This window comes from Bufo gargarizans, chromosome 4, assembly GCF_014858855.1.
Source record: "Bufo gargarizans isolate SCDJY-AF-19 chromosome 4, ASM1485885v1, whole genome shotgun sequence".
Classification (NCBI taxonomy): Eukaryota; Metazoa; Chordata; class Amphibia; order Anura; family Bufonidae; genus Bufo; species Bufo gargarizans.
Genome location: NC_058083.1, coordinates 218,083,580 through 218,155,668, shown reverse-complemented (window position 1 = coordinate 218,155,668; position 72,089 = coordinate 218,083,580). Strand labels below are relative to the sequence as shown.

Sequence of the window (72,089 nt, the reverse complement as noted above, 5' to 3'; positions counted from 1 at the left end):
ATGGTACCCCTTGCCGAATAAGGGTGACACCAAGTCCCAAACTGTCTTCCCACTGCTCCCCAGGTAGTCAGGGCAACCGACCGGCTCCAGGGTCTGATCTTTTCCCTCATAGACCCGAAATTTGTGGGTATAGCCTGTGGCCCTTTCACAGAGCTTATACAATTTGACCCCATACCGGGCGCGCTTGCTTGGGATGTATTGCTTGAAGCCAAGGCGCCCGGTAAAATGTATCAGGGACTCGTCTATGCAGATGTTTTGCTCTGGGGTATAAATATCTGCAAATTTCTGGTTGAAATGGTCTATGAGGGGCCGAATTTTGTGGAGCCGGTCAAAAGCAGGGTGGCCCCTGGGACGGGAGGCGGTGTTGTCACTAAAGTGCAGGAACCGCAGGATGGCCTCAAAACGTGCCCTGGACATGGCAGCAGAGAACATGGGCATGTGATGAATCGGGTTCGTGGACCAATATGACCGCAATTCATGTTTTTTTGTCAGGCCCATGTTGAGGAGGAGGCCCAGAAAAGTTTTAAGTTCGGAAACTTGGACTGGTTTCCACCGGAAAGGCTGGGCATAAAAGCTTCCCGGGTTAGCGGTGATAAATTGTGTGGCATACCTGTTTGTTTCGGCCACAACTATGTCTAAAAGCTCCGCAGTCAAGAACAGCTCAAAAAATCCCAGGGCCGAACCGATCTGAGCCGTCTCAACCCGAACTCCAGACTGGGCAGTGAAAGGGAAAACTACAGGTGCGGCTGAAGTTGGGGACTGCCAATCAGGGTTTGCCAGCACCTCTGGGATTCTAGGGGCTCTACGGGCACGTCTTTGCGGTGGCTGCGACGGGGTCACTACTGCACGTGCCACTGTACCAGCTTCAACTGCCCTTCTGGTGCTCGCTACTTCACCAGGTTGTACGGCAGTGCTGGTACTAGGTCCAGGGAGGGCTGGGCTGCTGGTGTATGCCTCACCACGTAATCCGACAGCACCAGCCCCACTCTGCTGCTCTTGAAGCGGATCCTGCGCAACCTGCGGTCTAGCGACACGGGGCCGGGTACGCCTGGTGCTATCAGGGACCTCAGCCTCCTCGTCCGAACTTTGGGTCAGAGAGCCACTGCTTTCTACAGGTTCGTATTCTGACCCGCTGGATTCATCAGATGAGGGTTCCCACTCCTCATCCGACTGGGTCAGAAGCCTGTAGGCCTCTTCAGAAGAATACCCCCTGTTTGACATGTGGGCAACTAAATTTAGGGGTATTCCCTGAGACTACCCAAGAAAAAAAAAAGCAAGCCTGTCTTACAAAGGGGAGGCTAGCGAAGTACCGGAGGCCGCTGCGGTTGATAAAAAATATCAAAACTGATTTTTTTATCGCCGCAGTGCGTGTAAAGTGAATGTGCAGTGATCAAAAAAAAATTTTTTTTTTGTCACTGCGGTGGGGCGGGTGTGGGCGAACGCACGTGTGGGCGACCGATCAGGCCTGATCGGGCAAACACTGCGTTTTGGGTGGAGGGCGAGCTAAAGTGACACTAGTACTATTATAGATCTGACCGTGATCAGTTTTGATCACTTTCAGATGCTATAAAAGTACAAATGCTGATTAGCGATACGCTAATCAGCGAATAACGGACTGCGGTGCGGTGGGCTGGGCGCTAACTGATCGCTAACTACCTAACCAAGGGACCTAAACTATACCTAAAACCTAACGGTCAATAACAGTGAAAAAAAAAAGTGACAGTTTGCACTGATCACTTTTTTCTTTTCACTTGTGATTGACAGGGGTGATCAAAGAGGTGATCAAAGGGTTAATTGGGGTTCAGGGGGGTGATCAGGGGCTATAGTGTAGTGTTGGTGTACTCACTGTGAAGCCTGCTCCTCTGCTGGATCCAACCGACGAAAAGAACCAGCAGAGGAGCAGGCAGCCATATAACAGATCATATTTACAAATATGATCTGCTATCTGGCACTTTGATTGGATTTTTTAAAAATCAGCAACCTGCCAGCCACGATCATTGGCTGGCAGGTTGCTGACGAAATGGTCCTGAAAGAAATGCCGGCGCGAACTGCGCACGCGCGGGCGCATACTCGCGTCATCTCGCGTCTCGCGAGATGACGCGTATATGCGTGACTGTGCGCAGCCCTGCCACCTCCGGAACGCACATGTGCGTTAGGCGGTCCGGAGGTGGTTAAAGGGCATCTGTCAGCAGATTTGTACCTATGACACTGGCTGACCTGTTACATGTGCACTTGGCAGCTGAAGGCATCCGTGTTGGTCCCATGTTCATATGTGCCCACAGAAAAATGAAGTTTTAATATACGCAAATGAGGAACTAGAGGCTGTGCTCTCTCTGTAACTTCCGTGTCTTCTCCACTTTGATTGACAGGGCAGTGTAAACATGATTACACCTGGTCCTGTCAATGAAATTGCAGAGGTTGCTGCAGTTGCAGAGAGAGCTGAGCCTCTACTAATAATGGCAACGCCCTTGTTGCGCCTAGAGACTCATTTGCATATATTAAAACATAATTTTTCTCACAAATGAGGGCACATATGAACATGGGACCAACACAGATGCCTTCGGCTGCCAAGTGCACATGTAACAGGTCAGACAGTTTCATAGATACAAATCTGCTGACAGATGCCCTTTAAAGGGGTTGTCCCATCTCACAGCTTCCAAGGTGAAATGTTAATAAGCATTTGTCCCAGGTGGCCTGGGCTTACGGAAAACAGTCAAGTGGGCCATCGCTCTGCTGTTTCCGTAAATCCCCTTGTAGTGAATTGGAGCTTGCTCTGCTACTCTGTTCGCATAGCTCCAATTCACTACAGTGGAGTTGTGGAAACAGCAAGACGCCGGCCCACTTGTCTATTTCCATAAGCCCGGCCACCTGGGGCCAGTGCTAAGTCCCACCTAGCCATGTAAACAGCGAAATTGGACAACCCCTTTAAGACTCCCTTCACATCTGTATCATGTCTTTCAGAGTGATGACAGCTTTGACTGAATCAAATGGAATTTTTAATCGGATCCTAATACATACTGTTGACCCCACTGATTTAGGATTAGTCAGGTTACCTTAGGGTTTTTGTTATTTTTCACCACAAGAATAGCACTGCAGACTATGCTATTCTTGGAATCAGAAAGCAGTGGAAAACCCATAGAATAGAGATCAGTGCTAATGGAGTTTACTGAGGCCAGGTATTATAAAAAAAAGTACAATCTACAGAAGAAGGAAATAGGTGTAATAATAATAAAAAAAAATATGTTTTAGTAAATTATCATATAATACAAAGACTGACAACATGGCTACCTGGTGAATGCACCGAAATATATACCGGAGCTTTCGACAATTTTGTGGGCCTATACTGTTAATATCACTGATCAACACTACTTTATAGCCACATATGGTGTATCACAGCATTTTTACAGTAACTTTGGGGCATACATTTTTTATATGGTACTGGTTTCGTTAGATTGGCTCTACTTTTTAAATGATGAATGCCCAATTGAAAAACATAAAAAGTGCAAAAATGTATTAGTCAGTAGTCACAAAATAACTCACAAATCACATGGAAATGGTCTGAAATCACATAAATGTAAACACATAATTGTGATGTATTCGGTACATTAGCAAAACAAAGCAAGCTGATTGAGATCATGTAAATTATGGCATAGAAACAATTTTCTTCTATGTTGGCCATCAAGGCAGTCATTTTGGAGGCTGCAGCAGTAGTCTACCGTCATGTGTCTGTCCTATCTGCCTGGATTTCTTTCCTCCATTATCTTTATATCCTGATAGAACCTCCATCCCTGTGTTCCTCATTAAATTCACCAAGATTATTTGGGAATTTGCGTGAGGGCGCATGCACACGGCCATAGCCGTTTTTGCTGTCTGCAAATTGCGAATCTACAGGGAAACTGGCCATTCGCATTCTGCAAAGAGATTGTCATCACTCACATTAGTCCCTGTCCCTGATAGGACAATCTGAATTCCCTATGTGAAACAAACGTCTAAACACCAGGACAAGTTGCATAGGAGGTTAATTAATCAATATGACATGTACTGAATGGAGACTACAGCATTAACTCCCAATACACCCGTTATAATACATTCCTGACCCTGAGCAGCAGGTGCCGGTTCACACAGAGCTGTCCACAGCACGTGCCTCTTGTACCTAATTGAAAATGCTGACCTGCCTATACTGCCTGTCAAATCCTGCTCAGTAGGACAGTTCCCTGACCAGCAAAGAGAAGGTGGGGGTGGAAGTAACCAGGTCATCTAGCATATTTGTAGCTCAGAAAAATGGTTGTTACTTTTTGAAACCCTTCATTCATATCTATTCCTCAACAATGTACTGTACATACTATGTACTTACTATATGCTTTATATCTATCCAAAGTTGCTATTTTAATAAAGAATGTGTCGAACCAGTTATACATTTATACATTAAGGCATATTCTGACCATGTTCATAACATAGCCATAGGGTTCAGCATAAATGTGTCATAGGTGTGACCTGATCCTACCACTTTTGGTGACTAGTGTTGAGCAAACTTCTGTTTTCAAGTTCGGCATACAAGGTTCGGGTTATCTAAGAATTCCGTTATGGATTCTGCTACCACAGTCACCGGTTACAGCCAGTAAGTTTGGGGACAAGTCACAATGGCAATGCAGTAATTCAGCACATGGCAGCCTCTTTATATATGTCAGCTATACAGCATACATACCCATATATAATATATGTATCAGTATATACAATGCCTGTCCCCCAAAAAAGTCGCCACCTGGATTTAACTAAGCAAATAGTCATGAGCCTCCTACTGGATAATTACTGCATGGGCGATTATCTTTCCGCTGGCAACAAGTTATTTAACCCCAACTGGTGCAATGAGTTGCTTCTCATTTCTTAAACAATGTCGAAAGACACATCTCGAGGTCGTGGAAAAGATGTTAGTCTGTTTGAGAAGGGTTAAATCATTGGCATGCATCAAGCAGAGAAAACATCTAAGAAGACTGCAGAAACTACTAAAATTGGGTTAAGAACTGTCCAACGCATTGTTAAAAACTGGAAGGATAGTGGGGAACCATCGTATTCGAGGAAGAAATGTGTCGGGGGAAAAATCCTGAATGATCGTGATCGGCGATCACTTAAACGTTTGGTGAAATCAAATCGAAGAAAAACAACAGTAGAACTCAGGGCTATGTTTAATAGTGAAAGTAAGAGCATTTCCACACACACACACACAATGTGAAGAGAACTCAAGGGATTGGGACTGAACAGCCGTGTAGCCGTACGTAAACCACTAATCAGTGAGACAAACCAGAAAAAAAGGCTTAAATTTGCTAGGGAGCATAAAGATTGGACTCTGGAGCAATGGAAGAAGGTCATGTGGTCTGATGAGTCCAGATTTACCCTGTTCCAGAGTGATGGGCGCATCAGGGTAAGAAGAGAGGCAGATGAAGTGATGCACCCATCAGGCCTAGTGCCTACTGTACAAGCCTGTGGGGGCAGCGCTATGATCTGGGGTTGCTGCAGTTGGTCAGGTCTAGGTTCAGCACCAGTACGTGCTCCAAGAATGAGGTCAGCCGACTACCTGAACATACTGAGTGACCAGGTTATTCCATCAATGGATTTTTTCTTCCCTGATGGCACCGGCATATTCCAAGATGACAATGCCAGGATTCATCGGGCCCAAATTGTGAAAGCATGAGACATAATTTTCACACATAGATTGGCCACCACAGAGTCCAGACCTTAACCCCATTGAGAATCTTTGGGATGTGCTGGAGAAGGCTTTGCGCAGCAGTCAGACTCTACCATCATCAATGCAAGATCTTGGTGAAAAATTAATGCAACACTGGATGGAAATAAATCTTGTGACATTGCAGAAGCTTATCGAAACAATGCCACAGCGAATGTGTGTCGTAATCAATATATAATATAATGTGTATGGCAGCCTTTGTATAATATATACAAATTGGAAGGCTTCCATGGGCATTATAACAAAAACAATATGTATGTGTATGTATATATATACTGTATATATACACTGAACAAAAATCTAAACGCAACACTTTCGGTTTTGCTCCCATTTTGCATGAGCTGAACTCAAAGATCTAAAACATTTTCTACACACACAAAAGACCCATTACTCTCAAATATTGTTCACAAATCTGTCTAAATCTGTGTTAGTGAGCACTTCTCCTTTGCCGAGATAATCCATCCCACCTCACAGGTGTGGCATATCAAGGTGCTGATTAGACAGCATGAATATTGCACAGGTGTGCCTTAGACTGCCCACGTTCATGTGCGAGAGGCCTTAAGCTGCAGTTTTTCCACACAAAAATACCATGAGAAAAACCGGATGCTACCCACATTATATGCAGGCAGCCTAATGTTAGCCAGTGCAAGCCAGGGGCTTATAAACACACAGCATTCTAACACTGGGTTCACATTGGCATTGTGAACTCTGGCAGTCTGTTCCATTGGAGGAACAGACTGCCGGAGTTCACCGGATCTGGATACAACCGTTAAGAGATGGACTAATAGACCATCATGGGGTCCATCAGTGCTGTGGCCTCTTTCCGGCATAAATACCGGCATTCAGACAGACAAAAAAATGCATGCTGCAGCATTTTTTGTCCAGCCGGTAGCCAGCATTCATGTTGGAGCAGCCGGCCGGGTTACTTCTGGAGTTCTCAACGCACAGCGTTGCAACAGCTTTAAAAAAACAACATAAAACTATCCAGAATTGCTGCTTGCAAAAAAAAAATCACGTTCATTTGGACATACCATAATGGAGAGTGGCGCACATGCTTGGCCAGCATCAGATTGACATTCCTTGGACCCACCAGAGAAAATGACTCTGAGTTGCCACCCCCTGTGTATACAGGACGTTTCTACATGGTCATTTAAGGACAACTGGTTCAAAGGTGGACATAGACAAAGGACCCATGTGCATTAGAAAGCATTAAAATAGTGGTGGGCCTCTTTCGCTTCTGAGAATCTGTGCAGTTGCACAGGCAGCATGCATAGTATGTTCACCTGTGATCTGGTTATTGGTTCCAAGGTCAGTTTTACTAGACCTTATGGGCCGTGTTTTATTAGACAACCATCGCTGAGTCAGCTTGGACACACCGGAGGATCCTCTGATATTCTGGTGGGCCCGTCTGACTTTGTACTAGGCCTGCCCTCTCCTTCTTCCTCTCCCTTTCTCGTCTGCTTCAGCATTTTTTTCCATGGGGATGAGTATTTCCGCTGCATAATAATAAAATCCCCCCAGTGGGATGAGGAAACCCAGCTGTTACTAGAAGTCTCTTAGAGTTCCTTTTCATCCTAGTATTATCACAGAATTTTTTTTGTCTGAAAAATGGCCAATGGTTAATCCCCTATGACTATCCTGTGTTAGCTCCTGACATGAACAACATCCTGACAAGTACATAAGTGGGGGAGATGCCAGGGAAAATGTAGGCATGTGTATATTATACGCATATATTATGTTCTATTATTATATTTCTGTTTAATTACATATTCCCTATCATTCCCTGGGAAACCAGTTAGATATGTGGTTAGATTTCCCTGCTGAAGTCATTTGAGAAAAAACACATGTCTGGTGCATTCATTTATAACATACAGAAATCTAAACACAGGCACATGATATAGACATTTCACGAAATTAGTTTGGCATGTAACATCGCTGTGTGCCTGCTGACCACAATTGCTCTCATGAAACAGGAATTCCTTATCTATAAGTGGATTCCAAACAGCACTCCAAACCAATGCACATAAAATTCTGCTGGATACCTAAGTAACCAATATCGCACGCCCACTATAATTACTGGGGCTTGGATCCTTTACAACAAATATTCGTCATTCTTCCGCCTCCACATATGTCCTCTTTAATGTTTATTGTATGGCCAGGGCTTGGTAAACATATTAACCATGACATGGATCTGTGATGAAAGCCGCCTCACGGGCAACGGACATGTGCATGAGGTCTTATGCTGATGGAATTTTGCTGATAAGAGATCACAAAGACTGTTTCTCACTTTACGACTGTAGTAAAACCAGTCTGAAAGCCTTTAATGTAAGCTTCCAAATTATCACAGCAAATGATCCAAGACACAGAAGAATAAGACAAACACATTAGATTGGCTTGTGTCAAGAAATAACAGCTAATTGGCCTGCTTTCCATATGTGGCTATTATAAAACTATTTAGGCTGTCTCACAACTCGTCTTGAAGTTTCTAGATGAACGTCTGTTTGTATCTTCATGTAAATTTCCATTACTATAGCATGTGTGTGGACATACACATGCTAGAGCTCTGTGACTGTAGTCTGTGGTTGTCAAATCCATCACCAGCCTATAAACACATATCTCAGTAGACAGCATTGTTTCACTCTAAAGGCTCATGCACACGACTGTGGGGCAGCCACATGCGGATCGCGGACCCATTCACTTGAATGGGGTCCGCGATCCGCATCCGACGGTCCGCACCCCAAAAAAGTAGTGCATGCACTACCATATTTTTCACCCTATAAGACGCACCTGCCCATAAGAAGCACCTGGGTTTTTGAGGAGGAAAAAAGGGGGGGAAAATGTAACCAAAAGTTGTGCTTTTGGTGGGTTTTGAACTACTGCAAAGGTGGTCTGTGGATGACACTATTATGGGGGCATCTGTGGATGGCACTGTTATGGGGGCATCTGTGGATGGCACTGTTATGGGGGCATCTGTGGATGGCACTGTTATGGGGGCATCTGTGGATGGCACTGTTATGGGGGCATCTGTGGATGGCACTGTTATGGGGGCATCTGTGGATGGCACTGTTATGGGGGCATCTGTGGATGGCACTGTTATGGGGGCATCTGTGGATGGCACTGTTATGGGGGCATCTGTGGATGGCACTGTTATGGGGGCATCTGTGGATGGCACTGTTATGGGGGCATCTGTGGATGACACATATATAGCATCTTATGTGCCATCCACAGATCACCCATAACAGTGTCCCTGTGTAGTGAATAGGGGCCGGCATCTGTTTCTGTAATGGCAGCGGGTTCTACTACACCGGGCCCCGCTCTCTGTAGTATACGGTAATAATATGTAACTTGTGGGTTTTGTTAAAGTATTCCAATCATCTTAAATCTAGCGCTGTACTACTTATAACTAACTTCTTGGCAGTCAGGAGGCCGGGCGGGCACTCGTAGAGTAGCTCACTACGCTCATGAAGTGGGCGGCAGCAGGTGCCCGCCCGGCCTCCTGACTGCCAAGAAGTTAGTTGTAAGTAGTATAGCGCTAGATTTAAGATGATTGGAATACTTTAAACAATACCCACAAGTTACATATTATTACTGTATACTACAGAGAGCGGGGCTCGGTGTAGTAGAATACAGTGACTGCACCGGGCTTCGCTGCCATTATAGAAACAGATGCCAGCCCCCAGCCCCTCCTCCCTCTCAGCCTATTCACCGGGCGGTCGCACCATTCGCCCCATAAGACGCACTGCTATTTTTCCCCCACTTTTGGGTGGAAAAAGTGCGTCTTATAGGGTTAAAAATACAGTACTTTTTTGCGGTGCGGAGGCACGGCACTACAGAGTGCTTCCGTGAGGTTCCGATCCGTGCTTCCGGTACCGCATCTCAGGGTTTGCGGACCCATTCAAGTGATCCGTGATGCAGGGTGCAAACGCCCGGTGTCCCGTGTATTGCGGACCCGCCGTATGAGGGCCGGAATATGAACACGGTGGGAGCAACGGCCATGTGCATGACCCCCAGGTTGAAAATGGTATCTGTCTATCTAGGCTCGGACTGACCCACAGGGGAATCCCCCGGTGGGCCCCTGAGAAAGATTGGCCCACTGTTAACCAGCACAGCATCTCAAATAACCTATATCAATATAAAAAACTGGGTAGACTATCCGGTTTATTATTCTAGATGCATCAGAAGGTTAAGATGGCCTCTAGGAATAGAGGCAGGCCAGCCAGTATCCTCTCTTCCCTGGGACCCACCTTTTGAAGTTGTTTACAGAGACCCCGATAATCATTCATCTTGTAGCCTCTAAAGGAAGTTTCTCACCAAAGACATTTATAGCATAGCCATAGAATACCTCTGGGAATCCAACATGTGGAGAGAATAGTGGCTATTTCTGTAACTCCCCTGGAGCCATAGACATGCTCAACCACCTCTTCATTCAGTCTCCACCAGAGACCACCATTCTTCTGAAAGTCCCAGAGGTGGGTCCTCTACTTATTAGATATGCCAAAAATGTCTTTGGTGTGAAAACCACTTTAACTTTCATTTATACGGTCCTGTAGATGTGGCTGTTAGGAGAATAGCAGTCTGCTGGCTTATTTTTCTTAAGACATATGAAGAGGGTCTGGTGACAGATTCCATTTTAGGCATAACTTGGGTATTAACTAACCTGAGAGAGCTATCTGTGGACAGATGTGTTTCAGGCTGTTGGTCCTCATCAGCACAGATTGGATCTATTTAGCTATGAAAGATGCTTTTTCAAAATATTTTTCTCCATATTATGAAACTGTATTCTTAATTTTTTTTTTTATTTTTTTTTTTAGAATCCTGCTGGATAACGTCATTTTCTGGTTACCATAGAACATGCAAGAGCTCAGTAAAACAGCACTGGACCTGTGCCCAGTATTAGCCCTGCATCATTCACCTGTCATCAGTTTTATAAATCCCACTGCAGAGATCTGTTCACAAGTCTGTGCCTGCATTTATATAGGTGACAAGCAGTTGAATACATGAGAAAGAAAACATTTCATACATGAAAAGTGACGGAACTGCTGGAAGCAGCCATTTCTACAAGTCTATTATATACACATAATTCTCTGGAACATCACATGGTTCACTGGGTATCGTTTTGTCTTCATGTGCCATACATATGCTAGGACTCTACATAGAGGAGAAATGGAATGGAACGACTCATACTTCTCTTTATTTGGAGTCAATCCCCTCTCCTTTTACACAAACTTTACATAACTTCTCCATGACTAACCCTGAACCTCAGATGAATGAATACTACCGTATTATATTACAGGGGTTGTCCCAAAAAAAAAAAAAATATATATATATATATATTCTACATTTTTTAAACTGACACCTGGATCTGAATACTTTTATCACTGCATGAAATTAAAAATTCAGTGTAGCTGTTCAAATTTACGTATCTGTATAACACCACCTGCTGTTTGTTTTGTCTTTCCTTATTTCTCTGTCCACTTCACTGAGGTGGACGCACATGCTCAATTCCATCCTTCAAATGCCACCAGGCATATTTACTGTCAGCAGCTATAAGGCCTCTTTCACACGAGCGTGACGGATTAGCTCCGGATGCGTTCAGTGAAAACAATGCGTTTTGATGCGTTTTTTAACGCGCGTGATAAAAAACTGAAGGTTTACAAAAAACATTTCCTAGCAACCATCAGTTAAAAACGCATCGCATCCGCACTTGCTTGCGGATGCAATGCGTTTTTCATTGAAGCCCCATTCACTTCTATGGGGCCAAATGAAAAAAAAAAAAAAAAGGAATATTCGCGATTACGAATATTCTAATTGCGAATATGTAGAATATAGTGATATATATTCGTAATCGCGAATATTCTAGATTTTTTTTTTATCAGTACCCTCCCTTCTTGCTTGTGGGCCAATAAGAAGGCTGCAGTGTCAGAGCTTAGCAACATCCCTAGCAACCAATAGGAAAGTTGCCTATCCCTTTACTATATAAAAACCTCCCCAGCAGCCATTTTCTGCATTTTTATTGCAGTTCTTAGAGAGAGAGCAGTGACATTGCTGTGCTCTGTGCTTTCATCTGGATCCTATTCCTTATCCAATTACATTAGATAGTTAGTTAGCTCATATATATATATATATATATATATATATATATATATATAAAATACAGATAGTTAGATAAGGTTAGATAGTGATATAGATTAGCTGATAGGTTCCAGTGCAGGGTGTTAGGTAGTGTGATAGGAATTACTGTTTCTCTGCTGTCCATACATACACGCTACAGACATAGTGCACCAATCAGTAATATCTACTCAGACCTGATAAAATGTGAAGTTGCATGTATTGCGCGAAAAATATGCGCATCATTAGTGACGATTTGCGCAATTGCGAAAGTAATGACTATAGATCACGAATTCTAGAATTTGCTAATTTATTGCGAATATTAAGTGAAAAATTAGCAAAATATTGCGAAAACGAATATTGCCTACGCCGCTCATCAGTCACTAATATAGCACTATATTCTACATCTTCGCGAATTCTCGAAGTGCCGATATTCCCGATAAAAATTCGCGATTAGAATATTCGCGATCAACACTATACAGCAATATGCATTCTTCTGACAGATTTGTAGGACAATGGTGGAAATGCTGAATTCCCTGCTGACCTGTACGTTTGTTATCATAGGACTACTCCTCTCCTGCACCTACAGGGAGAGATCCTGAAAATAGGGGAATGCTGTTTTTGCCGTTTCCTTATTAGAGATGAGCTACACTTTGAACATTTGCTTTGCCAGAGTTTTGCCGGTGGGCGAGTTTCCTAGTTTCTTATTAAGGAGCAGCATTTCCCTCATGGAAGACATCAGAGGCTGAAATATGGATCTAAATGAAAGCAGTTCAATCTCCATTGTGTCATATGAGGGAATTACAGCTCTGTGATAGGAAATCTGACTGTCGGCAAATTTTCAGATTCACTCTATCCCTTATAGATTAGAATAGATGGATTGATCATACATCAACTTACAGTCGTCTGCTGTGCCCTACCAAGTCATGGCAGTAGCTGACCGCATAGGTCACTGCCTGTCTGGAGGTCAGAAGACTTATCACCTGCTAGGAGCGTTCCTTTGATGTGACAGGCTACTGGTATTCCATCTCTGTTCTCCTTCTACAAGGAGACCCATAGGCAAACATAAGAAAAATGTTAGGACCAAGTGTGAGAATACAAAAATATAATACACCCAGGACTTGCTGCACAAATAACAAACTAGACGCTGTTCTGGTATCTCCAGCTCAAAATTGTTCACTTTTACAAGTGGCACTGTAATGGGTACAAAATCTGTGAACACACTACACTGCTATAATCATTGCCAGCATAATGAATGTTAATGTAGCACCAGATGGAAGTCTTACGCTATCAATTAATTTGCCTAGCAACGTCGGCATATGCGATCTGCCATATACAGACACACAACAGAACAAACAAGGGCGCCTACTTTGCCTTATCTAGCAGTGAAGTTTAACAGGTGGCAAACAAATTAATTCCCATAGCTTATACTACTGGTGCCACAAGCAGGAAACCATAATCCATGGAAACTAATCTCCCTACGGGCTCATGCACACAAACATATTTTATTTTTCCGCTTCCGTTATGTTTTTTTGCGGACCGTATGGATCCGCAAAAACAATGAAACGTACTCCGTGTGCATTCCGTTCCGCAAAAAAGTAGTGCATGTTCGATTATTGTCTGCAAATCAAGGTCCGAGGCCCCATTCAAGTCCATGGGTCCACAAAAAATGCGGAACGCACACGGAACACATCTGTATGTCATCCGTATTTTGCAGATCCATACTGTAGAAATGCTATGCCCACCCCATATTGCTCATGTGTTTGGTGATTAATAAGTTACTGTTTCCGTTTCTGATCCGCAAAAAAAGGATCGCATACGGAAACCATACAGATATGTTTTGTGGAATAATTGAACGGAAGAGGACTTAAATCAGAGAAAATAAAACCTCAGATACGGAACAATGGATCCGTGAAAAACGCACTGCAAAACAACAACGGTCATGTGCATGAGCCCTAAGGAAGATCATTCTCTGACATCACAACCTAACTGGATCTAAATTCAGCAAAATCCCTTATAAATCAGCCTAAGGCCTCATGCACATGACTGTATGTATATTGCGGTCCGCAAACTGTGAATCCACAAAGTATGGATCCCTGTAGAAATGTCCTTACCCTTTCCGCGAAACGGATGAGAATGAGACATTTCGGAATGAACAAATGGATGTGGACAGCACATGGTGCGCTGTCTGCATTGTTTGTGGCCCCATTGAACTACAGTCACGTGTGTGGGGCCTTATCAGAAGAGCAATGGCGTAAGATTCTAAAATATGCTACAGCAGTGGTAGGCAACCTTATTAGTAAAATGAGCCAAATATCGACAAAACAGCGATTTTTATTTTTTTGAGAGCCAAATTTTTTAAACTTCAAATATATAGGAAGGTACATTGTTATTTACTTCATAAGGGTATTCCTAACCATCTGAACATACCTTTCTCAATCCTCGACACTACATCTTCTTTCACTCCACAACATTTTACCCTACAGTCATGTGAAAAAATTAGGACACCCTTTGAAAGCATGTGTTTTTTTGTAACATTTTTAATAAAAGGTTATTTCATCTCCGTTTCAACAATACAGAGAGATTAAAGTAATCCAACTAAACAAAGAAAACTGAAGAAAAGTCTTTTCAAGATCTTCTGTGAATGTCATTCTACAAAAATGCCTATTCTAACTGAGGAAAAAGATAGGACACCCTTGCCCCTAATAGCGAGTGTTACCTCCTTTGGCTGAAATAACTGCAGTGAGACGGTTCTTGTAGCCATCTACCAGTCTTCGACATCGGTCTGAGGAAATTTTACCCCACTCCTCAATGCAGAACTTTTTCAGCTGTGAGATGTTTGAGGGGTTTCTTGCACGTACAGACCTTTTCAAGTCACCCCACAGCATCTCAATGGGATTCAAATCTGGACTTTGACTTGGCCATTCCAGGACTCTCCATTTCTTCTTTTTCAGCCAATCTTTGGTTGATTTACTAGTATGTTTTGGGTCATTGTCATGTTGCATGGTCCAGTTCCGCTTCAGCTTTAATTTTCTAACTGATGGTCTCACATGTTCTTCAAGCACCTTCTGATACACAGTAGAATTCATCGTGGATTCTATGATGGTGAGCTGACCAGGTCCTGCTGCAGCAAAGCAGCCCCAAACCATGACACTTCCACCTCCATGCTTCACAGTTGGTATGAGGTTCTTTTCTTGGAATGCTGTGTTTGGTTTACGCCAAACATGTCCTCTGCTGTTGTGTCCAAATAATTCAATTTTGGACTCATCTGTCCAAAGAACATTATTCCAGAAGTCCTGGTCTTTGTCAACTTTATCTCTGGCAAATGTCAGTCTGGCCTCGATGTTTCTCTTGGAAAGCAAAGGTTTCCTCCTTGCACACCTCCCATGCAAGTTAAACTTGTACAGTCTCTTTCTGATTGTAGAGGCATGTACTTCTACATCAACAGTAGCCAGAGCCTGCTGTAGTTCTCGAGATGACACTTTAGGGTTTTTGGAGACCTCTTTTAGCATCTTGCGGTCTGCTCTTGGGGTGAACTTGCTGGGGCGACCAGTCCTGGGCATGTTGGCAGTTGTTTTGAAAGCCCTCCACTTGTAGACTATCTTCCGGACAGTGGAATGGCTGATTTCAAAATCTTTTGAGATCTTTTTAAATCCCTTCCCAGACTCATAGGCTGCTACAATCTTTTTTCTGAAGTCCTCTGACAGCTCTTTTGCTCTCACCATGGTGCTCACTCTCACTTCAACAGTCAGGAGCACACCAAACTAAATGTCTGAGGTTTAAATAGGGCAAGCCTCATTCAACATGCAGAGTAACGATCTACTAATTATGTGCACCTGGTGTGATATACCTGTGTGAGATCTGAGCCAATTTAAGAGGGAATACATGTGAGGGTGTCCTATCTTTTTCCTCAGTTAGAATAGGCATTTTTGTAGAATGACATTTACAGAAGATCTTGAAAAGACTTTTCTTCAGTTTTCTTTGTTTAGTTGGATTACTTTAATCTCTCTGTATTGTTGAAACGGAGATGAAATAACCTTTTATTAAAAATGTTACAAAAAACCACATGCTTTCAAAGGGTGTCCTAATTTTTTCACATGACTGTATAAGACGCACATAGGTTTTAAAGGAGGACAATATGGAAAAAAATATTTTTCATTACACTTCAGGTCAGACCACTAATCAGAACCTCAATGTTTGAAATCTCTTTTGAAATTTGAAAGAAAGGAACTCGGGGGTTCTGTACCAACGCAACGCTGTCTTAACAGAGATTTCTTGAATTTTTATGCACTTGGAAAAGCCGTGCGAAGATTTCTGAATCCATTTACGGTCAGTGTCACTAAATTCAAGGTGGAGTTCTTTTCCCCACTCAGCAACCCAGGGCGGTACGCTAGAATAGCTCTCACTTAGAATCTGCCTATAAATGAGGGTGGTGCATTTATGAGGTAAATTTGGCAGCAGAACATAATTCTCCAACCATGATGGATCAGGGAGAGTGGTAAATTTGGAAATCATAAACTGCCTACAAGCATTCTCAAAGTCATTTCTTTGAGTGAAATCTTTACCAAGGGCAGGTACACCCGAGAGGGCAGTATAGAAGTCGGAAGTGATCTGTAACCCTTTCAAATCTCCTATTCTGTGATGTGACATTGATAGCCAAATGTCTGATGGAGATTTAATTTGTGGGAACAGTAGTGTGGGGATAACTGAGATAGGAGCTAAGGGAGAAATCTTGTCCTGAGCAGATGTTAAGACCAAAGACTTATGGCAAATATGCAGCATTCCTCTGGTGAGTACGCTATCTACTTTGTTCCCTTCTCCTGTCCTCTCAGGTGTCCATAACCTATGGAACAATTCCTTACCCAACAGTGTCAATTCTAAATCTACATGCATACAGAATGTCTCTTGTCTGGCCAGTTTAAGCCACCTTTCCAAACTAATAGCCTGTATATAGGTTGATAGGTCAGGGAGGGAGATACCCCCATGTTTCTTTCTTCGGGAAAGAAGGCGAAAGGACATTCTAGTGCGCTTCGTATCCCACAAATAACTGCTCATGATGGATTGTAGTTTATTAATGAAACTAACAGGTACCGATATGGGTAGGGCTCTCAAGGTGTACATTATCAGCGGCAGGATGTAGGTGGTGAGGACATTTTTCCTGCCTAGCCAGGTTAGGAAAGGAGAGTTGCTCTTAGAGAGAATAGAGGTGACTTTGGAGAGTAGCGGGGGGAAATTAAGACTAAACAACAACTTGGGGTCCATCGGGATCATCACCCCCAAATATTTTATTGCTTGTGTAGGCCACTTGAATGGTGTGAGGGCTTTGACCTTAGTACGCAGGATAGCCGGGAGGGAAACGCCAAGGGCCTCCGACTTATCGAAATTTATCTTAAAATTTGAGATAACCCCAAAAGTTTCGAAAATCTGCATAACCTCCAGCAAAGCCTCTTCAGGATTTGACAACAGGAGCAGTAAATCATCAGGAGCAGTAAATCTGCCTAGTTTCACTCCTTTGATCGTGGGGGATTGGCGGAACTTAAGAAGAAGCGTCTCTAGGGTGAGTACACACAAGGTGGGGGATAATGGGCATCCTTGACGAGTACCGTTTCTAACTTGGAAGGCATTCGATAGGGTGCCGTTGACTAGTACTCTCGCAGATGGTGCAGAGTATAGAGTATAGATAGCTCTGATGAGGCCTTCAGGGAAGCCAAAGGCTTGTAGTACTTTCTCCATATAGGCCCAGCTAACCCTATCGAACGCCTTCTACGCATCTGTGCCCAGGAGTACAAGAGGGGACTTAGATTTGATGGCGTGGGTGATCGCATGTATGACTCTACTGATATTATGCCTACCCTCTCTACCTGCAACGAAACCTACCTGTTCTTCACCCACAAGCCCAGGGAGCAACCCTGACATCCTGCTGTTAAGCAGTTTAGCCCACCACTTCAAATCGGTGTTCAGCAGTGAAATCGGCCTGTAACTTCCACATGCTTCCTTATCCTTCCCTTCTTTATGGATAATCGTTATGTGCGCTTCCTAGGCTTGTGGGGTCAGAGAGCCACCTGTAAGGAGGAGATTGCATGTCGTGATAAAATGTGGGACTAAAATATCTTTATACTTTTTGTAATATGAGCTTGGAAAACCGTCAGGTCCGGGACTCCTGCCTGAAGGGATAGACATTAGAACCTTTTCTACCTCTTCCGTTGTAAACGGTTGAAGCAGCTGATGTATATCGACCTCAGAAATTCTTGGGATGTTAATAGAGCTAAGGAACTCCGACGTGCGTTTCTCGATTTGCTGGCTGGTGAGGGGTATTGGGAGGTTATACAGATTTGAATAAAAGGAGCAAAACTCCTGAGCTATCGCTGGAGTATTAATAAGTCGGGGGCCTGCGGCTGATTTGATGGCTTGAATAAAGGATTTATTTCTTTGGTTCTTAATAAGGTTGGAGACTAACTTAGAACCCCTATTCCCATGAAGGTATTGTTTGAAGCGCAATACGAACATTCAAAAAGTCAGTGACCTTATGCCTCAAGCACTTAAGCAGAACCTCAATGTTAATAAGACCTCCCTGAGATCAGATGTCAGCTCAGACCCCAAAGTAAATGACCCCCTCAATCAGACCTCAGATAAGAGCCCCATGCCTCTCATCATCCCCATTATCAACCATGATGCCTCTCATCATCACCAGGGCCGGTGCAAGGATTTTTGCCAACACAAGCGAAGCTACATTTTGGCGCCCCCCCACCACGCTTCTCCTCTCTGTGGTCCTGGTATCTTCTCTCTGCTTCAGACAATGGCTGGTTTAAGGACCACTATTTTTCGCCCTCTAAGACACACCTAGGTTTTAGAGGAGGATAATAAGAAAAAAATATTTTCCATTACACCTCAGGTCAGACCAGCAATCAGACCCCCAATGTTAATCAGACCTCCGCTCACAGCCCCTATCAGACCCCCAATGTTAATCAGACCTCGGATCAGAACAGATCCCCCAGCCATCAGCCCCCAATGTCAGCCATCAGACCCCCATGTCGCATTTCTCCCCCTCCATGTCAAATCACCCCCCTATGTCACATCAGCCCTCCATGTCACATTTCTCCCCCTCCATGTCACATTTTTCCGCCCTCCCCCAGGGTGCGCCCTAAGGCGGCCGCTTGGTCTGCCTTATGGTAGCACCGGCCCTGATCATCACCATTATCATCCATGATGCCTCTCATCATCCATGATGCCTCTCATATCCCCCATTAGGTTTCTCATCACCTCATTGCCTCAGATCAGCCCCAAGTTTCATAAAATAAAAAAGCACTTACCTCTCCGGCTCCTGGATGCCGCTGCTCCTCACCACCCGCGCTCTGTGTTCCTCCTGCTGTCGGCTGTGCTGTGAACTGGCGTGCACAGAGTGACGTCACAGAGCGCCTCACACTGTGCGCAGCCCTGCACAGCCTACAACTGAGGACCAGGAACAGAGTACAGAGCCTTCACCGCTTCCTGGTCTTCACCCTCCTACCTATTTTTGCTACGGGCAACGAAAATGCTATCGCACTGTACATGTGAGCCCGCACCTGGAAGAGCCAATATCAGGGGGCTAAAGAGCCGCATGTGGCTCTAGAGCCGCAGGTTGCTGACCACTGTGCTACAGCATAATATATATTTAAAAATACTAAAGTTTTAAAACACATTTGTATAATAATATGTCTAATGTATTATTTATTATGAGGCATTATTATTGTACTGCATAGAAAGCTATGTAACAATTCACAAGAGTTAGACTACTTCCACATTTGCGCATTCTCCAGATATGTCAAGGATCAGCAAAACCGCATCCGTTAGGATAATACAACCACCTGCATCTGTTATGAACGGATACGGTTGTATTATCTCTAAAATGACCAAGACAGATTTGGCACTAAAACCATTGTAAGTCAATGGGCGTCGGATCTGCTTTCTTTTGTGTCCGAGAAAACAGATCCGCCACCATTAACTTACATTGTGAGTCATGACGGATCCGTCTTGCTCCGCATCCCATGATGCACTGAAAAACGCTGCTTGCAGCGCTTTTGTGTGCGTCATGGGAACGCAACAAAATGGAATGCATTCTTGTGCACTCCGTTCCGTTCAGTTTTGTCTCCATTGACAATGAATGGGGACAAAATGGAAGCGTTTTCCTCTGGTTTTGAGATCCTGTGATGAATCTTAATATCAGAAAGGAAAACACAGATGTGAAAGTAGCCTTAAAGGTGTTGTCCATCCACTAATATTTAGAAGTAAACCTCACATTATCAACCTGCCACTGCTCCACTACTGATGCTTTCTCCCCTGTTCAATTTCGACATGTCAAAGTAGCATTTGGCGGAATGGAATGGCGGACCCATTCATTTCTATGGGGCAGCAATTGCGGACCCGCACTTCCGGGTCCGCAATTCCGTTCCCGAAAAAAATAGAACATGTCCTATTCTTGTCCGCAATTGCGGATAAGAATAGCCATTTTCTATTAAGTGCCGGCGATGTGCGGTCCACAAAATGCGGAACGCACATAGCCGATGTCCGTGTTTTGCGGATCCACGGACGTGTAAATGGAGCCTTAAAGTTCAAAGAGGCAATGCACACACCCGTGTTTTTCACGGATGTATGTATTCAGTTTTGGATTTTCATTGTAGGTCCTATTCTTGCGCCTATAATTGTCCTGTATAATTGAGCGGCCGATCTGCCAATGAACAAGCAAATGCTCATTTGGCGGCTGATGGGCACAGTTCATCAGGATGAAAGATGGCCGATTTATCAGCAGCACGTCTTCCTGTGTAGGGAGTTTGTGCTTATAATGAATAGAAAAGAATGACATAGGAACGACTGTGGTAGAACCCATTTCTCCCTCATTCAATTTGCATCGACCGCTGTAATCAGGCAGGTGCAAACGAGCGCTGATGGATGTTTTATCGCCTATCAGTGCTCGTGGTGCAATCTGGGGTGGGCCATGTAAAATGAGCAGTGTGTTATGTGCTTTACACCAATTTAAAGCAGCTAAGATTTTATTACTATTTTAATTGCATTGAAAACATACAAACAGAAATAATATATGATAAGAGCACGAAGAAGCCTTTGGTGACGTAACTAAATGCCTAAGTAAAATATTCAAAGATACGATGACAAGACTTCTCTGCAGTCGTGGTTATTTCCCCAGGGTATCTGTGCTTCAGGTGTGAGGAAGTCCGGTGATGTGATGTCTACCTGACTCATCTCATGACCCATGCTGTAAACTATCACTGTGCAGACTGAACACTGCTGTAATATACTGTGGGAACCATCAGTCACCGCTACGACGTGTATACTAGCCTGATACTTGCATCATGAAACCACAGAACTTGAGAGGCATAGCTCACATAAAAGCTGCAAGGGTGGGCAACAGTCTCATCCTAGAGTCATTCTGTCTGTTTTTATGGTTCTCCGGGCCACTTTACTCCCGTGATTAACAATTTTATTACAGCAACTGCCTCTCTGTGTTTCTTAAGCTGGCCATATACATTCAGTAGCTGCTGGCCGAACGATTGTTAGGCTGTCCGCTATCTCTCCCAGCTTCTCCATACACGCCAAACATGTCTGTGTATTCTATGGTGAGAGAGCGGAGAAAGCTGATGGCGGACAGTTTTGGTGCTGGCTTAACTCCCCGGAGAACAAAAGGATCGGGCGAAAATATTCATTTTGTCTCCCCCGATATAATCTGTTGGGGTAGTGTTGGAAGCTCCCGACACATATTAGCGTGGCAGCCGAACCCGCCATTCTTAACAGGTTCGGCCAACAAAAGTGTAATGTGTATGGCCATCTTCAGTTTCCTGAAGTGACTGTCAGAGATGCACATTCACGCAACGTTTCGCCCTAGTGTATCACATTTTTGAACTTGAGTAACAGCCGAAAGGCCAGGCTTGACCAAGAGTCTGATCACCTGAAATAAAGCATCTTGTTGGCTTGTGGCCAGGATATTATGCTTACGTGAAACCAGCCTAAATAGGAAAAAAAAATAAAAAAAGTTATATTACCAAAAACAAGTAGATCTTTCTAAAAGAAAAAAGAGTTTTCTGTACTTGAAAATAAAATCAGGACGGTTAAGGTCAATTAGAGCTGACAGGATATATCATACGTGCAGTTTGAGCATCTGCACAGGGGCCCAGTACCATCTTATGAAGAAAACACTGTTAATTATGGTCATAGATTTTACTGCGGCATAACAAGGGGGCACATACTTTTCTTCCACACGGGTACTTTGCAGTCTGTGTCTGAATTAGGCCTGTTTCACACTGCCGGCACAGGCTTCCAGCAGGCTGTTCTGGCATAGCATGTGCGTGCAGCGGTGTCTGTCTGGCCGTTTCTCTGTATATTTGCCAAATTGTGGCCAGATCACTACCTGACCTCATTATAGATAATGGGGCCGGGCAACATTTTGGCCGCATCTGGCTGGATCCTGGTCGGAACAGCCTGCCGGATCAGTAACAGCTAGTGTGCAACTAGCCTTAGATATCCTATTAAATATCACTGATGATAAGTCCTGCATGTTTTATAATAACCAAATTACCATGGACCTGCCCATGTCCTGTACACACAGAGGAGACCCTCGCAAACATTTCCTCTTGTGGGCCCAAGGAACGTCAGTTCTGGGACTGCTGAATGCAGCTCTCGGCAGTTCCATAGAAGTGGATGGAGCAGTGGTCACAAAGGCATACCGCCACTCCATCCACGTAGGTGACTGTGGGGTTTCTGTTTTCATGATTGCTAGGGGATCTCTGTGGATAGAGACTAAGGGTTGTAAAAAAACATATACATCATGATATACTTTCCTGAAGCATGCAGTTATGTTGAAGACTGTAGGTGATTACACTTTTTAATACAGTTAAAAAAAGTATACCAATGTTTACCAGCAAGGGCCTAGCTAAAGGCTCATGGGCCCTGGTGCAAGAGCTCAGCTTGGGCCCCCCTTCCCTCAGTGCTTTGTGGCCAGGGGCAGGGAAACACATAGCCTTCGTGTTGCCTGAGGCAAAAATGTAAACGTCACCCCCCCTCCCCCCCCACATGCCAAATTCTTGACCTAACCCCTTCCATTTAGCCAGAGGTATGACTTGACCAGCATGCACTTTCTATAATACCAGTGTCTTCTTATGTGGCAGAGGGGTCTTTGGGCCCCCTCAGGCTCCTGGGCCCGGTAGCGACTGCTACCTCTGCACCCCCTATAGCTACGCCCCCTTGTTTACCAGCCAAACATACAGTATGCCAAAAGGACAGTCTACGTCTGACCATTAGATTTCTATAGGCAAACTAGTTGCATCCATTAGGAGCATTTTCTAGCATACACCCGAAATGTAGAGCTCAGACATTGCGTGAACCTCCCCTCATCTCTGTTGCAAAGTTAGATCTCATGCACATAAACGTATCCGTTTTGCAGTCTTGAATTTTATTTGCAGACCCACTGTTTTCAGTTTCTCCGTGGGCCGCATTTTGCGGACGTAGGGGCACATTTATTAAGACCTGCCTTTTAGACGCCGGTCTTAATAAAGGCCCATTGCTGGCGTTGGATTTGCTGAAGTTACATAGAGGCGCCAGACACTTAATAACTTCAGCGGCTCATACGCCAGTTCTAAATGTAAGACAGCTTCTGAGCTGTCTTAAATTTAGACCATGTTCTATGCCTAAAACAGGCGTAGAAAATGGTACATGAGACGGGCCTTTCGGCCTGTCCCCTTCCCCACCCACAATTTAGGACCTGGTGTGGCTGGGGAAAAGTTGCAGATGGCGGCACAACTGACCACTGTGCCCCATCTGCACCAGAAATACACCTAACTTAGGCGTATTTCAGATTAGTAAATGACCCCCATAGTCTATCTTTGGCAGAACGGACTTATGGATGTGGAAATCACACGGATGATATCCATATGCCTCTTCCGCAAAGAGTTAGAATATGTCCTATACCTGTCCTCAAAGTGCAGACTGCGAACGCATTTAAGTCAATGGGTCCACAAAAAAATGCGCAAGCAACAAGAACTGCATCCATATTCTGCGCATCTGCGGTTTGAGGATCTCAAAATAGATACGGTCGGGTGCATGAGGTCTTATAGCTCTATGGGCAAAGATACTCTTCTTGTGCTAATTTCCATAAATACCCTCCAGTCGTGTCTTTGGACTGTCCTTTTTTTCCGGCAATACAATTACTGTGTTCCAGGAGGTGTCATTTGAAGAGACATCTACTGCTCTAATCTTCTGTCAAATTTGCCCATTGACCTGGAATCTTCAGCAAACAGTTACTGTTCTGAGGTTATCTGGCCTTCCGATACGCAAAATACATCACTCACGTGTTGGCAAGTAAAGATAACTGACCGGCACTAAACTGCTTGTGCACCATCATTTAACATCTTAACACCATATGTCTAGGAGGACAATGACATCCTATCATTCCTAGAGGGGTCACCTCTATGTCAAAAGTACTTATTAGAGTATCCCAGGAGAAGAAGGAAGCACTGTCACTGTAGCCCCAGGCCAGCAGATCACGCCTAAACTGGCTCCTGAGTCACTGCCGAGGGTTTCATAACTTTTTTTCCCCACTGAATGGCAAAAAAAAAACTAGGATGTCATATTGGAGTGAAAATACAAAATCAAAAGTAGTTCCAAAAAACAAAAAAAAGTTTGTGCAACATTGGAAAGTCCAAGACATCCCTGTATATTATTGAACTTCCTTTGAAATTTGAAATCAGCTTGCAGTATGATTATACCTCTACATACTGCCAAATGTATATGAAATGATCTAATGACCAGCATTTAATGACTCAGCGAGCAACTGCAAACTCTCCGGTTCAGAAGCATCTGGACGATAGTGCTGTTCGGGGATTCTAATTCATTATCCAAAGCCTATGATACTGTTGGGAGCTGTGTGCTGTGCCTTCATTTCTACTCTCACAATATGATGTGTGCATTATATATCGGGAGGGAGGGACCGGCAGGAGTGGAAACATTCAGTATTTGCACTTTCCAAGTACATTCACATGACCGTGTGTAATCCTTTCCGTTTTGCGGTCTGCAAATAACGGAACCGTGTGTCTGCATGTCCGTTTGTGTTCCATATGTCTTCCGCAAAAAACGGTCCGCAAAAAATGGAAGGAAAAAAAAAAAAAAAAAAAGAGAGAAAAAAAATGAATTATTGAGGCCTAGTTCACACGAACGTATGGCTTTTATAGTTTTTTGCGGTCCTTTTTTCACGGATCCGTTGTTTTTTGTTTCCGTTGTGTTTCCGTTTCCGTTCTTCCGTATGGCATATACAGTAATCACATTGAAAAAATTGAGCTGGGCATAACATTTTCAAAAGATGGTTCCGCAAAAACGGAACGGATACAGAAGACATACGGATGCATTTCCGTATGTGTTCAGTTTTTTTTTTGCTGAATGGTGCCACGGAATGTGATTTGCGAGCAATAATAGGACATGTTCTATCTTTCAATGGAACGGAAAAACGGAAATACGGAAACCAAATGCATACGGAGTACATTCCGTTTTTTTTGCGGAACCATTGAAATGAATGGTTCCGTATACGGACCACAAAAGAACAGCCCGTACACTCGCAAAAAAAAAAAAATGTTCGTGTGAACTAGGCCTAAGGCCTTCAAAAATACGGAAACGGATCCGCAAAAACGGTTGACATATGGAAACCATTCCGTATGTCATCCGCATTTTGCAGATCCATTGACTTGAATGGGGCTGCGGACCGATCTGCGCGGACAATAGTAGGACAAGCTTCATATTTTTGCGGACTAGAAATGCGGAAACACGGATACGGACAACATACTGAACGTTGTCCGCACATTTTATTCACCCATAAAAAAGAATGGATCCGCATCTATTCTTCAAAATACAGAACGGATGCGGATAAAACTATACGGTCGTGTGAATGTACCCTGTATCATTCTCTTCTTATGCAGATATTTATTTCATGTCATCCTATGTCACTTCTTCCATGTGCCGACTGTAGGATATTTACACATTCCCGGAGATAGCTGCCATGATGTCTGAAAGTCATGATACACATCAGGACCGTGTTATGTGGGATCGCTCCTCTGTAAATTTATCTCTGATGAAGGTTGCAATTTACAATACATCAAAAAAGCTTACTTCCTGTCAAGAAAGAGTTTAATGCTTACAGATATGAGCGTCCATTCACTAGAAATTAGAGAAAAACAGAGATGATTCAAAGGGGGAGATTTATCAAAAGACCGGAATTTGCATTGCCGGAAGAGGCGCCTAATTTATGGCGAGGCGTGTGCCTAAGGGAACGCAAAGTTACTGTGGTGAAAGTAAAAATGTCCAGGCGAGCCTCAGGGGACTAAAAGTTACCGTGAAGAAAGTTAAATACAAAAAAAACATATAAATTAAAATTAATTTTACATATAAAAAATATAAATAAATAAATTTAACAGGTATCGCCGTGTCCCAAACTATTAGAATATAAAAATATTTTTCCTTCACAGTAAAGGCTGTAACAAAAAAAAAAAAGTCAACGATTCGACGATTTATTCACCTTGTCGCGCCCAAAAATTGAATAAGGATTCATGCACACGAATGTATTTTTTGTCCATGTCCATTCCGTGACATTTGTTGTGGCCCATATGCAGAACCATTCATTTTATGTGGCCACAAAATGGAAATTAGTACGTGTGCATTACGTTTCCATTTCTCCACATGTCCGTTCCGCAATAAAGTAGAACATTTCTTATTCTTGTCTGTAACAGGCATTGTTACAATGGATCCGCAAAAAAAAAAAAATGGAGCAACACGGATGCCATCCGTTTTTTTTTTGTGGATTGCAAAATACATACGGTCGTGTGCACGGGAAATGGTACCAATAAAAACTACAGTTTGGCCCGAAAAAAACAAGCCCTCACACAGCTCTGTAGATGGAAATATGAAAACGTTTTGGCTGTCAGAAAATGGCAATACAATGAAAACTAAGGCTACTTTCACACTGGCGTTTTGGCTTTCCGTTTGGGAGATCCATTCAGGGCTCTCAAAAGCGGTTAAAAACTGATCAGTTTTGCCCTAATGCATTCTGAATGGGAAAGGATCCGCTCAGAATGCATCAGTTTGTCTCCGTTCCATCTGATGAAACTAAGCCAAACGGATCCGTCCTGGCACACAATGTAAGTCAATGGGGACGGATCCGTTTTCTATGACAAAATCTGGCACAATAGAAACCGGATCCGTCCTCCATTGACTTTCAATGGAGTTTATGACTGATCCGTCTTGGCTATGTTACAGATAATACAAACGGATGCAGACGGTTGTATTATCTGAACATATACGTTTGTGAGGCTCCATGACAGATCCGCACCAAACGCGAGTGTGAAAGTAGCCTTAGATTTACTTCATTTTAAAGTAGTAAAACAAAATAAAAACTATACAAGTTTACTATCACTGTAATCCTACTGACCTGCAGAATAAGGACATCAGTGTATACACAGTGAACGCCGTAATATCAAAACCCAAAAGCAGTGGGCAAATGGGTTCCCCAGTAACATGGAGCAGATGATTATGCCATATTCTGCAGAAGGCCACTTTCACACTGTCTATTTCATCGACATTTGTAAGCCAGAACACAGACGAGGAGCAAATCTCTCCATTGGAGGCTCCACTGATTCCAAACACTGACCAACTACTGACCAGTAAAAGTGGTCTAAGGCCTCTTGCACACGAACATTGTGTACCCGTGGCCGTATTGCAGCCCGCATACGGGGGGTCCACAATACACGGGCACCGGCCCGTGTGCACTCCGCATCATGTATGTGGACCCATTCACTTGAATGCGTCCGCAATCACGGAGATGTGGAACGGAAGCACGGATCGGAACCCCACGGAAGCACTAAAGAGTGCTTCCGTGGTGCTTCTGTCCGTGCCTCCGCACCGCAAAAAAAATAGAACTTGTTCTATTTTTTTGCAGTGCGGATGGATTACGGACCCATTCAGGTTGAATGGGTCTCGATCCGTCCCGGCAGCCGCACAGAAGTTGCCCATGCATTAGGGACCGTAAATTGAGGTCCCAAATGTACGGAACAGATGCACAACGTTCATGTGCAAGAGGCCTAAGGAAGAAGACCAGGAGAACCCCACACATCTCCAAAGCATGGAACTCCAGGTAAGTACATTTTGGCAGCTTGAGAATCAAGCCTGACCCAGGTAAGAACTAAAGCCTCATTCACACATCAGTGTTCGGTCAGTGATTTTGAGCTAAAACCAGGTGTGGCTCTAAACACAGAACAGGAGCGGATCTTTCCCTTATACCTTATGTCTGTGGAGGCTCCAGTCCTGGATGGAAATCACTGACTTGTGAATGAGACTTTATTCACATCACATGTCAGTGTTTGGTCAGTGATTGACAGCTAATGCCTCATTCACACATCATTGATTTGGTCAGTGATTGTGAGCCAAAACCAGGACTGGAGCCTCCACAGACATAAGGTGTAAGGGAAAGGTCTGCACCGGTTTTTGGCTCAAAATCACTGACAGAGAAAGCGTTGTTATGGGGGAACTCTAATGGTATTACCCCAGGGCTCCGATGTGATAGTGTCCCTGAACACTGCATGGCCCAGTAATACACATACAAAATGGAATCCGATGTATTCTTGGCGGTTTATAGCCCGCTTCTTCTCGCCTGTAAATCCAGGATGCAGCCTCATGAGGTCCTGCTCCCAGGTGGTCACATTCTGGCATCCTGTATGCACAGAAGGTTTACTCTCATACACACATTTGCACACTGCAGGTTTTTTTTTTTTCATTGACGTAATTAGTTACATTCTTCCTTGGAAAGTAAACGAAATCTAATTGTAAGAAAGGCATATAACTAAACTAGAGCGCCTTACATCATGACAGAACGTCTAAGAATGGAGTCAAAAGGAAATATGCTCCAGAAGTTGTAGTCAAACGAGCGCGATGATAGATTGCCTTTAATGATCCCCACACTTTTCATTATCCCTTTGCCATTTCCTGCTCTCCATCCTTGATTTCTTCCTTTCACCTCTTACCTGCCATGGCGTGCGTGGCCACAAGAGGTCACTGTCTGCAGCTGGACCTCTGTACTAAGTGACAATTTCCAATATGTCACCATGGCAACAGAGAGACCGGCCAATAGAAATAAGGGGCGGGGCCAAGGCGCATCACGGACCGCCCAAGTCAATTCATCTTTTTTTACTAAGTCACGCCCACCTCGCCCTGCTCCCCACGTGTGCTTCGTAGAGATGGGTGAAGCCGCTGCTGGTAGCAGACTAGCAATAGGAGAGGTGACTGCTGACAGGGCATGTGGGCGGAGCCAGCAGAGTGACTGACGCGCCCCCTCCCCCAGACTGAGCTGTGGCTGCAGTGCGGGATTCGCCAGTGTGAGGTCGGGAGTTACCCGAAGTACACCCGCGGGGGGGCCCACGAGACTGTAAACACCCGCGGGGGTCCAGAGTGGCACGAGTGTACCCCGGGGAAGCTATAGTTTTCGGCGTACGCCCGCAGAGAGGGGGAACAAAGAGAGCCGCGTACACCCGCGAGGATCTTGCTACACCCGTCTGGATATACCCGCTGGATACAGAGAGCGGTGACTCGGATCTTCTACTAGCGGGTGTCGTGTGTGCGGGTCACCCAGACATGCTGGGGCTGGCGGGCTCCGTGCTGCTGCTGCTGCTGGTGGCGGGTGTCGGAGGACTGGAAGGTGAGATGCGGGACTGGACGCGTGACTGTGCTCTGCACACTACGTGCTCAGCCTCCCTAATACGGGACGTGGTGGTCCTGGCACACCTGTGGCTAGCACTACAAGTCCCAGCAGCCACAGGTTGGAGCACACTGCTTGCAGGTCTAATTGGTCCCCCAGTAATTATGGAACTGGTGGAATGAGTGATGGGGGAACCGGCAGAGTTAGAAGTTCCCCACCTTTGATCCTGTGAGTGTCTGCAGCTGCTGCTATCTCCAGATCTGTGCGGCCAATTTCTCTTTGTTCATGTGGAACTAGATCAGGGTTTTCAGATGTGAAGCTTCACCCCTGATTTGGGCCAAAATCAGCACAATGGCTGGACTAGCTCACTATGGCGCATGCAAGGCTCAGCGTTCTTACATTGATCGGGGGTGTTATTTGGTGGTGGTCTCCAGACACCTTTATTTTAGGTGCTTATATAGCGCCGACCTATTCTGCAGCCTTTTCCAGACATTATCATCACTTGTGGAGCTCACAATCTAGATTGCCTATCGGTATGTCTTTGGAGTGAGGGAGGAAACCCTGGCAAACATGGGGAGAACATACAAACTCCATGTAGATGTTGTCCTCGGTCAGGTTTGAACCTAGGACTCCATAAGGTTCAAGTGCACTAGGGGTGGACACATCCCCAAGAGACTGAAAACCTACTAGATGTCTGAGATCCTGACCATTGATGATCAGATCCAGATGTCTCCTAACATATGCAGTATTTGCCATAAGGCTGACAAGGATGGTATTTCTTTTGGTAGAGGAACCTGTAGTTAGAGTGATAACATCAGGTAGATGGATGTTCCTGGCTATTATCTACTGTTTCTCCTCCAGTTGGGGTCATGCATTGTCTGGAAGGCGTTGAAGGCCTCCATTGGACGTGATTGATCAGTGTTTTCCTTCATTGCTTGTTAAAGTTAGATTTTCTTCTGGCCATTCCATCTTTTGTGTTGCTTTCTTGGCAGAAGCCTGGTCTTCAATCTTTCTTGTCTTATCCATTTGGATGCCTGATAAGGGCAGGGTGCGGTTAAAGTTAAGAAAACAGTTGGTGACCATTTCCACTTGAGACACCTCTAGGGAATGCGAGGTGTGATGAAAGCCCATTATCTGCCCATTTGGATCACTGCTTTGCATAAGCTGATAATTTTGGCTGTTAACTTAAATGAAGGAATAATCGGGTGTTTCCTCCTTTTGTATTGGTTACTGGACAATGTGTGTTAGGCTACATGCACACGAACGTTGTTTGTTTCTGTGTCCGTTCCTTTGTTTGTTTGTTTTTTGCGGATAGGATGCGGACCCACTTATTTTAATGAGTCCCCAAAAAATGCGGACAGCACACCGTGCGTCATTATGTCCGTTCTGTAGCCCCGCAAAAAAAATATAGAACATGTCCTATTCTTGTCCGTTTTAGGCATTGTTGCAATGGACCTGCAAAAAACAAAACGGATGGCATACGGATCGTGTGCATGTAGCCTTAATATGAAGGTTGGGGCAGTGTACTGTCACCTCCTTCTATTCTTCACAGTCGTTAGAAGACCCCTGGGAGTTGTCCAGGTGAAGTGCCTGGTCATGTGACCTCGCATTCCTTTTTTTAAGGAGCCGGTTGACCTGTCATTCTCATCATTTACATTGTCTAAATCTGTTTTGTATGACGGAGAAGTGAGGACTAGATGAGAGAAGGCTCTGCAGGGAACATGACAAAGCAGGTCCCTGTTGAAAGGACTGCCGCGGGTTGGATTTTACTAAATGCTTTGTACTGAAATATTCTTCTTTGAATTTTTTTTTTTTTAGGTTTGGGTTGCTGATCTCAATTCCCAGTTAGAGGTGGACCCAAAAATCAGTTTAAGACAGCAATCTGGTTCCCCATAAAGTTACATGACCGGCTCCTGTACAGTCAAATCATTACTTTCTACAAGCCCCATGACCATGTTATACCATATGCTGTGCGGTACATATAGGGAAGTCGGCCGGTCTGGTTTTACCCAGTTTAGCAGGAACTAGAGGGGTATTGGGTCAGCCCTCCAAAATGGCTGCCTTCACCGTGTTTTGGCAACAGGTACTAAACAATACAATTCAATAAATACAGAGGAAAGACAAAGGAGGAACAGATTCATTTGTGTCCGATATAATTACGGTAATCCTCCTGGCAATGTAACAGAGCACAGAATTCATTGACTTGTGTACCACGCCTCGTGCACTGCTAACCCCTTGGTGGGGATCATTCACACTTGCGTTTCCTGCTTATAGAATACATTTTTTTAAGAATTCCCAAAAATATGAAGATGGCTTTTTTTAGTTTATGCACTTGTTTTATTGTTTTTACCCAATTTTTTATTTTTAATTTTTTATTTAACGGTTAGGCTACATGGCGATCTTGGTTGCGGAACAGCTAGAGTGCCTAAAGATCGCAGTGCTAGCATAGAAATGAATGTGGTTTTACAGCGCAACGCTCACATGGCAAGACCCCAGAATCACAAAAGTTCCAGCACCATTGGATTTTCTTTTGTGATTCTGCGGTTGCAGCAAAAGGTACGAGTTGCGCTGTGAACCCATTTATTTGTATGTCAGCATCCGAAGATCGACGTGTAGTAAACCCCTAAGGGTTAATGAGCAATGAATCACAACCTTTTTAGCTATAGGGCTCATTCACACAAGTCTGATTGTAGAGCGGACGGCGCCTAGATTGAAGTCATGGGCCAATTCACCATCAGGCCTTGCAGTATGCACCATTTGGGTCTACTCTTCCCGCAAGCCTCAGCCATTCTGGTGAATGGGTGCGTGAGAGGACATCCCTGTGCGTCCGTTTTTGTTTGTTTTTTCCTCCGTGGTCCAGTTGGAGCTCTGTTTTCTGAATGAGCCCTGTGTATTCATCAATCATGGAATTAAATGTAAAAACAGCTTTTTTTTGCTTTCTGTCACATTCAGATGGTCATAAGGTGGCTGCGTTTTTGGATCTATGTAATGGCCTCGATACATGGACTTTACGTGGCTCAAGTGAACCAAACTTGGATCACCTTTTAAGGTTTGGTCCAGGAGGAGTCAGGGTTTTGTGGCCGTAATAAAAACTCTACAAAATAGCCCCCTTACAGGCATCTGAATGAGACTGTATGGAGGCAGAAAAGGGGGGGGCACTGCAGAGCCCCCTAGTACTAGAAGGGCGCTGTATTATAGCAGTGTGGAGTTTGTATAAATCTGTGATGTGTCTATGGGCATAAGGGATCATTATCAGTATAGCATTAGAGCTCACGCACACTAACGTATTTGTAGTCCGAATTTGATCAGAACTTTTTGCAGGTCGGATGTGACCCATTCACTTCAATTGCGCTGCAAAAGATGCAGACCGCATCCACGCATCCGTTCCATGCCGTCCACAAAATTATAGAACATGTCCTATTCTTGTACGGTATCCGTGTTGAGCCCTTACAAGGGGGGGTTTCCATTGTATTTTCATTATTTTTGGGGTCTAAATGTGAAGAAAATCCACACCTAGAGCAAACACACCCTGTTAGAGATTAACTAAGCAAAGTGTAAAAATAGAGTACACCGCATGTGGCCAATTAGTTCCAACTCTGTTCATGCCTCCTTTGGCGGTTTGAAAAAGGGGTGTGAAAATTTGGCAAATGTATCAATGAAGTACAAGTTGGTGCATAATGACACATAACGAGTTGCACCAGTTTCGTCGTGTCACATTGCCATGTGCCTCGCTTTGATAAATCTGATGCAATTTGTGCCATTTCGCTGGCTCCTAAATACAGTCACTTTTGATAGATCTCCGGTGTGGTAATGGAGATTTAATTAGATCATATTCGGAGGCTGCATTTTCACTGTCTTCGTAACCCCCCTCCCCAGGAAGAAGAGAGAACCCACTCCTATTATATATGTCCATTGTATGTCCCATTAGAACCCCTATAGGTGGCATACAGTAGAAGGTTGGAGGTATACATCAGGAAATTGCCCACTTCTTTTCACTAAGCTTTGCGCCAATTCTTAAACTGACTTTTGGGGCAGACCTATTCGTAAGTCAGAGCCTTACTGGTGTCTCTCATTTTTGCTTTAGCTGGTCCATTAGAAATTCATCACCTCATAAGGGCGAGAAGTGATAATCTCCCAAAATTCAATGTGCCCACATATACTCCGTCTGGAAGACGCTCGCCAGGGTTTGTTATGTCTGCCCTTCTAGGTCTGTTTGTGGACGAGTGAGAAGGATAGAAACACAGGTGGGCCGTAAGTTTTTACGCCCCCTTGATTCCTGTGTGTTCACCTCTCTATGGACAGTTTATTACTTTTGTGCGTTCTCCCACAGATGGCGGGGACGCTCCTTGTTGGGATGTTGACTGCACTACATGTGCCTTGGGGGATGTTTTCACATTCCTGCGGTGTTGGTTTGCAATGGTGCTCGGGCTTTGCCCATTCGGTTGATGTTTTGGGAGCTGTTTATTGCTTTAGTTTAATGTTTTCTGTGTATTGTGGAAGACTTTTTTTTTTTTTTTTTTTACAAAAAAAAAAAAATATTCAATTTGCTTTTGGATTTTTTGTTACTGTATGAGTTATCGTACACATCCGTGTAAAATACAAGCCTCGCCTGCCTCCTTTTTCTGTTAACCATTTATTCTCAGGTTTAAGCTTATTGGAAAACCGGTTTGTAGCATTCCACTGTTTTGCTCGGCTGAAAATGTGCTCCAATATCCCACAATAGTGATAAAGAGCCTTATTCACCACCTTAGGGCTCTTTCACACGGCGCAGCCGTTTTTGCGGTCTACAAAACACGCATACCGGCCGCATGCCTTCCGCGTTTTGCGGAACGAAACATCCGGCCCATAATAGAACAGTCCTCTTGTGGTCCGTAATGCAGACAAGAATAGGACGTGTTCTATTTTTTGCTTGGTTGTGGAACGGACATGCGTGTGCTGTCCGCATCTTCTGCAGCTCCATTTTAGTGAACAGGTCCGCATCTCAGCCACACAAAATGCAGGTCGGATGCAAAAATACGTTTGTGTACATGAGCCCTTAGGCCTCATGCACACGACTGTTCCGTTTTTTGCGGATCCGCAAAACACGGAAGCCGTCTGTGTGCCTTCCGCACAGGCGGCCCATTGTAGAAATGCCTATTCTTGTCTGCAAAACGGACAAGAATAGGACATGTTTATATTTTTTTTACGGGGCCACAGAATGGAGCAGCGGATGCCGGCAGCACACGGAGTGCTGTTCGCATCTTTTGCGGCCCCATTGAAGTTAACCGGGTCCGCACCCGAGCTGCAAAAACTGCGGCTCTGATGCGAACCGGAACAACGGTCGTGTGCATGAGGCCTTGCTCTTCGCTTTTTTTGTAGACTTTATGAAGGAGAACTTCTGGTATCCATCACCTGACATATAAAGATAACAGTAGATAACATTTTGAATTGGTGTGTGTCAGAAATGTGCAATGATGATACCTTTAAAAATGCGGATTCCTGATTCCGCCCCTGGTATGGCTTTTTCGTGAGCCTTTATTAACCCTTCCATTTCCTGTGTACATAGGATCAATGTCAATGATACCTCTTGAAACCAGAAACCCATTGTGCATGTCTAGACTTACAGATGGTCCTGTGTGTTTGCTTTCGGGGCAGCTTGTACAGGCTGCCTTTCCTATGTTTTTACTGCATCGGGACCATGAAGTTTTGTGTGCTGATCACACCCTTCTTCTCTCTTCTGGTTTGGGCAGTTTGAGGTTTACCTCATTGGAATTTGTGAATAATCTGTTTTCTCAAATCTAGAGCTAAACCACTTTAGTCCTAGGAGGAATGCTGGGTCAGATATGTGTGTTGTTTGCTTACTGTACTTGTGATTATTCCCCACCGGTCTGCTCACCTAGTCATATGTATGTATGCATGCACGTTGGTCCCTGAACTGTGCTTCTCCACCATTTGGTTTTACTTTGTCTTGCTGTTTTCTCTCCCCTCTGAGCATTTGTATGGGGCATTGATTTGCATATAAAATATTGCGGGGCCAGGTGTTACACGTTAGTCAATTAGAATTTGTGAACTTAACATTCACAGTGGGGTAGCCATTGTCTGCGGGCGTTTTCTATCCATAGCATTTAGGCTCTGCAGTCGTTTTTACTTGTGTCCGTACTGATTTTATGCAGAAAGCTTGGGGTGTTAGGGCACCTAGTATAGGGTGCATGGACCATATGACAACTATTAAATTCTACAACTTTGTATTGTAACTTTATGTAATCTGAGTGAGTAAAAAAAAAAAATTGGGCGTGCCATATTCTAGAGGGATTCAGAAGTATTGCATATTGCTGGTGTGAACTTTGTGCTACAGAATTCTACGTATTCTTGTGGATTCCGTATGAAAAGGCGGGCGAATTGGCACCGATGCGTATAAGGGTGTGTTAACGTCTTTGTCGGGAGCTCCCTTAGGGAGCATTTACATGATCGTGTTTTTATTCCGTGTCCGTTCCGCAGCTTTTGCGGACAATGCACGGACCCATTCATTTCTTTGGGTCTGTGGCCCTATAGAAAGTAATTGGGTCTGTAAAAAAAAAAAAAAAAAAAAAAAAACGGATAGCACACGGAAATGCATCCGTATGTCATCAGTTTTTTGCGGACCTCTGGACTGAAAACATTCTAGGAAACCCCATTTCAGTTTTTTGCGAACCGTGAAAAACGGATGACACACGGAAGCACCACATCCGTATACGGACTTACGGAACGGAAAGATAACTGAAGACATACAGAACCGCGGACCGCAAAACCAACACAGTCGTGTGAATGCTCCCTTAGGTATGAGCTGCACTATTTTGTCCTATCAAATGATGGAAACCCAATGGCCCCTAGTTATAGTCCATGGGGTCCGTCATGCTCTGTTGTACAATGGAAATGATTAGCAGAGGTGTAGCGGCCATGTGAACAAGCCCTAATCCCAATTAAAGGGACTGATCCACAACACCTTGAACTGCACTCCTACACCAGAAATCCCAAGTGTCCATTTTGGATTTTTGCTGTGGGTCTGGTAGTATTTGCAATATCCAAATTTGACACGTGAACATACTATTAGTGTAAGGTCTGATGCAAACGGCGGGTCGGCAATCCACGGCCGCCGGCTGTTTGCACCCGCATCACGGTTGTGGACCTATTCACTCGAATAGGTTCGCAATTCCGTAGACGCGGAACAGAGTCACGGAACACCGGGAGCACTACAGAGTGCTTCCGTGGTGTTTTCTTTCCGTGGTTCCGCACCGCAAAAATGACATACCATGGACCCACTCAAGTTGAATGGGTCCGGCCTGCTGCACGGATGTTGCCCGTGCAATGGGGACCACAATTGCGGTCCCCAATGCACGGAACGGCCGCAAAACGGCCGTGTGCATGAGGCCGAGGCCGAACCTCTGATAAATGAAAGGTTTTCTATATGGTTATTAACCTAAAACTACCTGCATGGAATGGCCAGTAGACACAAACTTAAATTCCCATGTATCAAATGCCCTTCCCATAGTATTTCAGAAAACCTGGCGTATTAGTGACCTTCTAACCGGATCCAGCTATTGGCAGCCGTTCTGTGTGTAATTTGTCATCATGGTATCATATTATCACGAGATGAATAGACGCAGCGCTAACCCGCGAGCACACAATGCAAGTGACCAGTGTGCAGGATGATACAGTGACAGGACAAACAGAGGTTTCTAGAGAAAGCGGACAATGCCAACCACATTCTCTGCCTGAGCCCTGAATAGTACATGGTCAAAGGGCTCTGAAGCTTCTAGGCTACCTGCACACGGGTGCGGGTTTTCAAACTGAATTTTTGTTGTGGATTTGCAAAGGTTGAAATCTGCAGAAACGTGCGTAGCAGGTCACTTTCCACATGGAAAATATATGCAAAGTGTACATGAGATTTATCTAATTTCGGACACTACGCTGTGATTTTTGCACAGGAACAAAAAAGCTGAATCCTCAACGTGTGCAGGTAGCCTTAAGCCTCATTCACACGTCGGTGTTCCACGGATGGGTGCTGTACGCGTTCTCCACGGACAGCACACGTCCCCATTCATTTCAATGTGTGTATTCACACATCAGTGTTTTTAGCACGGTCCGTGGGTCAGTTTTTAGCACGGATGCATGCTCTATTTTGTCCGTGTTCATAGATCCATCACACCCATCATAGTCTTTGGGTCTGTGAAAATCACGTATGCCATCTGTGTTGCATCCGTGTTTCACGGATCATTAAGAAGAGATGCTTTTAAAATTTATTTTTCAGCTACTCCGTGTTGGTGAAACACGGACAGCAAAAAACTGACCCAACACAGATCCTTCACAGATACATCACTAACAATCTGCTCACGGGCGTGTGAATGAGGCTTTAGGGTACACCCACATGTGGCGTAATTTTGTGTGTGTCAAATTTGCAGCGTTTTTCAATATCGGCAATGCGGATGAGATTTACTTTTTTATCCACACGCTGGGGGGAAAAAAAATAATCCAGAGCTTGAACTGACATACGGTACAGATTTTAAACCTGCGGCATGTTAATTTATGCTGTGAATTTCCACCTTGGAATCCGCTGCAGAATCCACATATAACTCGGATGGCTTTTGCCACATAAATGCTGCATATTTTCCGCAGCAGAATTGCTTGTAGAAAATCCAGTGTATACACTAGCAACGAAGTGGAGTTTAAAAAACTTAAAATCTCATCCACATCTGCTGTGGCTTTCACCCTTTGCAGTGCACATGGCGGACTCTGCGGCAGATCCATAGACTGGAAACCGTAGCAAAATCCGCAATGTGATGTGGATTTTGCTTTTGCGGATTATCGCTGTGAAATATACTATATGTAGATCCATAGATGAGGATTTCTTGTCCTTGGATGTGCTCCATGTAAACAAACAAAGGAGTGCCTGTAGTGTCTGGAGGATCTCGTCGCTTGACGGCGTGTATTGTGAGGTGTCAGAACTTGGTGTTCTCGCTACTATAAACTTTATTTGTTATTCCCAGAGAGCCCCTTTTGGATTAACATGGTCATCACTTCACTTCATGTCTGAATTGTTTCCGTTTGCAGAATCTTTAACCTGTTTTTCACTCCCCCCCCCCCCCCCCCCCAAAAAAAAAAAAAAAAAAAAATCGACAACCTCTACCGCTTTTCATCCATTGGCACTTAACTATATGACAATGGTATATTCATTTTTCGTATCTCCTGCCCGTTACATACGGTGTCACATGCACATGGCGTAGCGTTTAAGTAGGTCTGCGCTCTTTGCCAGTCATAGACTGCTAGATGACATCGATCTTCTGTCCGTCATTCTGTGTCCTGGCCCTTTGCCCAGAATAATGTAACGACAATATGATACAACAAGTATCAAAGTTCGTCTTGGCACAATGCCCGGATGGTTACCATGGCAACTCAATGCAGGATTTATAATGGCCGATGTAACATAACTGCAAAAATTTGGTAAAAAATGAATTGCTACAGGCTGAATACATAAAACGTAAAGTTGCACCCACTGAACGCCGTACAGGCTGTGTAATGTGGGACTCATTGCTTATAAGTGGAAGTGTTTTAATTTACTTTACTTTTATTTTTTTTACTTTTTCTTGAGCCATTGAGTTTATAGCCTTAATTGTTTTCAGACATCAAGTGGTCACAACTTTTTTTACATAAAAAAAATTGTAATATTTGAGACAAACAATGCAAAATGTATTGGTCAATGCTGAAACCTTAATCTGTCCCCATATCATTGGACTTCACAACCCCCCCCGAGCCGTTTTTGCATGGCAAAGGGCAGCTAATAAGTGATACATTTTCTAATATAGGCCTGGAAAAGCTTGTACATGTGTGCTTACACCTCCCCCTCAACAGGGGCCCTTTTCTAAGCTGAGCTGTCCTGTAGGGAGGGGGTTATCCCCAGGGACTGTCTGACGGAGGGGGTTGTGTTAGGATTAGCTTTCCCTGTTTTACACAGCAATCTGCACCAAATCCAGGCCTTTCTTTTTATTCTTTTTTTTTTCTCTTTTTAATGAGAAAAATGTGTCCAACTTGAAACTTAGCCAGGGTTAGAAATTACACCGAAACCTTATGTTGTAAAGAGAAATATTTCTCAGGGCAAAGTGTTTTGTGTATGTCTGTACATTGTATATAGCTCGATCTATATGGTGCCCACCACGTCTTTCATGTCTTGCCGATTTTTCTCTTTTTTTTACGGCCTACCTGTGCGTAGGGGAGCATTATACCAGAATGACAATGAAAATATGACAAGCCGTTCTGGAGACTTGAGAATCGTTATTTTAAATTTACTTAAAGGTTAGAAAGTAACCTCATGATAACAGTGAAGGAGCCAGAAAGACATTGGCCTTTGAAGAAGAAGGTTTGAAGATACTTTACTTTTACACTTTTTATTTTATTTTATTTTTACGTTTTTGTTTTTATGGGTCACTTCCCCTTATGGTTTCTTGATGCATTTCTAAGGAGCTCTGAAGTCTGGAGGTAATGCCCTGGTGACACCTGGTAAGGCTTGTGTGCAACTTGGCTTGTATGAAACTTGTAAAAAGTTGAGAAGTACGTAAAATCATAGTTCACAAAACCCACCGGATAAACCTAGTAGCGAAAGATCAGGCAGGAGAACACGAATCTACGCCACAAGTGTATAGATCCAGCACACACAGAAAAAGAGAACAGTCTTGTCACGCACCAAAGACGCGGACAAACAGTCCCATAATACCGGATCTTGGCCACCACCTTAAAAAAATGTTGCTAACACGCCCAATTTGAAGCCTTCATAAGAGTGAAAGTGTGTATTGTGACAGCAGGGGCATAAAGGCAGAGGCTCGCTTCCGTCTGTATTGTAAAAACTTAGTGCTAAGGGGAGTGCACGGCCTCAGAATCGATGCGAGTCATAAAAATCACTTCCCACCACATTGTACCTAGGAAAACCAAGGTTTACTGCCTGGGAAAGAGCGAAAAAAGCTGTAGAATTAGCAGCAAGACCTGCCACAATACCAGAAATAAGATATGAGAACGTTCTTGGCTCCCCCTTCCCCCACCACCTCCTGTTCCGAACCAAACCCTTTGTAATCCTCTCATTGTAGTTTGGCAACACTTGTGTAATGTAATGCTAATAAAGAATCCCTGTACAAAACTGTTCCAATACATTGGTGCTTTCTTCTCCCTGCCTTAGACAGACTAGTTGTGGCTTCCCAGCGCCGCTGTGGTGCTCAACTTTATTAGATGCTTTGAGATGTTCTACTTCTGTTGTCTGCCACCCTGTTACTATTAGAGATGAGCAGCAAATTTCCGCTTATGAAATTCGTTCACACTTCGTTTGGTGGTAAAAGGTGAATTGCGTTATGGATTCCGTTACCACGGACCATAACGCAATTCTATGAAGGAACGCATAACGGAATGCCTTTAGAGGCATTCAATAATTAATTTAGTCCTAGTAGAAGTCCACCTATTGCCACCAAACGAAGTGTGAACGAATTTCAAAATATGAAATTCGCTCATCTCTCTAGTTACTATATGAGCTAAGTCATTTTTATATTCCATTCCTACAGTTGTGATGCTTTGGGTGTTACCCTAATACATTGAATCACAAATACAAATGATTTCTATATTGGCATTTGCTGTGTATTAGATATGAAATGTGTGAGGGAAAGTTGGTGTGTATGTGTCGGAAACACTTTCATATTGAAAGTGAGTGTGTAGGTTTCTATCGGACATGAGATGTATAAATAATTCAGTGTGGAGATGGTTCTGTTACAACCTTTCTACTCCTTTTGCCTCCTCCTTCCTCAGATGTATTGAGTCGAAGCTTGAACTGCTGTATACAAAGCCTCTTCCACGTTCAGAGCTGTTTTCATGAACGATCTCAGTGGTGTCTGCGCTGATGAGCATTGATGTGGTGTTTTGGATGGGTCTAGTTGCCTCCAGAATGTTTACTTAACAGATTTACCACCATTTTTCAGCTGAAGCTATAGCCTTCTTTTACTGTTGTAGTATATGCTGCGGATCCAGTTTTGTTTTCCACCAGAAATCCTTGACAGAAATGTATCCAGTATTCTGGGGGAGATTTATCAAACTGATTCAAAGGAAAGCTGGCTTAGGGTACTTTCACACTTGCGACTGAGGATTTCGGCAGGCAGTTCCGTCGCCGTAACTGCCTGCCGGAACCGTCAAAACGTATGCAAGCTGATGGCATTTGTCGGATGGATCAGGATCCTGATCCGTATGACAAATGCATTGAAATGCCGGATCCGTCTCTCCGGTGTCATCCGGAAAAACAGATCCGGCATTTATTTATTTTCACATTTTTTGCGGTCTGAGCTTGATCCATTTTGCCGGAACACTCGGGGCCGGATCCAGCATTAATGCATATCAATGGGAAAAAATGCTGTGGTATTATCTCCATCCTGAAAAGTCAAAAAGACTGAACTGAAGACACCCTGAAGGGTTTGCTCTCTATTCAGAATGCATTAGGATAAAACTGATCAGTTCTTTTCTGGTATAGAGCCCCTAGGACGGAACTCGATGCCGGAAAAGAATAACGCTAGTGTAAAAGTGCCCTTAGTTGCTGAGTGGTTGCTATGAGCAACTAAGCCAGTTTTCCTTTGCATCAGTTTTGATAAATAACCCCCCAGTCTTTTGGTGCAAAAATAATTTACTCAGAATCTTTGGCTATGGCCAGCTTAATGGGGTTGTTTCATCTCCGACAATGGGAGCATATCGCTAGGATATGCCCCCGTTGTCTTATAGGTGTGGGACCTGCACCAATCTCCTAAACGGAGCCCTGCAAAGTGGCTGGAGGACTCCGGTCTGACCACCAAGTGCTCTCCCATAGAAGTGAACGGGAGCGCATCGTGCTTCCATGGGCCCAACGGAAATAGCCGAGCCAGCGCTTGGGGCTTCATTCTCTATCTAGGTGCGGGTCCCAGTGGTGAGACTCGCACCTATCAGACAATGTGGGCATATTCTAGTGATATACCCACATTGTCTGATATGAGACCACCTTTTTAAGGAGGTAGTCTGCTTCCAGGCCCTCTCACGGGGGCAGATGAGCATTGCCCCTTGTAGGAACACCCAGTAAAAGAGAAAACGGTTGTTTGCTGTTGGGCATGAAATTATGATTTTGTAATGTGTAAGTGGGGAAATACTACCGATAAACAGTGTAGGCATTGGACTAACAATCTTTCAAAGCCCTCCTGATGATTGGCTAGTGAAAATGAATATATATGAGCGCCGCTCAACTTGCTACATCAGTCAGTGCTTCTTTTGGAAATTCATCTACCATGCACTTTACGCTGTAGAGCTTTGGGACCTGCCCCTTACCGATGCCGCAGGCAAAATAGATTTATTGTCTACCTCCACTTGCAATAACGACTGATCTGTGAAGGGAGTCTCCATAGAGTGACCCCCACCTCTACAATAAGAGGGTGATCTGTTACGTGGTAAAGTCTTGTCTTAGGGTCCCCTTCCTTTAGTCCATAAACGAGCGCCAATCGGCAATACAGAGTGTCCAATGCACCTTTTATCATTAGTATGCAGACAAACAATTCATCACCATACAGTTTTCATTTGTTGGCAGCCCATCCCCTATATATACGGGGTAATGTGTTGCCGACAAACACTTTTATTTAATGCCACACAAAAGAGCTTGTTTGTTGGGTGATTGACAACAGGAACAGGTTTACATGGTGCAGTAATGGGGTGAACGGACAAACGTTCCTTCCCAATCCTTAAGTATTGGATTGTTCATCTGATTGGTGGAAAATGTTTCGATCTACCATATGGGTGACGTGTTTAAAGCTGGTTACAAATTAATTTTAAATAACTGAACGGTGAAGTCTGTATTTCTATTCTGCTCTGCCAAGTACTTCCCTTTAGTATTTACCCTATAGCACTTTAAATGGGTTGTCTGAGGTTTTGATATTGATGGCCTACCCTCAGGATAAGTCATCAGTATCAGATTGGTGGAAGTCTGACTCCTGGCACCCCCACCAATCAGCTGTTTGAAGAGGCCTCTTCACTCCGGTTAGTGCCACGGCCTATTCCTGGGCCAGTGACATCACGACCTAGGTGCAGACCAGTCCCATACAAGTGAATGGGGCTGAGCTACTATCCAATAAATGACACTGTGCTTGGTAAGCTGCGAGGAGGCGGTGACTCTCAACAGAGCACTGCGGCCTCTTCAAACAGCCGATCGGCTGGTCCCCCCGCTGTTCTAATATTGATGACCTATCAATAGCAGAATCTTGGAAAAGCCATTTAATGTACAGATGGATCCAGACATATGGCATACATTTTGAAAAGTATTCTTTAAGGTCCATCTAAAATAAAATAAAAAATCACAAAACATAATCTGACTATATACCAATGTAGGGATTACCAACCTTTGGCACCCCAGCTGCTGTGAAACTACAACTCCCAGCATGTAAACATGCTTGGCTGTTCTAAATCCCACATAACTGAGAAAAGCATTCTGGGAGTTGTAGTTTCTGAACAGCTGCAGTGCTGGCGGTTGCTGATCCCTGTAACTAATGCATTTTTTCGCCAAAGCATGACATGAAGAGAGCCGCAAAACGTTTAATTCCCCTTTTTCGATTACAGCCGTGTACCTCTGCAGCATCTAGCAGAAAATACATACTTGCCATGCTTTGTCAGGAAGTAGTCTTTTAGATATTGTGATAAATTGCCAGGGGTAGGCTAAGCTGTATTGCAGTCACTTTGGAATGAATAATGGAAAATTATTTTGCCAGGTTCAATATTTCAAGACTGTAAAATAAGATATTATTCAATGTGCTGAAGAAAAAAAAAATTAAAATGGCAAACCAGTTTGATAGAGCAGATGACCTATTTTGCTGCCCACATTATTTCTAAATTGTGAATTTTTCTTAGCTGCTATGTAACGCATGCATTCGTGCCGGCCTGTATCTACGAAAGGGAGTGTGACCAGTTGGCCATGGCAATTGATTGGATCTGCTCTTGACGCTGCAGAAAGACTGGCGGATTCCTTGATGCAGTAAGGGCTCATTCACACAAACATGTGCTGCCCGTTGCCGTATTGCAGACCCGCAATACACGGGCACCGTTCCGTGCGCATTCCGCATCACTGATGCGGACCCATTCACTTCAGTGGGTCTGCAAATCTGGAGATGCGGGACGGAAGCACGGAACGGGGGTTCTGTTCCATGACTCCACACTGCAAAAAGATAGAACAAGTTCTTTTTGCGGAACGGGCGGATCGCAGACCCATTCAAATGAATGGGTCTGAGATCCCCAATGCGACTTCCCTACGGAAGGTGCCCGTGCATTGCGGACTGCAATTTGCGGTCCACAGCACGGGCTTCACACAGTCGTGTGAACAAGCCCTAACGCAGAGCCGATCTGCTGGAATATCATGGGTCAATAGATCTGCGTTTACCGCATACATCCCCATCAATAAAATGCTAATGTTGTGCCTCGTTGTTTAGGTCCCTCGACAGATAAATATACTGTCATTTGCATACGTTTCTAGTGATAAATGGTCCAATTATATTTAAATACAAACAATTGGATTCCTGACAACTCTGCAATTTTCCGTATGTATGTATTACATACAGATGTCTGGCACGACTGTTCTGAACGGCGTGTAGTAAATTACTGGGAAGTCCATATTTCGCAATGCGACTAAAAGCCAAGACTGCGAAATAAAGGGTCAGCGACTTGCCAGTTTCTAGTGGAGAGGCAGGTAAATATTTTTAGATGCTGTGACGCTCCACTTATACCTCCAGGCCTGCAGGACAAACTCATCCGAAAGTACTTGAAATTATCTCATTTGGCGTCTCCTGCTGTACTTAAGAGTCTCCATATTTTACAGCTGATGTCATTGGTAGAAGATACAGATGCACACATGAATGTCCTTGTAGAGGCAAAAGTGATTCAGCCATTGCCGGCAGGAAGTGTTTCTAAATGTATGTAACCTATATGAAGGTTGTGCAATTCAATAGTGACGATCAATGTACAGTATGTCCATCAGGTGGATGAAATAGTAGGGAAAGCTAAAGAATTTTAGGCTGTGCACACATCGGCAGAGGGGTTCCAGAGACAACGAGAGGCATTTTATGCCGGTCTATGATATCCCCAGCGTTTCCGGAGGATGCTTCTCCTTTGGCAGTCCATGTGCCTAATCTGAACTCTACACCAGCTTTTGGCATAAATTAATATAAATATGCCAGACCCACTGGCCCTTTTACTGCCCTCACAATGGCCCCTTTTTGGAAAGTAGCAAGAGCAGCATACAGATACCAGTTGGTACAATATTTTGTTTGCAATTTTTTTTTTTTTTTTTTGGGGATAGATAAATTCCCACTGTTTTTATATTTCTTCATTAATGAGGTATAACTTGTCCTGACCCCCAAAAAGTCATTTTTTACTCTTTAGCCCTGTTTCCACTGCATGGAACTAGCTCGATTCGATTGTTCTTGACTCATGCACACGACCGTGCCGTTTTTTGCAGTCCGCAAACCGCGGATCCGCTAAAAACGGAAGGTGCCCGTGTTGCTTTTCACAATTAACGGAACGGGCGCCGGCAATATAAATGCCTATTCTTGTCCGCAAATCGCGGACAAGAATAGGACATGTTATATATTTTTTTTTTTTTGCGGAGCCACGGATGCGGACAGCACGCGGAGTGCTGTTCACATCTTTTGCAGCTCCATTGAAAACGGCGGCTCGGATGCGGACCCAAACAACGGCCGTTTGCAATGAGGCCTTACCCTGTTTTTTCCACAAGGCCACAGATGCAGAATAATACTTGGTGCTTTTTTGGTACCACCTCCGAGGAGGTTCCACCAAGCCAAAATGGTACCATGACAGTCACATGACCACACTGCTGACTAGTGATTGGCCTGAGAGAATTGTCACTGCACTGCTACCCGCTACAGTACATTGAAGGAGTTCCATATCCACAATGGAAAATAAACTACCTGGTACCAAAACCGAGCAGAGAGTAAGGTGCATGCAGTAGATTAGTGGCTTTACTGTAGACAAAATGTGTGAATTCATGAACAACATTAGGTTTTTGGTGAGATCCTGTCATGTTTGTACACCATTGCACAGCACACACTGAGGGCACTAATCTACTCAGAAGTGATGCCCGGGTGCCCCTTTTTTTTTTTTTTTGGTTTGCTCTATGGAATTTACTGCTAAAACATGACTTTGCTGTGCCAGTTTTCTGTCCAGCTGATATTTTGCAGTGCTTGTTTTTAGATTTAGGGAAGAAAAAAACCCGGAAAATGAGTGACAAAGGGCATCTCTGCCAATTGCTGTCCTGTGATATTTAATGTGCAAATATTATTTTTATGATAATTTCCTCTTTAAAGTTGGTTTCCTTTTTGAAGAGGATTAAAGGTTAACTTTCCTTGCTTCATTTTCATAACGGAGTAAGTCGCCGGGGAGGAAAAGCAGCTTTCCGTTTTCATCAGACATAACGGGGGTTATTGGATGGGTCATTCTGCATCTAATCAGGACTGGAAGAATAACTCTTTCCATGATAGAGATTTCAAGCCTTGTTTTTAAGGATTGCTTTAATTTTGAGGAGCCAAAGCTAACAGAAATGTTAATTAAAAGTCAAAGGAGCACAATGTTCATATCGGCTTCACAGCCAAGTGACGGTGACATTGGAGCTGTGTAGACTTGGCAGCTGTTGAAACTTTCTCTGAAATGACCCACTGGGGACTGGAATGGTGATATGGCATGCCACTGATGTGCTGGTTTTGTGAGGAGCACACAATTATTGCAATTGTTATCATCCTTGTGTGAGGCTCTGTTCAGCTCCCAGACCAATTAATGCGTTAAAAAAAAACCAGAAGTTTCGAAAGGATATTTTTGGGCATATCCGTCACCATACACTGTGAGAACGGATATTTCCTAAGAAGTTATAAAACCCTAAGATCTAAAAAAACAAATGCGTTTTTTATTTATTTTATTGCAGGATAAAAAGTTTTAGAAATGAAAGAAATATAATTGATCACCAGCCACTGCTATTCCGATGCTTAGCAGCTCCCTGATGCTCTCTATCTAGTTCCACCTCGACCAACAGAGGATGCCCAGTCACTAGCTGAGGCGGGTCACCATTACGGCCAGTGGCTAGGCATCTCCTTTCTGTGTATGCGAATCGGTGAAGTGCGCAATTTGTTTTGTTTTTTTCTTAACCCATTATCGCCTTATCTAAAACTTATCTAAAAAAATTTTTTTTATAGGACAACCCCTTTAATTACTTTCTCAGCTGTGATCATTTTTTATAAAACAAAAAGCAGAACCTCGCCTACACAGTACTTGGATTTGTTACCGATTTTAAGGAATTTTTGGCCATTTGTGTCTTCTTTTCTTTTTGTGGGATTAGTTTTGTAACTGGAAGTAAAATTACATCTGCACTGATTGGATCAAATTAGGACTCCCCAGCAAATCTTTGGACACAGTTCATTATATGCAACATTACATTTGCATTTGTTCCGCTGACTAGTACATAAAGATCGGAAAATCAGCTCTCGGCAGCTGGTCCAATTTGTGGCACCCAGATGCTTCATGTAGATTTTCTTTTATGGACTGTTCTTTTATAGAAAATTATTTTTTTTCCATAGAATTTCTTGTAGCCTTCCTGAAAAAACTTGTAGATGGTAATGTGGTCTTGTGTATGCTTCGTGCTATGCTTATTTTACGTCTTTTCACATTGGAAGGTCATAAGGTTTATGTATTTGACATCAATGCGCATATTCTTCTTGAACCTTAGAATGCTATTTTCAAGAATACATCATGACTTGACCTATTTGAAGATTCTGGTGGGAATATCGTGGCTCTCTGCCTTTTCCTACTACTTAATACCCAATCTTTTACCAGTTTCACAAACATACCTGCAGTTTCTGTTACATGTTGCACAGACACTTTGCAGGGGAACCATGTAAAATTCACATAGATTTTTATGTGAAATCTGCTTCAAAATTGGGTAATTTTATGGGCACGGCCAGGCAACTGCCGTGTGCATGAGCCCATGATGTGTGTAGTTATGGGTGCTTCTGGATAGACAGTCGCCTCGATAAGCATTTGTCTGACAGCTGCCTCACATATGACCAGTGTGAGACAACTTTTTTAGCAGTTTTGTGATGTAACTCGTTGAGACTTGGATACAATTCATTCTGTCCAACTTTTTTTATTTATTTTTTGCATTAACTCTGTCTAAAAGTGAATAAGAATTCTGCAAGCACTCCTATTGGTCATTATAGAGGGGTCATAAACTGTTCGGTAGTTGTCCAATGAAATGGCATACTGGGGCTACTACAACTGTAAAGTTCTCCAAGTAAGCCAACCAATAGTCTGGAGTTAGACAAAAGTTTTTTATCCCTGTACCCCATTTATCATCGAGCCCTTGTGATAAGTCTGGTGCAGGTCTCAGCAGCCTGTCTATGATCACATCCTTTACAGCAGTGGTCAGCAACCTTCCGCACTCCAGCTGTTGTGAAACTACAACTCCCAGTGTGCTCCCATTCATTTCTATGGGAGTTCTGAAAAGAGCAGGGCAAGTGTGCATGCTGGGAGTTGTAGTTTCACAACAGCTGGAGTGCCAGAGGTTGTCTACCCCCTGCTCTGCAGGGTTAGTAAATCTGGGCCTTGGTTGAGTATCAAGTCACAATCCCTTTCTGCCAAGTCATACCCTCTTCCCTTCTAAGCCATGGCTTTTGACAAGGCAAACAAAGAGTCTAAAGGGGTTGTGGGGACATATTGCTGGGACCTGCGCCTATTTCTTAAATAGACCCCCGAAAGTGGTGGAGGGTGAACTGCGCATGCGCAGCCGCCCTCCATTCATTTCTATGGGACCGCCGAAAATAGCCAAGCGCTGGCTCAGCTATTTCCATCAGGCTCATGGAAGTCAATGAGAGCGGCGGCCGGTCATGCGCAGTGCGCTCCCATTCACTTCTATGGGGGGAGGGTTTTGTGGCGGCCGGACCGGAGTCCTCCAGGCGCCACTTTGGCCCGTTTCAGTCTCTATATAGCTGCGGGTCCCAGCGGTAGGACCGGCAGCTATCAGACAATTGGGGGCATATCCTAGAGACAACAATGAGACAACACCTTTTAATAAATGTGGTGCATTTACTGTGTGCCACTTCTTGGCGCACAACGCATCAGGCTCGTTTTCATTAGTAAATCTCCCCCATGGTATATAAAATTAGCACCACGGTTTCTGATGTACTTGCAACATGGCAAAGTCTGCTTTTGGGTAACAAGACTGAAACACTTGCAGATATGGAAATGATGCCAGAGCATTTGTTTTAACTTCCGTGTCGATTTCACCTGATTACCATGCCTTTTAAAATGCATTGAAACCAGCTGAAAATCACACAAGTGTAAATGAGCCATTCATCCGGCTGTAGAAATGTAGCTATTTATGCAGCATTTGTTACTTACGTACTTTGATGTCAACAGAAAACATGATCATTACGATCAAGCGCCACAATTGTAGTAATTTCTCAGCATAAGATAACACTAGTGTTCGATGGTTCTCGCTCTTTCATTTCCTCGTCTTTGTCTGAGCTACAAGTGGTAGATCAGTATAATTCAGGGGTTAAGCTCTCAGCTTTATTGCTCATAGCCTCTTCACTAGACCTGTAATTCCTGCACCAGTACTCTGGCACCTCATATTACAGGCAACTATCCAGAGAAAATATTACGAAACTCCAAGATCCATACCGTCTATAAATATGTAGAACCGAGATGGAATGACTGAATGTCTAGTTTGTATATTTATTTTGTTCCGTTGTTGAAGCGATGTATTTATGTGCTAAATGGAGGTAAATGTAATATAAAAAATTATTATACAATAAATATACACTCATCACACTGTCCCCTTTCCCAGCTATGAGTCACCCACATAAAGTAGCCATAATTTTCTCCCTCGCCTGTTGTAATTTTATAGGAATGGGTTGTTATACACATAGAACTAGTTCTTTACAGAAGTCTGAGGACAGCTTGTCGAGGGGAGAGGTGGTATAAAATATTCCTTTAATATTTGCCTTCTGATGTCAACATTGCAATGTCTTCCAACCCGAGCAACGGCGGTTGGTAAAAATAATATTTACTTCCAGTGTAAGAATCTTCCAATTAAAGGGGTTCTCAGAGGATTTGACCTGAATTCTAATTTCCAACCTGTGGAAAGAAGATAGTTTTACCACTACTTACCACTCTAGCGTGCTGCCGATTCTGCAATCTGGCTGCAGGAACTGCTGTTGATGCCTTGACCAGATGTGCTCCTGTGTCCTTCTGTTCATCTACATAATGTAGATGCAGCTGAACAGGAGGACACATGAGCACATCCGGTCAAGACATCTGCAGAAGATCCCACAGCCAGTCGGGGTACATGAGCGCAGTCCAAATTGTGGAATCGGTGGCGTGACTGAATTGATAAGTAGTCGTGAAATGATCTTCTTTCCCCAGGTTGCCTGCAAGCTAGAATTTAGCCCTGGAGAAGCCCTATAACTTCATCTTTAGAGACTGGGGCTTGGACTTTCAGGCTTTCACAATACCAATCAATGTTTCATTGCACCATAAATTCTAAATTCTCTGAGAACAAAAGGATCTGACTTTTCTCTCCCCTGACGATGGACCTTCAGGGCAGTCAGGACGCCTCCATACATTAGTCGGCTAATCCTGCCAGCTTAAGGGTCCATTCACACGTCCGCAAAATTTTGGGAACAGGTGTGGACCCATTCATTTTCAATGGGGCAGGAATGTGCTGTCCACATTTGCAGATCTGCACTTCCGTTCCGCTAAAAAATAGAACGTGTCCTATTCTTGTCCGCAATTGCGGACAAGAAAAGGCATTTTCTATGAGAGTGCCGGCGATGTGCAGTACGCAAAATGCGGAACGCACATTGGCCGGTGTCTGTGTTTTGCGGATCCGCAATTTGCAGATCTGCAAAACACACATGGACGTGTGAATAGACCCTTAAGGTGACAGTACACATTTATATAGAAGTAAGCTGATTGTTGAACAATGGCTGCATAAATAATTGTCGAATAATTGTTTCGCCAGTGGGGACATTCGCAGGTAGTCCGTATGGCCCGTTAAAATCTTTCAAACTTGCCATACATTTTTGACAATGGTGAAAGAGCAAACAGTCTTTTATGGGAATTTTCGACAAACATTTGTTATAGTTGAAATAAGTCATGGGTACCCTTTTTTTTTTTTTTTTTTTTTTTTTTTTTTTTTTTAAAGTAGTTGCTCCATTACAACAACTTATCCCCTATTATGTGGATAGCAGATAGTGTCTGATCCCCCGAGGTTCAGACCACTGGGGGCCTCTGCAGATCCTCAGAATAGGGCTCAGTGTTCCCTGGTTTGAATGGAGCAGTGGACATGCATGCTCACTACCTCTCCATTCAACTCTATGGGACTGCCTGAGATCTCCTGCCTTCCTATACAGCTGAATAGAGTGTCAGACACGTCTGTTGCTCTATTCAAATGAGGGAATATGTCCCCCGTTCTCATGAATAGCCAGGGGCCATAGCGGGCAGGTCCCTGCCAATCAAACACCTACCCCCTCTGTGTATAGGGGATAATTTGTTGCAATGGAACAACCCCTTAGAACTGTTTCACACAAGCTAGCTAATTGCAGGAATCGTGCTCCGTGTATGAGCGTGATCCTCCGCTCTGGACTTGTAGGAGCTCATGGTAGTATCATGATTTATAATGCTGTGTGTCTCTACATGACCTTACTTCTATAGAATCATAGTGACATAAAGCTGTCAGTATGCCCCTGTAGAAGTAAGGTCAAGCAGAGACGCACAGCATTCTAAATCATGATACTACTATGCACTCCTGCAAGTCCAGAATGGAGGATCATGTTCACACATGGAGCGTGATTTCTGGACTGCACACGCTCGTCTGAAACCAGAACCAGTGCAGTGACATTCAGAACCAGTGCAGATGTTGTGATCTGCAGAGTGTATATGTATGGTGTGTGTGTGTGTAATATAAATATATATATATTTATACACACACATAATATTTCGCTATGAGTGCACTCAGTTTGGTTTTTCATAAGAGCGAGTTTTAGTGAAAATGACTAGTGATGGTATAAAATATCCTTCGTGCACGGTTGTTCCCTTCGGCATCTTACAAAATGTGGTTGTGGATTTAATTTCCCCTTGACAAATTGTTCTGTTATAATTAGTAATACACGCAGGCTATTAACAGGGATCTTTAGAGGGTTTGATATTAATGTTGACTCCTAACATTAAGGAGATTACGCTACTCTAATTAGGTGTGAACAGCAAAGTTCTAGTTGCATTAGGTACCTGGCTTCTGGCATTTGTCTAGCCCTGCCCCGGTACTGTGCGGTACTGCGACAACAAATGCAAGACCTGTGTGTCTGGAAAATGGCCAATGTATTCATTAATGGGAATTTATTTTCTTTTATGGTTATAAGGTAATGGAATTTTTAATGGGATCTTCTTTTGTTTGTGTAGAAACTCTCTTGGACACTCGATGGACTACGTCGGAGCTAGCATGGGTTACATATCCTGAATCTGGAGTAAGTAATATCATCAGTTTATCTTTCTATCTCTTCTACTGGCATTTTATTTAAACAATCCTTCTACTTTGCCATAGTCCCTGTAAGAAGGAACTGTTTTTGTTTTTACATTTTTCGTCTTCTCTCCCCTCATGTGTTTCTACTTTTCTTTGTAGTGGGAAGAAGTAAGTGGCTATGACGATGCATCAAATCCAATTCGGACTTACCAAGTGTGTAATGTACAGATGTTGAACCAGAACAACTGGCTAAGGACACAGTTCATTCCCCGCCAGGATGTACAGCGTGTCTATGTTGAGCTAAAATTCACTGTGCGTGATTGTAACAGCCTTCCAAATATACCCGGATCCTGCAAGGAGACCTTTAACCTATTTTACTATGAGTCCGACAGTGACTCTGCCTCTGAGAACAGTCCCTCCTGGATGGAAACGCCATATATTAAGGTGGATACCATTGCGCCCGATGAGAGCTTTTCACGACGTGATTCTGGCCGGGTCAACACTAAAGTACGGAGCTTTGGGCCTCTGTCCCGTGCTGGGTTTTATCTTGCTTTTCAAGACTTGGGTGCCTGTGTTTCTTTAATTTCAGTGCGTGTTTTCTATAAGAAGTGTCCACAGACAATAGCAGGATTTGCTAGTTTTCCAGAGACTCTGACAGGTGCTGAAGCCACCTCATTGGTTATAGCTCCTGGTTCCTGTGTACCTAATGCCCTGGAAGTTTCTGTCCCACTCAAGCTCTATTGCAATGGAGATGGAGAGTGGATGGTACCGGTGGGTTCCTGTACATGTGCAGCAGGATATGAAGCAGCCGCAAAGGACACACAGTGTCTAGGTAATGCATCTAATCATACATTTCTCTTAGTTCTATGGTTCTAACACACGGTTAATATTTTATTATCTTGCTTTCCATCATAATATACATTGTCTTTTTCTCTCTTTTTTACTTACCAGCCTGCAACCGTGGCACATACAAGTCAAAGCAGGGAGAAGGGCCCTGTATTCCATGTCCTGCTAATAGCCGAGCCACGTCTTCTGCAGCCACCATCTGCTCTTGTCAGATAAGTTATTACAGAGCTGATAGCGAGACTGCAGAGAAACCGTGCACATGTAAGTGACCAAGAAACGCTGAGAAAAATAGTGTAAAGCAGTTTGACCTAGGAACTTAGAGAAATTGGGCTGTGTTCACATCTGTGTTGGGGGATTCCAGTGTGTCCCGCTCTAAGTCAGTGAGGTCCATTGGAGGCTGGTATCCGTTGTCCAATGGTTTTGGCAAAGCATTGTGGCTTTTGTTTTTTATTACCTGAAACCACTAAATGAGTCTTAATTTGTCATTAATTGTAACCTTTTATTGAAATTATTTTATGGCTGTTATCCCAATAGTGGGATAACAATCTAAGATCACAGAAAATTCTTCTGTTTAGACCCAGTTTTACTTGCATGCCTTATTTATAGGATTTGGACAGAATATTCTGCATATAATTCTTTCTTGTTGCCAAGATTATTACGCATCTGCAATATAAATCATAGGCCATTCTTTTGTGGCGTTAGGTTAAGACGCCAGGACATGGTGGTCTGTAACATTTTCCACATTGGCTATAGCATCATACATATAATTGATTCTTAAGAATTATTTGGATTTTGACTAACATGACGTGCAGTCATTGGGGGTCATTTATTATACCGAAATACGCCTATATTAGGTGTATTTCAGGAGCAGATGGACCTGGATCTGCGACTTCTCCCCCACGCATGCCAGGTCTAAAATTGTGGGGGTGGCGTGGGCAGGGAAGAGGACGGGCTGGCAGGCCTGTCTCATTTACCATTTTCCTATGCCAGTTTCAGGCGTAGAAAAGGTCTAAATGTAAGACAGCTCAGAAGTTGTCTTACATTTAGAACTGGGGCTGGATGTGCCGAAGTTATGGAGAGGCCGGCACCTCTTCATAACTCCGGCAGATCCACTGGCAGGTGTAGGGGTTATTAAGACCAGCGTTTAAAATGCCGGTCTTAATAAATGTGCCCTAATCACTCTGGTCATGCTATCCACCACGTTACAATAGTCTATGGACTCATTGAAAGTTTGTAAATTGACAGTTTAATGCTCTGCAACTTGTCTATAGATCCAACAAATGATCCCGCTCGGTTATGGTTAATTTTACTTGCATTATCGTGGTTGGCTTTAGAATCCTTGTCTTTGGCATACTGAAAAATGGGAGAAATTGGAGAGATTTATAAAAAGTCGAGTAGTTGCCCTAAGTGGTTGCAACCTTCAGATTCATGGTCTTTTGGAGGAAGATAAAAGAAACCCGGTTGACTGCCATGGGCAAATACTTCAGTTTACCACCAGTCTTGATAGTGTTCAGACTTTTTTTTCCTGTGCTATTTGATCTGTATAAAGGTGAATATGCTTGAGAGAGCATGACTTTATTAAGTAATTATTTAGTTGGTAAATATGGATGACAATCATATGAAGATGTGAATTAGAATTTAACTTCTCAAGTATGCTTTCTTCTTCATTTCAGCTGTGCCTTCAGCACCAAAACATGTGATTTCCAATGTCAATGAGACTTCCGTCCTCCTAGAGTGGGGAGAACCTGCTAATCTTGGTGGTCGAGAAGATATATTTTATAACGTGATTTGTAAAAAGTGCACAGAACGGGTGTGCTCTCGCTGTGATGATAACGTTCAGTTTTGGCCACGCCAGCTTGGAGTTACCCAGCGACTTGTCTCGGTCAGTCATCTCCAGGCTCACACGAAATACAGTTTTGAAATCCAGGCAGTTAATGGAGTGTCAAGCAAGAACCCCCACCCTCCAAATTATTATTCTGTGAATATTACAACCAACCAAGCAGGTAAGTGTGCGTTTTCTTGTATTAAAAGTGTTGTGATATTTTGTACATGATAAAATTACAGGGTGATCAGAACTAGTGATGAAATAATAGGGTGTGAACGTAAAATGGGAAAAGTAAACGGATTGAATCTGACTGTACACTTTTCCTCCAGCCCCTTCAGCAGTTCCTGTTGTACAATCTCTTGGCAGCTCTGCAAATTCTCTCTTTTTGTCCTGGGCTCCACCCGAGAGTCCCAATGGCATCATTTTGGATTATGAGATCAGATATTATGCAAAGGTGGGTATCCCCAACTACTCCTGTAACTTTTTATTTTCATCTTTTATGCGGCTGGCATATGTTATGTTACAATCATTATTAGGCCTCATGCATGTGACCATACGTGTTGTTGTTGTTGTTTTTTTTTTTTTTTTTTTTTTTTTTTTTGTGTGGGCTGCAAAGCACGGATCCGCAAAATACGAATACCGACCATGTGAATCCCAAAATTTATGTGGGCCCCACTGTCAAAATGCTTATTCCTGTCTGCAAAACTTCAAGAATAGGACACATTTTTATTTTGTGGGGCAGACGTGTGGATGCAGGCAGCACTCGGTGTGAATGGGTCTGCATCCAATCCGCAAAAAAAATTTGGAAACCAATACAGTTGTGTGCATGAGGCCTTAGTCTGTATTTATCTATTGCCACAGTATACCATGGAATACAAAGTAAGGGTCCATTCACACTTCCCCAAAATGGATCCTGATCCATTCCGCAACATTGCGGAACGGATCCCGACCCCATTTATTTTCACTGGGGCCGGAAAAGATGCGGACAGCACACAGTGTGCTGTCCGCATCCGCACTTCCGTTCCGCAAACTAATAGAACATGTCCTATTCTTGTCCGCAGGCACTGACAAGAAAAGGCATTTCTATTCAAAGTGCCGGCCATGGGCGGTCTGCAAAAAGTGGAACGCACATGGCCGGTGTCCGTGTTTTGCGGACCGCAAAACACTTGCGGATGTGGGAATGGATCCCAAATGTACAAAATGAGACTGAGCCCAATGTCCCTATGGCTACAGATATGATTTCTCTATGCTCGCACCACGGTCAACTTCATAAGACGCTAGCTAAACATAGATGTGTGCGCTCTGTCTGCTTACCTTGGCAGAACCCATTTAATTTTACATTGTACCCAACGGTGCGCTTTGTTTCTTAATTTTTTTTTCTTTTTTTTTCTCTCCTCAGGGTCACAGTGGCGCAGGAAACACAGTGACCAGTCAGCACACAGATGTTCGTATGGAGGGCTTGCTTGCACACAGTGTATATGTGGTACAAGTCCGTGCTCGTACAGTAGCTGGATATGGTGCATACAGTGATCCAGTGGAGGTCCGGACAGTAGCTGAGGATGGTGCGTTAATCCCTATTCTTAAACCTTTTCCTGTAAATCTCTTCTATACCTAAAGCCCAAATGAATCATCTCTAACCCCATTAACAAATCTTCTTGAGCTGTAGATTTCCCCCCACACCTCATATTTTCTTATGTCGCAGTACTTTTCTATGCTACCAGTCCTTGTCAGAATTGTATTTACTTTCTTCCCTTTAACACTTCTGTTACTATCTTACTTTTCAACATCTTGTCGATTCTTGGCGTTTTATATTTTAGCTGGCAATTACTATGTTTACTGTACAGGTATACCTGCAAAGTAATCCAGACGTAATCCACCGGGGGCATGTTCATGTCAGCATGTTATGCTTATGGCAACATTTAGGCTGCTGCCAGTTGTAACAAGCCAAGGGAAAGTGATGGTTGACAGGTTGCTATGTGGGCTTTTTAGCATAGTGCCTGTCAATCAGTACAGAGAAGACCACATCTGCCCCCGCATATACTTTATACCTGATTAAAAAAGACTATTGTCTTTTGGTTGAGCATTTTACTATCTGGCCATTCACATCTATCATAGTGGAGTCTAGTAGATTATAGCAGAGAACATTGGGGCACGCTGGTGTTCTGACATGCAACAGTTGAAAATTCTTGTGCAAACAGAATTTAGGGCAAACTGTGGGACTTTTTGATTGCTCATGGCACAAACAAAAAATACACGGTGAAAGGGGCAGGACCTCCTTGGCCCAACACACATTACAGAATTTACACAGAAAACTTCTGTAAATCATAGCCAAATGTATGGCAGCCCATAGCTGGCGTAGATTTCTGTTTCTACTACTTAGATACTATAAGATGCAACAGATTTTATTAAGAAATGTATGCTTCTTCATAAAAATGGTGCATCTTACTCCAACAGAGTGTCAGTCTTTACTGATAGTGCCCTATTGACTTGATGTTGCACACTTATTTGTTCATGTATTTGTGTCTTGCCGCAGATCTGCTGTCCTTACCCATTCTCAACAGACAGGCCCTCCTCTACCTTCACTGCTTCTCCTATCCTTTGCCAATCCTAAACCTTCCCTTTAGTCATCGCTCTGAGCACTTTCTATGTCCACAGATTCTTCACTGTATCCTTGTTCCGTGATATCCCTGTACCCACAGATCCCTCACTTCCCTTCCTCCTTTTTTCCTTCCATGTTTTCCCCACAGGGGATCGGAGCAGTCTACAGGAGAAGGTCCCGATGATTGTTGGCTCTGTGACAGCTGGGCTCATTTTTATAATTGCAGTGGTCGTTATTGTAATAGTTTGTTTCAGGTGAGTTGTATTCTGGGGTGAAAAGCTGGAGGGCTGAAAGATGCATTTAAAAAAAAAAAAAAAAAAAATGTTTTCAAATGCCCATGTATGGGTGAAATGTATCTGTTAAGCTGGCCATAGACATGCATTTCTGCCGATTGTCGTCCGTGGGATCATTCATACATATGATCCCACCATCAACCTGCCAGACTAAATTAACCGACTGATACTTTTGTGCTATTCTTCAATCACTGGTTGGCCGAAAACGCCTATTTCGGTCGACTTTAGGTCTTGTTCACATTTTTGTATTTCTGATCTTTGTTCCATACTAATTGATCATTGTTTTGGGCAAAAAAATGAAAAATCTAGAGGTATATGGACTACAAATAAGAGTGTGAAAAGAAGCGCATTGGTAAAGTTTTATATGTTTGTTTATTTTTTGCAGAAAACAGAGGAATGACCCTGAATCTGAGTACACAGAGAAGCTTCAGCAATACAGTGAGTATGGTTTAGGATTACTTCTAGTTTACGATGGTCAATGGTGATCTTCGGCTTTGTATTGCCATGGCCTTTCTGTTTAAAATTCTCAGCGTGGATGTCTGTCTGCTTGTTGTACAAGATGAATTTTCCCTGGTGCCCCTTTATTAACCTCTGATTTTATATCATCTCCCCCCTGTTTGTGCCATTTTATGAGCCTCCGTTTTTTCTGAGTGGTTATAGCATCCGATGACCTTTCCTCTGGAAGTCACAGCCGACTTGCTTGTTCTGGGTGGCTGCACACTATGTCTCTTCTCACTATGCATTGCTTAGCAATTTGTAATTAATGTCCTGTGGTGTTCGGCGCTAATTGGCAGTTGTTAACACCATTTCTTGCTAGCCCTATTTCTCCATGCTTGTTAACTATGTGAATCTGTCATTTTATTTGTGCGTATGATAAAATTACACGTGTCCCTGCGCTCCCCTTTATTAGCCCTTTACAGTATTTAATCTAATCCAACATAGAATTACCTAGCTAAAATGGCCAAATGACCACCTCAACAAAACGGTGAAATGACAAAGTAACGCAAACCTACTTGCCTATCTTTGCTTGCTGTTCTAACTTCTGATGTAGTATATGTCCATATTTCATTTTAGAAAAAAAAAGTCATGTTCTCAGTAAACTTGATTACAAAAAATGTGGCTCCACCGCATAAAGACTTGGCAGTGTCCTCTTGTTCCAATCGCCATAATTTGCCGTTTGTTGGCTGCGCCACAGTGGAACATTTTTACATTCTTGGTATTGTCTTTACATTTATCATGCTGTGGAGGACAACCTGTTATCATGCGTCTACGGTTTCAAGGAAATGTAGACTACCTGCAGTGTCCTTGAGTAGACGGAATGCTGATGTACTTCAGAGGAAATGTCATCTTTGCCGGGATGCAGAGTAGCTTTTTATTGGGCTATTTATCTGTTAGGGTTAGTGGTCCGTTAAACAGTGTTTACATTCAGTATTTACCACCTTCAGGTTATAGCCCACCCCTCGTTACATCAATTAGCACTTGTGAATGGATTGCTTGCCGCATTAGTAATTTGTATTTCTTTAGATCTATTGTCTGCATATACCACTCCTCCCCTTGAATAGTTACACCCCTCCTTTCTCTGAGTGCCCCTCCCTTTGTTCAATGTAAGGCCTTGTCTTATTAGGGGTTGCAAATTATGCTTCATCCTCCCCTTTCATTATTAATGGGTTACCAGCGATTTTGCTCGTCTTCTAATCCTTTATGGTGTTCAACGTAGTCACAGTTATGTATGTATATGTCTGCTTCTTCCATAGCACTGCATTAGTCTTGTGTATGTGTTCTAAGCCCAGGGGGGAAGGTTACTAGTATTTATTGAAGAGACCCACTAGGTGTATAGAGAATTATTTTGAGACAGTGGGAAAAATGATGTGTAGTAGCTCATGGCAGCCAAACCGTAGACCCATTTCTGGACAGCTGATTTGTGGGTCTTGCTGTACTGGTTTCCATGGAGTGTTGCCTGAAAATAAGTCTTCATACACCCACTGGGTTTCTTCAACGAGAACCAGTTCCAGCCAACCAGTTATGTATAGTAGCTCATGGCAGCCAAACCTGACACTACTCCAGAAGGAAGACTTGACCCATCTATGGATAGCTGTTTTGTGGTTCTTACCGTACTGGTTTCCATGGAGCGTTGCCTAAAAATAAGTTTTTATACACCTACTAGGTCCCTTCAGTGAGTACCTGTCCTAACACATTGCATCCAGCCATGCAGTTCCCAGCTGTGTACACATAGGGCCAAAAGTCCCAAGACTTCCAATGTGTCTTTAGTTATGAAACACTTTTTGGTACATGCCTTACATGGACAGATTGTAATTCCTGCCTAACGTCATTAATTTATATAATATTCTAACTAAATCAAGATAAGGGGATACAATATTTAAGTTACTCAGCCTGTAGACATCATCTGGCTTGTACAGCTAATAGACACCATTTTAGCTCCAGGGCAGGATAAATGGTTGGATAGTATTCGCCTACCAGTAGCTTAACTCTTTGAGCACTGGTTTTGACCTGTTGTTGTTTCCAGTTTGAACTTGTTTGTCGATGAAACTTTATATTTTCCGTGCCAGACACGAAAACAGTGAATTTATTCATTCTTAATAAAGTTCTTATACAGCTGTTGGCAATGAAGCCCATGGTCTGTATACTTCTCATTGAATTGATCTGGCACGCTTGTCTGACTTCTGCAGGCATTTTTAGTCCTTGTTTTTCAGCCATGTTGCATTGCATGCATTTTATTTTCCACTTGTGCTGCCTCCTCTTCATATTAGTTTGTTCCATGGTACCTATGGATTAACCCTTTTCTTATCAGTATTCTGTAATATACGGAATATAGTCCATATTGCTCTTCAATCTTCATTTAAAAAAATAAATTAAATAATGTTCTTACATTTTGTCCTTAGAATAAGGGTCCATTCACACGTCCATAGAATGTGTCCACACCCGTTCCGCAATTATCCGGAACAGGTGCGGCCCCATTCATTCTCTATGGGTCAGGAATGGATGCGAACAGCACACAGTGTGCGGTCCGCATCCGCATTTCCGGAGCACGGCTCCGGAAAAAAAAATAGAACATGTCCTATTGCGGACAAGAATAGGCAGTTCTATGGGGGTGCAGGCCGGGTGTATTGTGGATCCCTAAGGGTCCTTATACAGGCAGATTTCCTGACCGTATCAAATGGTGATCAATGATACAGATGTAGCCAGTGTTACTTTTAGACTAGTGGCACCAGGATGGTCCCTTTTAATGCAGTTTGTAATACTGTAATGTGTTTTTGTTGCGTTTAACATATTAAGCCTGTCGAAGTAACAGTGGCTACATCTGTATAGCAATAGGATCGCCGCTCGTTACCGAATGATTGTTCATTCGCCTACAGTTTCCTTGCTGTTGGCAGCGCATCCCCATTTACAGGAGGTGATGTAGACTGGATTTTGTAGACTTGATTGCCGCACAGTTGATGAAGATACTTAATACTACTTCTTCTCACAGTGGTTCCTGGCATGAAGCTGTATATTGATCCATTCACTTATGAGGATCCTAATGAAGCTGTGCGAGACTTTGCTAAAGAAATTGACATTTCGTGTGTGAAGATTGAAGAAGTGATTGGCGCAGGTTTGTCTCATAAACTCGCTCGCTTTATCAGTTAAAAGTCAGATGCTTCTCGTTTTTCACTTAATGATGCAATTGGGGATTCAGAGGTGTATGGCGCAGACTGAGGTTATCATGAAGATATTAAGTGGAATGCAATCTGCTACAGTGCAGAAAAGAATGGTCAGATTGATTTCTAGTCTTCTGTGCTAGGTGAGTTTGGAGAGGTTTGTCGTGGAAGACTGAAACAGGCGGGACGCCGAGAACAGCTGGTGGCAATCAAGACCCTTAAAGCAGGCTACACGGAACAACAGAGACGTGATTTTTTAGGTGAAGCAAGTATTATGGGACAGTTCGATCATCCAAACATCATACGATTGGAAGGAGTTGTGACCAGAAGTCGGCCAGTGATGATCCTTACAGAGTTTATGGAGAATGGGGCACTTGATTCTTTCCTGAGGGTGAGTTTGTGCTAATTCATGGGGATTAGTTTCTTGCTTGTCAGACTAGATGATACACCCTGATAATGCTAATACAGAGTTATCTCGTGGTGAGATGGTCAGAACAAGTATGTTTTGCTTTGTTGTGTGTGAAAGATTGTAAGCTTGTTTTTTCAGTATGCGTCTGTCATAGCATGTCTGAATCCAGTAAGGTAAACCGTGAGCAGGTTTTAAGCTGCCCTCTTGGTCTACTAGCTCAGTGACGTAAGGGGCAGCATGATTTAAAGAGGAACAGTAACTTTTATCTATCCTCCTGTTCGGATGGTTCCAAGGTCCCACCCTGACCTCTGCTTCCTGGTCCCTCTTGGCACATAAAATGTCACCACTCATTCAATCACTGGTTGAGCTGGGATCTAGCTGTAGCCTATGAGTGGGTGAGCCGTCACATTTCCTATATAAAAAGGAACCATGAAGTAGAAATCAGCGGGGATCCTGGCATGCCTATTGAAACAGGAGCGGTAGGAGATCGTTAATGTATTCTTTCTGAAGCCATTCTCCCCTTTAATAAAATCCTGACTGGGCAACCCCTTTAAATAATTACATAGCTGTCCAATTTATGTTCCTACCACAGATACATATAATGAGCTTTAATCACCAAGTGAAGACCTGTGGGAGCCTTTGCTAGAGGAGACTTCCTTCTCATGCTCTTTTGATATGCTTTCATGTATGCAGCAGGATACGTGTCCTGTTGTGTACAATACATTTGCATGAAAGAACATAGATGTTCAGGCTCTGGAGTGTGCCTGATGGAGGTATACTCCATGCAAAAACATTCAAAATTCCAACTTATACAGTATTTGCTGTTTTTACACAGTATGCTATGCTTAAAGAAAAAAAAACAAGATGGGATATAGAACTTTATTTAGGAGACCAAATAATCCCTAGATCTAAGCTCGTAATTCCTCCAAACAATGCAGTGTTAGTCATTGTATGCATCATACTTGGTTGACTTTTGAATACATATTATGCCGTCAGTGCTCTATCTTGAATTCACTTGCTATGTAGAATAATTTTTTATGCAGAATTCCAGATTCCAGAATTTGTTTTTCTCTGTATCTTCTGAACCATGTTGAATATGAAATTTAAAAAAATAGTTGCTGCAGCAGGTCCCAATTTAAAGGGGACTGAAGTATGGATTACCTTTTAGGATAGGTTATCGATGTTAGATCGACGGGAGTCCAACTCCTGGCACCCCACAGTTCAGCTGTGTGCGAGAGCTCCGGCACTGGAACTACACCACTTCATACATTGTGCAGTGGTCGTGGCTGGTTACTGCAGCTCTCCGCTCTTTCTTTATCCTGCTGCTTCATTTTATTGAATGGAGGCTATTGTTCTTTAGAAAGAGTCCTCCCTTCACAGCCTTATCTTCTGCTGATAACACTTCACAATAGTCACACTTGTGAACGGTATCAGAAGAGCATTTTTTCTAAGCCTCACTTATTCTCACGTATACTTTTGGTTTGGGTGTGTGCAACTTAACTTTTATTTTTAAACTCTCATCAGATGAACGATGGACAATTCACGGTTATCCAGCTAGTGGGAATACTACGTGGTATTGCATCTGGCATGAAGTATTTGTCGGAAATGAATTATGTTCATCGTGATCTTGCTGCTCGTAACATCTTGGTGAACAGCAACCTTGTCTGTAAAGTCTCTGACTTTGGCCTGTCAAGATTCCTGGAGAACAGCCGATCGGACCCTACTTATACCAGCTCTTTGGTAAGTAATCTCCAACCATTAAACTCAAGATGGCACAGCAATTAACAATGCTATCAATAACTGATTGATATGGGCCCACCAGCTTTTGGTGCCTCCCAATGCCACAACTCCTGACACCATGCATTACATAAACTGAAGGCCCTTTTTATTCCTTGTATGGTGGCTTTCGGGAAGTCACACCGGCACTGATCGGACATTAATGACAAGACATACTTGAGGGTGTATTTTAGTGAATGAAAAATGTTGTATAGAATTTTTATTTCCTTCTGTATTTCAATATTTCTTATAATGTGTTGATATCTTTTTGTCATGGCATGAGACAGAGACCTTTTGAAACAATCCGGTTAATAGTGACCCTGGAAATGTCCTAAATGCTGGTTCCATGAGATATAGAAGAGGAGGCATTCACATCTATAAACTCCTCCTATGATTTAAAACCCTTAGTTTGTGGGGCTTTCAAAAGATTCAAGTTGTTAATGAGGTTTTACACTGATGACCTATCCTCTGGATAGGTCATCGTTATCTGATCGGTGGGGGTCTGACACCCAGGACTCCCACCAATCAGCTATTTGAGAATGCAGCTGTGCTCACAGTAGCTCTGAGCTGCTATACAATGTACTGCACTGTGCCTCTTTGCAGAGAGAAGCCCGCAGCGCTACTGCAAGCACTGCTGCCTTCTCAAACAGCTGATCGGTGGGGGTTCCAGGTGTCGGACCCCACAGATCAGATTCTCATGACTTGTTCAGAGGATGGTTCATCAGTGTAAAACTCCTGAAAAAAAAACCAAAACATTTAAGCCTCACAAAACTCAGCTAATATTGGTTCTTGAAAGAAAAGAAGATACTGATGAGTTTTTGTTATGTTCTCTTTTGCAGTGATCACTGTGTGCAAGTGGTGTAACAAGTTTTACCTTTTTGTTTTAGGGAGGGAAAATACCTATTCGGTGGACTGCTCCAGAAGCAATCTCTTATCGAAAGTTCACATCTGCAAGTGATGTTTGGAGTTATGGCATTGTCATGTGGGAAGTAATGTCATATGGTGAGAGACCATACTGGGACATGTCAAATCAAGATGTAAGTATAGTGGAGGTGGAAGATACTTTTAAGACTTGGGTTTATGGGCGAATTAATGGCCACATTCTCTTCTTGTAGGTTATTAATGCTGTGGAGCAGGATTATCGTCTACCACCTCCAATGGACTGTCCCTCTGCTCTACATCAGCTTATGCTTGACTGCTGGCTCCGTGATCGTAACCTGAGACCTAAATTTTCACAGATAGTCAGTTCTTTGGACAAGTTAATACGCAATGCAGCCAGTTTAAAAGTGACCAGTCCAACACAAGCAGGGTTAGTTTCCTTCGTTAGTTCTGTGGTTTTGTTTGTATTACCTTTTTTTTTATTTAAAACCTTTGTTCACCTATCCCCATACCTTTGCATTCTTTGCTCTATATGTTATCTTTTTGTCATATTCTTACATCATTTTCTTTATATCAGTATGTCTCAGCAGCTTCTAGACCGTACAGTTCCAGATTATACAACTTTTCCCACTGTGAGTGATTGGTTGGAGGCAATCAAGATGGGCCAGTATCAGGAGAACTTTATGAGTGCTGGATTCACCTCCTTCCATTTGGTTGCTCAGATGACAGCTGAGTAAGTAATTAAGCCTGGAATTAATGGATGCCAGAAATAGAGATAATGTTTTTTGGTCTGGTGATTTCTGCAGTTCTCTTTTAATATTCCTAATCTCTATTTTAGGGATTTGCTCCGTATCGGGGTGACGTTAGCTGGTCATCAAAAGAAGCTTCTCAATAGTGTCCAAGACATGAGGCTGCAGATGAGCCAAACTCTTCCCGTCCAGGTGTGACATGACCACACCTTGAGACAAAGCTCTTCATATTGAAGAAGAAATTATATGGACTTGATAGGGCTCTACGGGAGCTCAAGGATGCACAAGAGAGAGATCATGGATAGTGATGGGGTTTTGAGTGGAGTCACAGTTCCTTTTGCACAAAAGAACTCACAGCTCACTTCATTGTGATCTGCTGCTGTATGCTGGACAAATTGTGTTGTAGTTAATGCTTACAACATGAATACATTTGTGTGAGTGACGTATGAATGTGAATAGATGTAGTACATGGTATGTGTATGATTGTGAGCAGTCTAAGGGTAAGCAGAGGAGCATTTGAGAGTACAAGAAAGGCAATATATATTAGTGTCTTCCACTTGCATCAAAACCTCTTGGACTGTAATAAAGGTGCAGGGTTGCAGAGCTAGCTATTTGTTTTATTCTGTATGTATCTATGACAGATAATCCCCAAGTCCTCCCACTCTTTAGTTTAAGCCTGCATGAAGAAGTATACAGTGCCTGTGCACATCTACAGAAGTGAGGTTGAACGGAGACCTTTCTGAGTGGGTTCCTGTGATGATGGATGTATTGGCCAATCAGTTCTTAATCCGATTGTTCATTAACACGATACACTCCTTGGTACTATTATGTCTGTGAAGAAAGGCCTGCCAATGCCTAGTAGAGGAAGCCGTACCGTACAGCTCACTCACTTCTATTTTATGCCATGTTATCCTGCTTATTAACACACCCTTCTTTCTCTGGCATTTCCCATCTCCTTCACACCCCCATGCCCCCCATCCTCCTCCATTTTCACATTACTTTCCAGCTTCTGCTTACTGTTCTTTTACTTAGGATATTCTTTTCTTCGTTTCCACCCCCTTCCTGCAACCATATTATGCTCTTTATTTTGTGAGTATACTCACGTTTTCAATGATATGGGGATGTGTTCAGAATGGAAAATGTCATCATAACTTTACATTTTATAATTTTTTTTAAGAAATACTTTTTCAATTAAATTATTTAAGAAAAATACACTTTGTATTTGTATTCTAATAACTAAGAAATTGTTTACATTTGTCTTGAGAAAGGCTTTTCACACTTTTATATAAAATTTCAAGCCCAGCCTGTCGCAACTGTTGAAAAAAATACATACTCGCCTGTTCCCTGCCACTCTGTTCAAGGTCTCTTGCTCCCTTCTGTATACTTCTGGTCCCCGTCGTGTAAACCGTGCAGGGTCACGTAACGCTTGGGGACGTGTCCCCATTGAGGCCGGTCATCGGCTGCTGCTGCAGCAGGGCTCTTGACCCGTGAGCTGGAACAGAGCAATACGGAGCACACTGAGAAAATTTAGACTTCGTGACCACTTTTGACTACGAGATATCTCTATTAATCTTTGAGTCTTCCCTCAAACAAAAAACATGTGTGGTGGGTGAAACAACATTGTGGAATCGATGTATCAATGTAAAGATAAATCTCATCCGCCTGCCTAATTCTGCAGTACAAATAAGTATAGCAATGAAAACGTTAGTGTAATAGCAAATGTAATAAAAATGTAACTATTAGGGGGAATTCACAAATGGCAGATTTGTTGCAGAAAATGTCTGTTTTAAGGGCCAGTTCACACAGCAGAATTTGCCATTGTAATTTTGGTACCAAAATTTTGGCGGCAGCCACATGGTGTCTGGTTTTTCAAAAGGAGGCAAAGCTGCAGTTTGAGGGTCGGTGATTCAAAGATGCACCTGTGCCAAGAAGGGACAAAGTGAACAACCGTGGCAGAAGCTGCAGCAGTTTCTGCTGCGGTATACGCAGCGGATTTTGACATTGTCCGAATCGGCCGTGTGAACGTACCCTAAGGGTGGTTGCATATGCTGGTTGCTGCTTTGTTTTGTGTTTTTTGTTTTGTTTTTGGTCCAAAGATCGGGGAAGCCGGATGTTACATGTTGGCCAATAGAACATTTTTAAGACTCTTTGCATACACTGCATTTTTCATAGTGACCTTGGTGTTTTCTTATTTTTTCAACTGGTTTACTGAGAGGGGGGGGGGGGGGGGGTCATGCATTTTTTTCCTCACTTATCTATAGGAAAAGAAAGCATCTGAAAGAACATATGTAAAATGTGTGACTAAAAAAGCCACCCCCAAAAAAACATGTAAAAACCCCTGAAGTCTATGGGGCTTTTAGCAGAAGCACTCTTAATGGGTTTGTTTTCGCAGCAAGAACATAGCTTTCTGTAAACCTCATTCAGATTAATGGGGCCATCGCAGAACTTTCAGCTACAAATCTGCAGCCTGTGCATTCGTTCTTAGGCTGAGTCTCCATGTGGTGGCAACCTCCCACAGCCGCACAAATCTGAGCGTTAGGGGTGGTATAACCCTCACATTTTTGCAGCTGTTGACTGTTGCAGCCACCCCTGTGGAGACAGCTTTATGTGGAACTTGAGTGAAAGCACCCATCACCTATGTAGAGGTGGCAGACATGTTCTGTACAGAGCCAGCTTTACAACTACAGCCTATCGGATTACTTGGAAAGAGTGACATCATTGAAACACTTCTTGACTAATATTCTTAAGACAACGATTCCAAGTAAATTGATAGGCTGTGTTGTCATGAATATTGGATTTGCTCAGAAAATGTCTCCCTTCATAGTGTTCAGGACAGGTGCTTTGTAACGTAGACACATTCTCTGCTATCACTTTCTGCTTATAACTAGAAGCCTTCAACGGCTCTGACAGATTTCACTGTTCACTGTGTGAGGTCAAAAAAGGTTGAGTTTAATGCATACAGTACATTCATTCAAATCTGGATCAAATTCAATGAATAAGACAAGTGGATTCGGGATTTAGCACACTGGAAACATGCATCCTTTTTAAATACACTGTTATATTCAATTATTCTTGTCGGGAGAAGGTTTGAGGCTTGTATGGCTGACATGTTTGTCTAGAAAAGGTGAATGTTTCTTGGTTCCACGGCCAAAAGGGTAAATCTGTCTAGTGACTCCAAAGGACTAAAGCTGGGAGACTGGCCAAAACTGTGATGATGTTAAATGGAGGGTAGGCAAGTGGGACGATAAACAGAGTGGTAGGGTCTGCACAAGATCTGGGGAAAATAGATTTTGGTGTGCAGTCTCTCCCTCCCCTGACCTCTCATGTTCTACTGAAAGTAGTTTCAGTGTAAAATTACTTTTACAAAGTTAAAGTTCTTTATATTCTTTTATTTGGAAGCCAAGTGAATACACTGTCGAACTTCACAGCTATGAATTCATTAAAGACTGCGTGTATTTTGGACATATGAAACATAACTTTTGATAAAACATTTTTTTGTTGTAGATTTTGGTAACTGTTTCCCCCATATGTCTTAGGGGGAGGTACTGGCTCTCCTGAAAGAAGCCAGCTGTGTATGGAGACTTGGTGGCAATGCTCCATGGGAAAATAATATGCAAAGGGCTGACTCCCAGAGAAGTCCCATCTCACTAGTGCCACCTATTGGAAGGAATTTCCTATGAGTCAATGTTAGACTTCTTAACGAGTCTTGGAACATCACAACGGAAAATAGCCAAGCCAAATATCCATCCTTTGACGGCTGTTTTGGGTTTCTTGATGCTCATCAGTATGGAATGGCTATTTTCCCCTCATCGTGTTCCAAAGCTTGTTAAAAAGTCAAACACTTAGGCCGAGTTCGCACTTCAGTTATTTGGTCAGTTATTTCCTTCATTTATTGTGAGCCAAAACCACTCAGATAAGGTATAATGGAAAGATTTAGCTTCTTTGTTTTTGACCTGCACCTGGGTTTGGCTTACAATAACTGAAGTGTGAATTCGGCCTTACTCATACGCCACCCATTCCAATAGGAGGCACCAGTGAGATGGTTCTGTTTCTTTTGGAGATACCGATTTGTATACTCCATATATCTTCAGACTTAACACCTTAGTAACCATCATTTTGATGGGGAAGGCAGTGTAGGTGCTAAATCTGTGGAAATTTCTTTCATTACGTTGCAGTCACTCATGCAGTCTAGCAGCAGTACGTCTCTGCTGTCACACCAGAGGGCTGTTTTCTCTTGTAACTGGGGCTTCTATGGATGCACCTGTTACAGTAAAATACTACTTAATAGTAGCCCTCTCCCCCCAAAAAGTTAAAAAAATAAATAAAAAAAACGCAAGCTAGTATAAAATGTATTTTGTGAAATCCCATTGGCCTGGTCATTAAAGGGTTTGTCTCACTTCAGCAAATACCATTTATCATGTAGTGAAAGTTAATACAAATGTATTGTGGTTGTCCATATTGCTTCCTTTGGTGGCTTGATTAATTTTTCCATCACTTTATATGCTACAGGGGTTATGACCCCCCCCTACAATCCAGCAGTGGTGGTCATGCTTGCACACTATAGGAAAAAGTGCCAGCCTCTCTGGTGGCTGGGACGTGGTCGAGTGCATAGACATGCATGCGCAGCAGCTCCAGTCCTGGCCACCTTTTTTATCTGTTCTGCAGCCGTGGCCGTAAGACCCAGCAAAGGAGGCGATATAGACAATCGCAATACATTAGTAAGTGCCTTCTATTAACTTTGTCTTCGTGGTAAATGCCATTTGCTGAAGTGAGACAACCCCCTTTAAGGGATTAAATAGGTTTTCTGCCAAAAACGGCTACACACCTATACATAGGGGTATGTCTGGTATGGCAGCTCAGCTCCATTGACATGAACGGTCCTGTAATGACACAGACAACTTGTGTGGCACCATTTTATTGAAAAAAGTAGCCATGGTTTTTCTAATCATTTTAATTAATATGAAGTGTGTTCTTCATTACTAGACCTCTTCTGTTTTTTCCACTAAACCATGAATCAATTTCTGTTAGATTTACAAAGCTGCTTATTGGAGTGTATACACCTTTTGGGTACAATGTTCATGTCTTACTGCGACTCTTTTGTGGGGAAGTGACACTGGGATTTAGTTCAGATGCTCTAATCAGTGTCCCAGTGTCTTTTTTTTTTTTTTTTTTTTTTTTCTTCCCCGTTTCTTTCTTCTCTTTTTAAACAGTAGTCAGAAGGAATCGCTGAGCCAAATCCTTTTCCTGAATTACCTCTTGATTCATGTTCTTTGATATATTTCCCCATGAAAGTGGTTAGGGCAGATTCCAGTATTATGTGAAGGGAAAATAGTTTGCTTGACTTCAGCCCTGCGGGACACCAGTGTTCTTATGTGGGACAGTGAGGCTGGGTTTCCACCTTTTTTAGGTTTTTTATGCAGTTTTTGGAGCCAAAATCAGGAGTGGATTGAAAATGAGATGAGGTAGTGTCTGTCCTCCGTGATCCATACATGGTTTTGGCTTCAAAAACTGTATAAGAAAATCTTACTGTGCACATCATTTTAATGCTAGGTTTACAATGTGGAGCATTCTTTCTTAAAGGGGTTGTCAAAGATAATTAAAAGTCTAAGACAAGCCCCGCAATAGCATAAAATAAAAAAAATCTATTTATACTCGTCCATTTCTCCATTGCTGTTCTCTGTGGCGCTGGTCTGGTCCTCCTACCATTACTTGTTCACAAGCTGTAGCAGGGACGTGCCAGGGCACGGCACTTGGCTACAGCAGTAACGTTCCGTACACTGACCTACACATCCCCAACACTACAATGTGAAAATGGAGCTGGAGAAAAGGTTAGTATATGGCCGTGTTCACATTTCAGTGTCCATGTGACTACAATGGAAATATTCATCCACGAAGATGTCCGCGAAGAATCTGTTTTGTCTTTGTCCATTTTTTGCCCT

General features: G+C 43.2%; 1 protein-coding gene across 1 annotated transcript; it reads left to right on the top strand.

Annotated features, from left to right (window-relative positions):
- The first annotated feature begins 29,193 nt into the window (after window positions 1-29,193).
- EPHB3 (EPH receptor B3) lies at window positions 29,194-67,379 on the top strand. The gene is made up of 16 exons (XM_044288674.1): window positions 29,194-29,561; window positions 53,058-53,122; window positions 53,278-53,950; window positions 54,070-54,225; window positions 55,638-55,967; window positions 56,119-56,243; window positions 57,189-57,351; window positions 58,537-58,642; window positions 59,067-59,119; window positions 62,169-62,291; window positions 62,481-62,728; window positions 64,271-64,486; window positions 65,410-65,559; window positions 65,638-65,831; window positions 65,979-66,134; window positions 66,240-67,379. Exons 1-16 carry the CDS (start codon window positions 29,498-29,500, stop codon window positions 66,346-66,348), a joined length of 2,931 nt encoding a protein of 976 aa, XP_044144609.1. The 5' UTR covers window positions 29,194-29,497; the 3' UTR covers window positions 66,349-67,379.
- Window positions 67,380-72,089: the final 4,710 nt, after the last annotated feature.

Bases quoted from the DNA above. Each gene is read 5' to 3' on its own strand.
- EPHB3 (XM_044288674.1), top strand. From the start codon at position 29,498: ATGCTGGGGCTGGCGGGCTCCGTGCTGCTGCTGCTGCTGGTGGCGGGT. The intron at 53,123-53,277 runs GTAAGTAATATC...TTTTCTTTGTAG, and splicing joins TTACATATCCTGAATCTGGA to TGGGAAGAAGTAAGTGGCTA. The intron at 62,729-64,270 runs GTGAGTTTGTGC...AACTCTCATCAG, and splicing joins CACTTGATTCTTTCCTGAGG to ATGAACGATGGACAATTCAC.